The sequence below is a fragment of the Engystomops pustulosus genome, chromosome 1, assembly GCF_040894005.1.
Source record: "Engystomops pustulosus chromosome 1, aEngPut4.maternal, whole genome shotgun sequence".
NCBI classification, from domain to species: Eukaryota; Metazoa; Chordata; class Amphibia; order Anura; family Leptodactylidae; genus Engystomops; species Engystomops pustulosus.
In genome coordinates this window covers 304896367-304968455 of record NC_092411.1, presented here as the reverse complement: position 1 = coordinate 304968455, position 72089 = coordinate 304896367, and the positions used below count along the sequence as shown (strand labels likewise).

The 72089-nt window shown below is 52.8% G+C and overlaps 1 protein-coding gene across 1 annotated transcript; it reads right to left on the bottom strand.

Moving 5' to 3' along the window:
* Nucleotides 1–22198: 22198 nt before the first annotated feature.
* On the bottom strand, nt 22199–47303 carry AUP1 (AUP1 lipid droplet regulating VLDL assembly factor). Its single transcript, XM_072126477.1, has 12 exons — nt 47148–47303; nt 32579–32665; nt 28887–29024; nt 26098–26242; nt 25837–26024; nt 25315–25387; nt 25134–25207; nt 24843–24909; nt 24575–24776; nt 23873–23982; nt 22570–22658; nt 22199–22485 (listed from the first exon to the last, which is right to left on the bottom strand). Exons 2-12 carry the CDS (start codon nt 32617–32619, stop codon nt 22431–22433), a joined length of 1182 nt encoding a protein of 393 aa, XP_071982578.1. The 5' UTR covers nt 32620–32665; nt 47148–47303; the 3' UTR covers nt 22199–22430.
* Between the last annotated feature and the right edge of the window lie 24786 nt (nt 47304–72089).

Genomic DNA, 72089 nt, shown 5'->3' with positions numbered 1-72089 from the left:
TATCATATATACCCCTCACACCACAACTGACCACACTGTACCCCCCACATATATCATATATACCCATCACACCACAACTGTCCACACTGTGCTCCCACATATATCATGTAAACCCCTCACACCGCAACTGACCACACTGTGCTCCCACATATATCATATATACCCCTCACACCACAACTGACGACAATGTGCCCCCACATATATCATATATACTTCTCACACCACAACTGACCACACTGTGCCCCCCACATATATCATATATACCCCTCACACCACAAATGATCACACTGTGCCCCATATATATCATATATACCCCTCACACCACAACTGCCCACACTGTACACCCACATATATCATATATACCCCTCACACTACATCTGACCACACCGTGTCCCCACATATATCATATATACCCCTCACACCACAACTGACCACACTGTACCCCCCACATATATCATATATACCCATCACACCACAACTGTCCACACTGTGCTCCCACATATATCATATATACCCCTCACACCACAACTGTCCACACTGTGCCCCCACATATATCATATATACCACTCACACCACAACTGAATACACTGTGATCCTCAAATATAGCACATATACCCCTCTTATCACAACTGACCACACTTTGCAGCTACATATATCATATATACCCCTCACACCACAACTGACCACACTGTACCCCCACATATATCATATATATCCCTCACACCACAACTGTCCACACTGTATCCCACATATATCATATATACCCCTCTTACCACAACTGACCACACTGAGCCCCCCCACATATATCATATATACCCCTCACACCACACCTGACCACACTGCGCCCCCACATATATTATATATACCCCTCACACCACAACTGAACACACTGTGCCCCCACATATATTATATATACCCCTCACACCACAACTGAACACACTGTGCCCCCACATATATCATATATACCCCTCACACCACACCTGACCACACTGCGCCCCCACATATATTATATATACCCCTCACACCACAACTGAACACACTGTGCCCCCACATATATCATATATACCCCTCACACCACAACTGACCACACTGTGCCCCCACATATATATATACCCCTCACACTACAACTGACCACACTGTACCACCACATATACCATATATACCCCTCACACCACAACTGACCACACTGTGCCCCCACATATATTATATATACCCCTCACACCAAAACTGACCACACTGTGCCCCCTTATATATCATATATACCCCTCACACCACAACTGACCACACTGTGCTCCCACATATATCATATATACCCCTCACACCACAACTGACCACACTGTACCCCCCACATATATCATATATACCCCTCACACCACAACCCACCACACTGTGCCCCCACATACATCATATATACCCCACACCACATCCCACCACACTGTGCCCCCACATATATTATATATAACCATCACACCACAACTGTCCACACTGTAACCCACATATATCATATATACCCCTCACACCACAACTGACCACAGTGTGCCCTCCATATATATCAAGTATACTACTCACACCACAACTGACCACACTGTGCCCCCACATATATCAGATATACCCCTCAAACCACAACTGACCACACTGTGCCCCCACATATATCATATACCCCTCACACCACAACTCACCACACTGTGCCCCCACATATATCATATATACCCCTCACATCACAACTCACCACACTATACCACCACATATATCAAATATACCCCTAACACCACAACTGACCACACTGTACCCCACATATATCATATATACCCCTCACACCACAACTGACCACACTGTGCCCCCACATATATCATATATACCGCTCACACCACAACTGACCACACTGTGCCCCCACATATATCATATATACCCCTCACACCACAACTGATCACACTGTACCCCCCACATATATCATATATACCCCCCAAACCTCAACTGACCACACTGTGCCCCCACATATATCATATATACCCCTCACACCACAACTGACCACACTGTACCCCCCACATATATCATATATACCCCCCAAACCTCAACTGACCACACTGTGCCCCCACATATATCATATATACCCCTCACACCACAACTGACCACACTGTGCTCCCACATATATCATATATACCCCTCACACCACAACTGACCACACTGTACCCCCCACATATATCATATATACCCATCACACCACAACTGTCCACACTGTGCTCCCACATATATCATGTAAACCCCTCACACCGCAACTGACCACACTGTGCTCCCACATATATCATATATACCCCTCACACCACAACTGACGACAATGTGCCCCCACATATATCATATATACCCCTCACACCACAACTGACCACACTGTGCCCCCCACATATATCATATATACCCCTCACACCACAAATGATCACACTGTGCCCCATATATATCATATATACCCCTAACACCACAACTGCCCACACTGTACACCCACATATATCATATATACCCCTCACACTACATCTGACCACACCGTGTCCCCACATATATCATATATACCCCTCACACCACAACTGACCACACTGTGCTCCCACATATATCATATATACCCCTCACACCACAACTGACCACACTGTACCCCCCACATATATCATATATACCCATCACACCACAACTGTCCACACTGTGCTCCCACATATATCATATATACCCCTCACACCACAACTGTCCACACTGTGCCCCCACATATATCATATATACCACTCACACCACAACTGACCACACTGTGATCCTCAAATATATCACATATACCCCTCACATCACAACTGACCACACTGTGCTCCCACATATATCATATATACCCCTCACACCACAACTGACCACACTGTACCCCCACATATATCATATATATCCCTCACACCACAACTGTCCACACTGTACCCCCATATATATCATATATACCCCTCACACCACAACTGTACACACTGTGCCCCCACATATATCATATATACCCTCACACCACAACTGACCACTCTGTGCCCCCACATTTATCATATATACCCCTCACACCACAACTGACCACACTGTGTCCCCACATATATCATATATACCCCTCACACCACAACTGACCACACTGTACCCCCACATATATCATATATACCCCTCACACCACAACTGACCACACTGTGCTCCCACATATATCATATATACCCCTCACACCACAACTGACCACACTGTACCCCCCACATATATCATATGTACCCATCACACCACAACTGTCCACACTGTGCTCCCACATATATCATATATACCCCTCACACCACAACTGGCCACACTGTGCCCCCACATATATCATATATACCCATCACACCACAACTGACCACACTGTATCCCACATATATCATGTATACCCCTCACACCACAACTGTCCACACTGTGCCCCCACATATATCATATATACCACTCACACCACAACTGACCACACTGTGATCCTCAAATATATCACATATACCCCTCACATCACAACTGACCACACTGTACCCCCTCATATATCATATATACCCCTCACACCACAACTGTCCACACTGTACCCCCATATATATCATATATACCCCTCACACCACAACTGTACACACTGTACCCCTACATATATCATATATACCCTCACACCACAACTGACCACTCTGTGCCCCCACATTTATCATATATACCCCTCACACCACAACTGACCACACTGTACCCCCACATATATCATATATACCCCTCACACCACAACTGTACACACTGTGCCTCCAAATATATCATATATACCCTCACACCACAACTGACCACTCTGTGCCCCCACATTTATCATATATACCCCTCACACCACAACTGACCACACTGTGTCCCCACATATATCATATATACCCCTCACACCACAACTGACCACACTGTGCCCCACATATATCATATATACCCCTCACACCACGACTGACCACACTGTACCCCACATATATCATATATACGCCTCACACCACAACTGACCACACTGTACCCTCACATATATCATTTATACCCCTCACACCACAACTGACCACACTGTGCCCCCACATACATCATATATATACCCCTCACACCACAACTGATCACACTGTACCCCCACATATACCATATATACCCCTCACACAGCAACTGACCACACTGTGCCCCCACATATATCACATATACCCCTCACACCACAACCGACCACACTGTGCCATCACATATATACACCCCTCACACCACAACTGACCACACTGTACCCCACATATATATACCCCTCACACCACAACTGACCACACTGTGCCTCCACATATATTATATATACCCCTCACACCACAACTGACCACACTGTACCCCCACATATTTCATATATACCCCTCACACCACAACTGACCCCACTGTACCCCCACATATATCATATATACCCCTCACACCACAACTGACCACACTGTGCCCTCACATATATCATATATACCCCTCATACTACAACTGACCACACTGTGCTCCCACATATATCATATATACCCCTCACACCACAACTGACCACACTGCGTCCCCACATATATCATATATACCCCTTTTCACCACAACCGATCACACTGTGCCCCCACATATGTCATATATACCCCTCACACAGCAACTGACCACACTGTGCCCCCAAATATATCATATATACCCCTCACACCACAACTGACCACACTGTGCCCCCACATATATCATATATACCCCTCACACCACAACTGACCACACTGTACCCCCACATATATCATATATACCCCTCACACCACAACTGACCACACTGTCCCCCCACATATATCATATATACCCCTCACACCACAACTGACCACACTGTGCCCCACACATATACCATATATACCCCTCACACCACAACTGTACACACTGTACCCCCACATATATCATATATACCCCATACACTACATCTGACCACACTGTGCCCCCACATATATCATATATACCCCTCACACAGCAACTGACCACACTGTGCCCCCACATATATCACATATACCCCTCACACCACAACCGACCACACTGTGCCATCACATATATACACCCCTCACACCACAACTGACCACACTGTACCCCACATATATATAGCCCTCACACCACAACTGACCACACTGTGCCTCCACATATATCATATATACCCCTCACACCACAACTGACCACACTGTACCCCCACATATTTCATATATACCCCTCACACCACAACTGACCCCACTGTACCCCCACATATATCATATATACCCCTCATACTACAACTGACCACACTGTGCTCCCACATATATCATATATACCCCTCACACCACAACTGACCACACTGCGTCCCCACATATATCATATGCACCCCTCACACCACAACTGACCACACTGTGCCCTCACATATATCATATATACCCCTTTTCACCACAACCGATCACACTGTACCCCCACATATGTCATATATACCCCTCACACAGCAACTGACCACACTGCGCCCCCAAATATATCATATATACCCCTCACACCACAACTGACCACACTGTGCCCCCACATATATCATATATACCCCTCACACCACAACTGACCACACTGTACCGCCACATATATCATATATACCCCTCACACCACAACTGACCACACTGTGCTCCCACATATATCATATATACCCCTCACACCACAACTGACCACACTGTACCCCCCACATATATCATATATACCCATCACACCACAACTGTCCACACTGTGCTCCCACATATATCATATATACCCCTCACACCACTACTGGCCACACTGTGCCCCCACATATATCATATATACCCATCACACCACAACTGACCACACTGTATCCCACATATATCATGTATACCCCTCACACCACAACTGTCCACACTGTGCCCCCACATATATCATATATACCACTCACACCACAACTGACCACACTATGATCCTCAAATATATCACATATACCCCTCACATCACAACTGACCACACTGTACCCCCTCATATATCATATATACCCCTCACACCACAACTGTCCACACTGTACCCCCATATATATCATATATACCCCTCACACCACAACTGTACACACTGTACCCCCACATATATCATATATACCCTCACACCACAACTGACCACTCTGTGCCCCCACATTTATCATATATACCCCTCACACCACAACTGTCCACACTGTACCCCCACATATATCATATATACCCCTCACACCACAACTGTACACACTGTGCCTCCAAATATATCATATATACCCTCACACCACAACTGACCACTCTGTGCCCCCACATTTATCATATATACCCCTCACACCACAACTGACCACACTGTGTCCCCACATATATCATATATACCCCTCACACCACAACTGACCACACTGTGCCCCACATATATCATATATACCCCTCACACCACAACTGACCACACTGTACCCCACATATATCATATATACGCCTCACACCACAACTGACCACACTGTACCCTCACATATATCATTTATACCCCTCACACCACAACTGACCACACTGTGCCCCCACATACATCATATATATACCCCTCACACCACAACTGATCACACTGTACCCCCACATATACCATATATACCCCTCACACAGCAACTGACCACACTGTGCCCCCACATATATCACATATACCCCTCACACCACAACCGACCACACTGTGCCATCACATATATACACCCCTCACACCACAACTGACCACACTGTACCCCACATATATATACCCCTCACACCACAACTGACCACACTGTGCCTCCACATATATCATATATACCCCTCACACCACAACTGACCACACTGTACCCCCACATATTTCATATATACCCCTCACACCACAACTGACCCCACTGTACCCCCACATATATCATATATACCCCTCACACCACAACTGACCACACTGTGCCCTCACATATATCATATATACCCCTCATACTACAACTGACCACACTGTGCTCCCACATATATCATATATACCCCTCACACCACAACTGACCACACTGCGTCCCCACATATATCATATATACCCCTTTTCACCACAACCGATCACACTGTACCCCCACATATGTCATATATACCCCTCACACAGCAACTGACCACACTGTGCCCCCAAATATATCATATATACCCCTCACACCACAACTGACCACACTGTGCCCCCACATATATCATATATACCCCTCACACCACAACTGACCACACTGTACCCCCACATATATCATATATACCCCTCACACCACAACTGACCACACTGTCCCCCCACATATATCATATATACCCCTCACACCACAACTGACCACACTGTGCCCCACACATATACCATATATACCCCTCACACCACAACTGTACACACTGTACCCCCACATATATCATATATACCCCATACACTACATCTGACCACACTGTGCCCCCACATATATCATATATACCCCTCACACAGCAACTGACCACACTGTGCCCCCACATATATCACATATACCCCTCACACCACAACCGACCACACTGTGCCATCACATATATACACCCCTCACACCACAACTGACCACACTGTACCCCACATATATATACCCCTCACACCACAACTGACCACACTGTACCTCCACATATATCATATATACCCCTCATACCACAACTGACCACACTGTACCCCCACATATTTCATATATACCCCTCACACCACAACTGACCCCACTGTACCCCCACATATATCATATATACCCCTCATACTACAACTGACCACACTGTGCTCCCACATATATCATATATACCCCTCACACCACAACTGACCACACTGCGTCCCCACATATATCATATGCACCCCTCACACCACAACTGACCACACTGTGCCCTCACATATATCATATATACCCCTTTTCACCACAACCGATCACACTGTACCCCCACATATGTCATATATACCCCTCACACAGCAACTGACCACACTGCGCCCCCAAATATATCATATATACCCCTCACACCACAACTGACCACACTGTGCCCCCACATATATCATATATACCCCTCACACCACAACTGACCACACTGTACCCCCACATATAACATATATACCCCTCACACCACAACTGACCACACTATACCCCCACATACACTCACCGGCCACTTTATTAGGTCCACCATGCTAGTAACGGGTTGGACCCCCTTTTGCCTTCAGAACTGCCTCAATTCTTCGTGGCATAGATACAACAAGGTGCTGGAAGCTCCTCAGAGATTTTGGTCCATAGTGACATGATGGCATCACACAGTTGCCGCAGATTTGTCGGCTGCACATCCATGATGCGAATCTCCCGTTCCACCACATCCCAAAGATGCTCTATTGGATTGAGATCTGGTGACTGTGGAGCCATTTGTGTCCAGTGACCTCATTGTCATGTTCAAGAAACCAGTCTGAGATGCTTCCAGCTTTATGACATGGCGCATTATCCTGCTGAAAGTAGCCATCAGATGTTACAGGGTACATTGTGCTCATAAAGGGATGGACATGGGCAGCAACAATACTCAGGTAGGCTGTGGCGTTACCAAGGGGCCCAAAGACACCATGACACCACCAGCACCAGCCTGAGCCGCTGATACAAGGCAGGATGGATCCATGACACCACCAGCACCAGCCTAAGCCGCTGATACAAGGCAGGATGGATCCATGACACCACCACCACCAGCCTGAGCCGCTGATACAAGGCAGGATGGATCCATGACACCACCAGCACCAGCCTGAGCCGCTGATACAAGGCAGGATGGATCCATGACACCACCAGCCTGACCCGCTGATACAAGGCAGGATGGATCCATGACACCACCACCACCAGCCTGACCCGCTGATACAAGGCAGGATGGATCCATGACACCACCACCACCAGCCTGACCCGCTGATACAAGGCAGGATGGATCCATGACACCACCACCACCAGCCTGACCCGCTGATACAAGGCAGGATGGATCCATGACACCACCACCACCAGCCTGAGCCGCTGATACAAGGCAGGATGGATCCATGACACCAGCACCACCAGACTGAGCCGCTGATACAAGGCAGGATGGATCCATGACACCACCACCACCAGCCTGACCCGCTGATACAAGGCAGGATGGATCCATGACACCACCACCAGCCTGACCCGCTGATACAAGGCAGGATGGATCCATGACACCACCACCACCAGCCTGAGCCGCTGATACAAGGCAGGATGGATCCATGACACCACCACCACCAGCCTGAGCCGCTGATACAAGGCAGGATGGATCCATGACACCCCCACCACCAGCCTGACCCGCTGATACAAGGCAGGATGGATCCATGACACCCCCACCACCAGCCTGACCCGCTGATACAAGGCAGGATGGATCCATGACACCCCCACCACCAGCCTGACCCGCTGATACAAGGCAGGATGGATCCATGACACCACCACCACCAGCCTGACCCGCTGATACAAGGCAGGATGGATCCATGACACCACCACCACCAGCCTGACCCGCTGATACAAGGCAGGATGGATCCATGACACCACCACCACCAGCCTGAGCCGCTGATACAAGGCAGGATGGATCCATGACACCACCACCACCAGCCTGAGCCGCTGATACAAGGCAGGATGGATCCATGACACCACCACCACCAGTCTGAGCCGCTGATACAAGGCAGGATGGATCCATGACACCACCACCACCAGCCTGACCCGCTGATACAAGGCAGGATGGATCCATGACACCACCACCACCAGCCTGAGCCGCTGATACAAGGCAGGATGGATCCATGACACCACCACCACCAGCCTGACCCGCTGATACAAGGCAGGATGGATCCATGACACCACCACCACCAGCCTGAGCCGCTGATACAAGGCAGGATGGATCCATGACACCACCACCACCAGCCTGACCCGCTGATACAAGGCAGGATGGATCCATGACACCACCACCACCAGCCTGACCCGCTGATACAAGGCAGGATGGATCCATGACACCACCACCACCAGCCTGACCCGCTGATACAAGGCAGGATGGATCCATGACACCACCACCACCAGCCTGAGCCGCTGATACAAGGCAGGATGGATCCATGACACCACCACCACCAGCCTGAGCCGCTGATACAAGGCAGGATGGATCCATGACACCACCACCACCAGCCTGAGCCGCTGATACAAGGCAGGATGGATCCATGACACCACCACCAGCCTGAGCCGCTGATACAAGGCAGGATGGATCCATGACACCACCACCACCAGCCTGAGCCGCTGATACAAGGCAGGATGGATCCATGACACCAGCACCAGCCTGACCCGCTGATACAAGGCAGGATGGATCCATGACCCCACCACCACCAGCCTGACCCGCTGATACAAGGCAGGATGGGTCCATGACACCAGCACCACCAGCCTGAGCCGCTGATACAAGGCAGGATGGATCCATGACACCACCACCACCAGCCTGAGCCGCTGATACAAGGCAGGATGGATCCATGACCCCACCACCACCAGCCTGACCCGCTGATACAAGGCAGGATGGATCCATGACACCACCACCACCAGCCTGACCCGCTGATACAAGGCAGGATGGACCCATGACACCACCACCACCAGCCTGAGCCGCTGATACAAGGCAGGATGGATCCATGACACCAGCACCAGCCTGACCCGCTGATACAAGGCAGGATGGATCCATGACACCACCACCACCAGCCTGAGCCGCTGATACAAGGCAGGATGGATCCATGACACCACCACCACCAGCCTGACCCGCTGATACAAGGCAGGATGGATCCATGACACCACCACCACCAGCCTGACCCGCTGATACAAGGCAGGATGGATCCATGACACCATCACCACTAGCCTGAGCCGCTGATACAAGGCAGGATGGATCCATGACACCACCACCACCAGCCTGAGCCGCTGATACAAGGCAGGATGGATCCATGACACCATCACCACCAGCCTGAGCCGCTGATACAAGGCAGGATGGATCCATGACACCACCACCACCAGCCTGACCAGCTGATACAAGGCAGGATGGATCCATGACACCATCACCACCAGCCTGAGCCGCTGATACAAGGCAGGATGGATCCATGACACCAGCACCACCAGCCTGACCCGCTGATACAAGGCAGGATGGATCCATGACACCACCACCACCAGCCTGACCCGCTGATACAAGGCAGGATGGATCCATGACACCACCACCACCAGCCTGACCCGCTGATACAAGGCAGGATGGATCCATGCTTTCATGTTGTTGACGCCAAATTCTGACCCTACCATCCGAAGGTCGCAGCAGACCAGGCAACGTTTTTCCAATCTTCTACTGTCCAATTTCCATGAGCTTGTGCAAATTGTAGCCTCAGTTTCCTGTTCTTAGCTGAAAGGAGTAGCACCCGGTGTGGTCTTCTGCTGCTGTAGCCCATCTGCCTCAGAGTTGGACGTACTGTGCGTTCAGAGATGCTCTTCTGCCTACCTTGGTTGTAACGGGTGGCGATTTGAGTCACTGTTGCCTTTCTATCAGCTCGAACCAGTCTGCCCATTCTCCTCTGACCTCTGGCATCAACAAGGCATTTCCGCCCACAGAACTGCCGCTCACTGGATTTTTTTTCTTTTTCGGACCATTCTCTGTAAACCCTAGAGATGGTTGTGCGTGAAAATCCCAGTAGATCAGCAGTTTCTGAAATACTCAGATCAGCCCTTCTGGCACCAACAACCATGCCACTTTCACAGGCCACAAATCACCTTTCTTCCCCATACTGATGCTCGGGAGAACTGCAGGAGATTGTCTTGACCATGTCTACATGCCTAAATGCACTGCCGCCATGTGATTGGCTGATTAGAAATTAAGTGTTAACGAGCAGTTGGACAGGTGTACCTAATAAAGTGGCCGGTGAGTGTATATCATATATACCCTCACACCACAACTGACCACACTGTGCCCCCACATATATCATATATACACCTCACACCACAACTGACCACACTGTACCCCCACATATATCATATATACCCCTCACACCACAACTGATCACACTGTACCCCCCACATATATCATATATACCCCTCACACCACAACTGACCACACTGTGCCCCCACATATATCATATATACCCTCACACCACAACTGACCACACTGTGCCCCCACATATATCATATATACCCTCACACCACAACTGACCACACTGTGCCCCCACATATATCATATACACCCCTCACACCACAACTGACCACACTGCGCCCCACATATATCATATATACCCTCACACCACAACTGACCACACTGTGCCCCCACATATATCATATACACCCCTCACACCACAACTGACCACACTGCGCCCCACATATATCATATACACCCCTCACACCACAACTGACCACACTGCGCCCCACATATATCATATACACCCCTCACACCACAAATGACCCCACTGTACCCCACATATATCAAATATACCCCTCACACCACAACTGACCACACTGTACCCCCACATATATCATATATAACCCTCACACCACAACTGACCACTCTGTGCCCTCACATATATTATATATGCCCCTCACACCACAACTGACCACACTGTGCCCCCACATGTAGTATATATACCCCTCACACCACAACTGACCACACTGTACCCCACATATATCATATATACCCCTCACACCACAACTGTACACACCGTACCCCCACATTTATCATATATACCCCTCAAACCACAACTGACCACACTGTACCCCCACATATATCATATATACCCCTCACACCATAACTGACCACACTGTGCCCCCACATATATCATATATACCCCTCACACCACAACTGACCACACTGTGCCCCCACATATATCATATATACCCCTCACACCACAACTGATCACACTGTACCCCCACATATATCATATATACCCCTCACACCACAACTGATCACACTGTACCCCCACATATATCATATATATACCCCTCACACCACAACTGACCACACTGTACCCCCACATATATCATATATACCCCTCACACCACAATTGACCACACTGTACCCCACATATATCATATATACCCCTCACACCACAACTGACCACACTGTGCCCCCACATATATCATATATACCCCTCACACCATAACTGACCCCACTGTACCCCACATATATCATATATACCCCTCACACCACAACTGACCACACTGTACCCCACATATATCATATATACCCCTCACACCACAACTGACCACACTGTGCCCCCACATATATCATATATACCCCTCACACCATAACTGACCCCACTGTACCCCACATATATCATATATACCCCTCACACCACAACTGACCACACTGTACCCCACATATATCATATATACCCCTCAAACCACAACTGACCACACTGTGCTCCCACATATATCATATATACCCAAACACCACAACTGACTACACTGTACCCCACATATATCATATATACCCCTCACACCACAACTGACCCCACTGTACCCCACATATATCATATATACCCCTCACACCACAACTGACCCCACTGTACCCCACATATATCATATATACCCCTCAAACCACAACTGACCACACTGTGCTCCCACATATATCATATATACCCCTCACACCGCAACTGACCACACTATACCCTCACATATATCATATATACCCCTCACACCACAACTGACCACACTGTAGCCCACATATATCATATATACCCCTCACACCACAACTGACCACACTGTGCCCCCACATATATTATATATACCTCTCACACCACAACTGACCACACTGTGCCCCCACATATATCATATATACCCATCACACCACAACTGACCACACTGTGTCCCCACATATATCATATATACCCATCACACCACAACTGACCACACTGTGACCTCACATATATCATATATACCCCTCACACCACAACTAACCACACTGTGCCCCCACATATATCATATATACCCCTCACACCACAGCTGACCATACTGTACCCCCCACATGCAGTATATATACCCCTCCAGGTCTGAATACCGGATGTCTCTCTTAACCACTTGCTGTAAAATGTAATCACGAGGTTCTCAACAAACAAAACCACCCATATATCTGTATATGGCGAAACCAAATAGACCCCCAGGCACAAAAACTCCACAAAAGCCCCTAACTCCGCATCTGGAGATTTAATGACAATGTGATGTACAGCGGTGTCCACGACGACAACCAATCTCCAAGGAAACGGTTCAAAGGCGACGACGGAGAGACTGCGGAGTGAAGCGTGACCGCAGCTTCAGGCATCCGTGGCCTGTCCACAGACTACACACAACCGCTGAAAGAGGGCAAACAAACTATTTATAGAAGTCACGAATATTTGCCAACTTTTTGGTTGAATTGGCTTACCCTGGTTAACTTCTTCACGACCAGCCCAAAGAAATGAACCGACTTGTCCAAGTGAAGGGCGTATGGAGAGGGCTCACAGGTTAAGGTATCTCCATACTGGCAGGTGTCTGCTGGGTTACACAGTGACCAGATGCCTCTCAGAAGCTCCTAAAGCTCTTATTATGCATTTTCCGTTACAGTCTGACAGAGGCAGGCTGCAATAGAGCAGCATGTGCACAATGTACAGTAGTATCACAGTATATTGTAGTAGCAGTCAACTTCACTACGGGGCCTGAAAAATGTTAATAAAAAGTTATGAGGGTTGTTCCCCCTCCTGCCCCCATTGGGTCACTGGGGGAAGCAATCAGCCGGGAATCTATGCTTGACTCTCTATTATTCGGCCTTATTCTATTATTCGGCTGACGGAGGCAGCGATCACTAGCGGAATGCCATGTATTGCTTTTCACTAGAACTGATATAAAAATAATTTTTAAAAACTTCTGGGGTCTGACTGCCGGCATTTCCTAGCCGTAAGTATTCCCAAGACAGGACTAAGCTCAGGAGTATGCCCTTCCACGTCCCGCCCCGTCTCCTTCCTTCCACGTCCCGCCCTGTCTCCTTCCTTCCACGTCCCGCCTCCTTCCTTTCCACGTACCGCCCCGTCTCCTTCCTTCCACGCCCTGCCACCGTCTCCTTCCTTCCACGCCCTGCCACCGTCTCCTTCCTTCCACGCCCTGCCACCGTCTCCTTCCTTCCACGCCCTGCCACCGACTCCTTCCTTCCACGTCCTGCCAACGTCTCCTTCCTTCCACGTCCCGCCCCGTCTCCTCCCTTCCACGTCCCGCCCCGTCTCCTCCCTTCCACGTCCCGCCCCGTCTCCTCCCTTCCACGTCCCACCCCGTCTCCTTCCTTCCACGCCCTGCCACGTCTCCTTCCTTCCACGCCCTGCCACCGTCTCCTTCCTTCCAAGTCCTGCCACCGTCTCCTTCCTTCCACGTCCCGCCCCGTCTCCTTCCTTCCACGTCCCGCCCCGTCTCCTTCCTTCCAGGGCTCATATAGTGGAGGGCTCATATATGTGGAGGGCTCATATAGGTTCTATCTTCTCATGGAAGAAGCATGTGGAGGGCTCATAGAGGTTCTATCTTCTCATGGAGGGAGCATGTGAAGGGCTCACAGAGGTTCTATCTTCTCATGGAGAAAGCATGTGGAGGGCTCATAGAGGTTCTATCTTCTCATGGAGGAAGCATGTGAAGGGCTCATAGAGGTTCTATCTCCTCATGGAGGTTCTATCTTCTCATGGGTGGAGCAAATGGAGGGCTCATAGAGGTTCTATCTTCTCATGGAGGTTCTATCTTCTCATGGGTGGAGCAAATGGAGGGCTCATAGAGGTTCTATCTTCTCATGGAGGAAGCATGTGGAGGGCTCATAGAGGTTCTATCTCCTCATTGAGGGAGCATGTGGAGGGCTCATAGAGGTTCTATCTTCTCATGGAGGGAGCATGTAAAGGGCTCATATAGGTTCTATCTTCTCATGGGTGGAGCAAATGGAGGGCTCATAGAGATTCTATCTTCTCATGGAGGGAGCATGTGGAGGGCTCATAGAGGTTTTATCTGCTCATGGAGGGAGCATGTGAAGGGCTCACAGAGGTTCTATCTTCTCATGGAAGAAGCATGTGAAGGGCTCATAGAGGTTCTATCTTCTCATGGAGGGAGCATGTGAAAAGCTCATAGAGGTTCTATCTTCTCATTGAGGGAGCATGTAAAGGGCTCATAGAGTTTCTATCTTCTCATGGAGGGAGCATGTGGAGGGCTCATAGAGGTTCTATCTTCTCATGGACGGAACATGTGGAGGGCTCATTGAGGTTCTATCTTCTCATGGAGGGAGCATGTGAAGGGCTCATTGAGGTTCTATCTTCTCATGGAGGGAGCATGTGAAGGGCTCATAGAAGTTCTATCTTCTCATGGAGGGAGCATATGGAGGGCTCATAGAGGTTCTATCTTCTCATGGAGGCAGCATGGGGAGGGCTCATAGAGGTTCTATTTTCTCATGGAGGGAGCATGTGAAGAGCTCAAAGAGGTTCTATCTACTCATGGAGGGAGCATGTGAAGGGCTCATAGAGGTTCTATCTTCTCATGGAGGGAGCAAATGGAGGGCTCATAGAGGTTCTATCTTTTCATGGAGGGAGCATGTGAAGGGCTCATAGAGGTTCTATCTTCTCATGGAGGAAGCATGTGGAGGGCTCATAGAGGTTCTATCTTCTCATGGAGGAAGCATGTGGAGGGCTCATAGAGGTTCTATCTTCTCATGGAGGGAGAATGTGGAGGGCTCATAGAGGTTCTATCTTCTCATGGAGGGAGCATGTAAAGGGCTCATATAGGTTTATCTTCTCATGGAGGGAGCATGTGGAGGGCTCATAGAGGTTATATCTTCTCATGGAGGGAGCATGTGAAGAGCTCATAGAGGTTCTATCTTCTCATGGAGGGAGCATGTAAAGGACTCATATAGGTTCTATCTTCTCATCGGTGTAGCAAATGGAGGGCTTATAGAGATTCTGTCTTCTCATGGAGGAAGCATGTGGAGGGCTCATAGAGGTTTTATCTTCTCATGGAGGGAGCATGTGAAGGGCTCATAGAGGTTCTATCTTCTCATGGAGGGAGCATGTGAAGGGCTCATAGAGGTTCTATCTTCTCATGGGTGGAGCAAATGGAGGGCTCATAGAGATTCTATCTTCTCATGGAGGAAGTATGTGGAGGGCTCATAGAGGTTTTATCTTCTCATGGAGGGAGCATGTGAAGGGCTCACAGAGGTCCTATCTTCTCATGGAGGAAGCATGTGGAGGGCTCATAGAGGTTCTATCTTCTCATGGAGGGAGCATGTAAAGGACTCATATAGGTTCTATCTTCTCATCGGTGGAGCACATGGAGGGCTCATAGAGATTCTATCTTCTCATGGAGGGAGCATGTGGAGGGCTCATAGAGGTTTTATCTGCTCATGGAGGGAGCATGTGAAGGGCTCACAGAGGTTCTATCTTCTCATGGAAGAAGCATGTGAAGGGCTCATAGAGGTTCTATCTTCTCATGGAGGGAGCATGTAAAGGACTCATATAGGTTCTATCTTCTCATCGGTGGAGCAAATGGAGGGCTCATAGAGATTCTATCTTCTCATGGAGGGAGCATGTGGAGGGCTCATAGAGGTTTTATCTGCTCATGGAGGGAGCATGTGAAGGGCTCACAGAGGTTCTATCTTCTCATGGAAGAAGCATGTGAAGGGCTCATAGAGGTTCTATCTTCTCATGGAGGGAGCATGTGAAGGGCTCACAGAGGTTCTATCTTCTCATGGAGGGAGCATGTGAAGGGCTCACAGAGGTTCTATCTTCTCATGGAGGGAGCATGTGAAGGGCTCACAGAGGTTCTATCCTCTCATGGAGGGAGCATGTGAAGGGCTCACAGAGGTTCTATCTTCTCATGGAAGAAGCATGTGAAGGGCTCATAGAGGTTCTATCTTCTCATGGAGGGAGCATGTAAAGGGCTCATAGAGGTTCTATCTTCTCATGGAGGGAGCATGTGAAAAGCTCATAGAGGTTCTATCTTCTCATTGAGGGAGCATGTAAAGGGCTCATAGAGTTTCTATCTTCTCATGGAGGGAGCATCTGGAGGGCTCATAGAGGTTCTATCTTCTCATGGACGGAACATGTGGAGGGCTCATTGAGGTTCTATCTTCTCATGGAGGGAGCATGTGAAGGGCTCATTGAGGTTCTATCTTCTCATGGAGGGAGCATGTGAAGGGCTCATAGAAGTTCTATCTTCTCATGGAGGAAGCATGTGGAGGGCTCATAGAGGTTCTATCTTCTCATGGAGGAAGCATGTGAAGGGCTCATAGAGGTTCTATCTTCTCATGGAGGCAGCATGTGGAGGGCTCATAGAGGTTCTATCTTCTCATGGAGGAAGCATGTGAAGGGCTCATAGAGGTTCTATTTTCTCATGGAGGGAGCATGTGAAGAGCTCAAAGAGGTTCTATCTACTCATGGAGGGAGCATGTGAAGGGCTCATAGAGGTTCTATCTTCTCATGGAGGGAGCAAATGGAGGGCTCATAGAGGTTCTATCTTTTCATGGAGGGAGCATGTGAAGGGCTCATAGAGGTTCTATCTTCTCATGGAGGAAGCATGTGGAGGGTTCATATAGGTTCTATCTTCTCATGGAGGAAGCATGTGGAGGGCTCATAGAGGTTCTATCTTCTCATGGAGGGAGCATGTGGAGGGCTCATAGAGGTTCTATCTTCTCATGGAGGGAGCATGTAAAGGGCTCATATAGGTTTATCTTCTCATGGAGGGAGCATGTGGAGGGCTCATAGAGGTTATATCTTCTCATGGAGGGAGCATGTGAAGGGCTCATAGAGGTTCTATCTTCTCATGGAGGGAGCATGTGAAGGGCTCATAGAGGTTCTATCTTCTCATGGGTGGAGCAAATGGAGGGCTCATAGAGATTCTATCTTCTCATGGAGGAAGTATGTGGAGGGCTCAGAGGTTTTATCTTCTCATGGAGGGAGCATGTGAAGGGCTCACAGAGGTTCTATCTTCTCATGGAGGAAGCATGTGGAGGGCTCATAGAGGTTCTATCTTCTCATGGAGGGAGCATGTAAAGGACTCATATAGGTTCTATCTTCTCATCGGTGGAGCAAATGGAGGGCTCATAGAGATTCTATCTTCTCATGGAGGAAGCATGTGGAGGGCTCATAGAGGTTTTATCTTCTCATGGAGGGAGCATGTGAAGGGCTCATAGAGGTTCTATCTTCTCATGGAGGGAGCATGTGGAGGGCTCATAGAGGTTCTATCTTCTCATAGAGGGAGCATGTAAAGGGCTCATATAGGTTCTATCTTCTCATGGGTGGAGCAAATGGAGGGCTCATAGAGATTCTATCTTCTCATGGAGGGAGCATGTGGAGGGCTCATAGAGGTTATATCTTCTCATGGAGGAAGCATGTGAAGGGCTCATAGAGGTTCTATCTTCTCATGGAGGGAGCATGTGGAGGGCTCATAGAGGTTCTATCTTCTCATTGAGGGAGCATGTAAAGGGCTCATAGAGTTTCTATCTTCTCGTGGAGGGAGCATGTGGAGGGCTCATAGAGGTTCTATCTTCTCATGGAGGGAGCATGTGAAGGGCTCATTGAGTTTCTATCTTCTCATGGAGGGAGCATGTGAAGGGCTAATAGAGGTTCTATCTTCTCATGGAGGGAGCATGTGAAGGGCTCATAGAAGTTCTATCGTCTCATGGAGGGAGCATGTGGAGGGCTCATAGAGGTTCTATCTTCTCATGGAGGAAGCATGTGGAGGGCTCATAGAGGTTTTATCTTCTCATGGAGGGAGCATGTGAAGGGCTCATAGAGGTTCTATCTTCTCATGGAGGGAGCATGTGGAGGGCCCATAGAGGTTCTATCTTCTCATGGAGGGAGCATGTAAAGGGCTCATATAGGTTCTATCTTCTCATGGGTGGAGCAAATGGAGGGCTCATAGAGATTCTATCTTCTCATGGAGGAAGTATGTGGAGGGCTCATAGAGGTTTTATCTTCTCATGGAGGGAGCATGTGAAGGGCTCATAGAGGTTCTATCTTCTCATGGAGGGAGCATGTGGAGGGCTCATAGAGGTTATATCTTCTCATGGAGGATGCATGTGAAGGGCTCATAGAGGTTCTATCTTCTCATGGAGGCAGCATGTGAAGGGCTCATAGAGGTTCTATCTTCTCATGGAGGCAGCATGTGAAGGGCTCATAGAGGTTCTATCTTCTCATGGAGGGAGCATGTGAAGGGCTCATAGAGGTTCTATCTTCTCATGGAGGGAGCATGTGAAGGGCTCATAGAGGTTCTATCTTCTCATTGAGGGAGCATGTAAAGGGCTCAGAGTTTCTATCTTCTCATGGAGGGAGCATGTGGAGGGCTCATAGAGGTTCTATCTTCTCATTGAGGGAGCATGTAAAGGGCTTATAGAGTCTATCTTCTCGTGGAGGGAGCACGTGGAGGGCTCATAGAGTTTCTATCTTCTCATGGAGGGAGCATGTGGAGGGCTCATAGAGGTTCTATCTTATCATGGAGGGAGCATGTGGAGGGCTCATAGAGGTTCTATCTTCTCATGGAGGGAGCATGTGGAGAGCTCATAGAGGTTCTATCTTCTCATGGAGGGAGCATGTGAATGGCTCATAGAGGTTGTATCTTCTCATGGAGGGAGCATGTGAATGGCTCATAGAGGTTCTATCTTCTCATGGAGGGAGCATGTGAAGGGCTCATAGAGGTTCTATCTTCTCATGGAGGGAGCATGTGAAGGGCTCATAGAGGTTCTATCTCCTCATTGAGGGAGCATGTAAAGGGCTCATAGAGGTTCTATTTCCTAATGGAGGGAGCATGTGGAGGGCTCATAGAGGTTCTATCTTCTCATGGAGGCAGCATGTGGAGGGCTCATAGAGGTTCTATCTCTTCATTGAGGGAGCATGTAAAGGGCTCATAGAGTTTCTATCATCTCATGGAGGAAGCATGTGGAGGGCTAATAGAGGTTCTATCTTCTCATGGAGGGAGCATGTAAAGGGCTCATAGGAGGTTGTATCTTCTCATGGAGGGAGCATGTGGAGGGCTCATAGAGGTTCTATCTTCTCATGGAGGGAGCATGTGAAGGGCTCATAGAGGTTCTATCTTCTCATGTAGGTAGCATGTGAAGGGCTCATAGAGGTTGTATCTTCTCATGGAGGGAGCATGTGAAGGGCTCATAGAGGTTCTATCTTCTCATGGAGGGAGCATGTGAAGGGCTCATAGAGGTTCTATCTCCTCATTGAGGCAGCATGTGGAGGGCTCATAGAGGTTCTATCTTCTCATGGAGGGAGCATGTGAAGGGCTCATAGAGGTTCTATCTTCTCATGGAGGGAGCATGTAAAAGGCTCATAGAGGTTCTATCTTCTCATGGAGGCAGCATGTGGAGGGCTCATAGAGGTTCTATCTTCTCATGGAGGGAGCATGTAAAGGGCTCATAGAGGTTCTATCTTCTCATGGAGGAGCATGTGGAGGGCTCATAGAGGTTCTATCTTCTCTTGGAGGCAGCATGTGAAGGACTCGTAGAGGTTCTATCTTCTCATGTAGGGAGCATGGGGAGGGCTCGTAGAGGTTCTATCTTCTCATGGAGGGAGCATATGGAGGGCTCATTGAGGTTCTATCTTCTCATGGAGGGAGCAAATGGACGGCTCGTGGAGGTTCTATCTTCTGTTGAATAGAGCAAGTGGAAGGCTCATAGAGGTTCTATCTATTGCAAGATGTAGCTTCTATGAGCCCTCCGCTAGCTCCATCCTAGAGAAGATAGAGCAACTGGAGGGCTCATAGAGGTTCTATCTACTCATGGATAGAGCGAGTAAAGGGCTGTTCTGTATTCTCATGTGAAGAGCGAAGCTTTATCTTACAATGAATGCATGGAGTGGGGGGCTCATAGAGGTTTCATGTATCCATGGAGGGAGCAATTAAAGGGCTCAGAGGTTCTATCTTCTCCTGGATAGAGCAAGTAAAGGGCTGTAGGGGGTTCATATAGTTTCCTTCTTCTAATGAATGGGCCAAGTGGAGGGCTCTTAGTGGTTCTACTTGTACAATAATGGAGCAAAAGGAGGGCTTTGGCAGATGACCACAAAGAAGCCATTGTCCAAGGATGAAAGGTGGTGGTCTAAAGGGGTGAAGAGAAGCAATGGTCCAGGAGTGGTCAAGGTGTGAACAAAGAGGAGCTTTGATGGTGCGAGTTGGTCAATCATCACACACACGCCAGACTCATAATTACATTTTATTTCTTATAAAATATCCTGCATAGTATTTACAATGATTCCATGGCTCAGACCCCCGCACTACTCCACCCATCATCCTCCTCATCACACAGAAGCAGAGACTATCCCACCCTGGTACCCACATTTTACTGGAAGCACTCACTCCCTGTACATTTCACTTCCGGCACTTGGTAGGTGGCCCAGCACCGCCGCAGTTATAACCCGTGCCCAATATTTCGTCATTCGCTCTTCTCTTTGGCGGAAGTAAATCCTCCGAACTTCTCCAGATACCGCCTGCAAGAGAAAGGGAGGCAGCCATTATTAGGCCCTATCTGAGCAACCAGAGTGTCCCACATAGCACCCCAGAACCCCTCATACCTCCGAGCATGGTCATACAGTGCCTCCTTCCGCTCCTGTAATGACAAGTGTCTGTCTTCTGGTCGACGCGCGAAACCCTTAGGAATTGGCTACAAAATCACCAAAAAAAATAGTTAAAACCACTAATGAAGAAACAGCAGAGGAACATCTACTGCCCGTCCTCCATACATAGAGCACCTACCCTCAATGTCTGCAGAGCACAGCCCCAAGGCTTGAATAAAGGCCTGTAAAGAGGTACATCCACAATAGGCCATCCCCAAAGCCGATACACTTCCCATCCTATATCTCACATCCATGACCATAGGCCGTCCCCAAAGCCGATACACTTCCCATCCTTTATCCCACATCCATAACCATAGGCCGTCCCCAAAGCCGATACACTTCCCATCCTATATCTCACATCCATGACCATAGGCCGTCCCCAAAGCCGATACACTTCCCATCCTATATCTCACATCCATGACCATAGGCCGTCCCCAAAGCCGATACACTTCCCATCCTTTATCTCACATCCATGACCATAGGCCTTCCCCAAAGCCAATACACTTCCCATCCTATATCCCACATCCATAACCATAGGCCGTCCCCAAAGCCGATACACTTCCCATCCTATATTCCACATCCATAACCATAGGCCGTCCCCAAAGCCGATACACTTCCCATCCTTTATCTCACATCCATGACCATAGGCCGTCCCCAAAGCCGATACACTTCCCATCCTATATTCCACATCCATAACCATAGGCCGTCCCCAAAGCCGATACACTTCCCATCCTGCTGTCTATCCTCCCCTCCACATCCATAACCATAGGCCGTCCCCAAAGCCGATACACTTCCCATCCTGCTGTCTATCCTCCCCTCCACATCCATGACCATAGGCCGTCTCTAAAGCCGATACACTTCCCATCCTATATCTCACATCCATGACCATAGGCTGTCCCCAAAGCCGATACACTTCCCATCCTATATCCCACATCCATAACCATAGGCCGTCCCCAAAGCCGATACACTTCCCATCCTATATCCCACATCCATGACCATAGGCCGTCCCCAAAGCCGATACACTTCCCATCCTGCTGTCTATCCTCCCCTCCACATCCATGATTGTAGGTAGGGCTCAAGAGACCTGTCTACTGCCTTCCATAATATTACTAGATTACAAACTAGACCTCCATGACCACAGCCCCCCCCACGCGTATAAATGACCGCGGACCACCTTCCTTTCTTATTCTCCTTAATGGAAATGCCCAACAAAGGCATAAACCGGGCCCCTTGACATGGATGGGGATGAGGGTGGGGTCACCTTGTAGCTGGTGGCTCGCTCACTTCTTGTGGGAGATTCTGCTTCAGGCTCATACGTGACTCGTCCTTCTATTAGGTTGGTGATTGTGGCATCGACACATCCGGTCTGAGCTGACAACAGGGGAAATATAATATATATTATACACCCTATCATGTGACCTCCATACACGATACACAGGAGCGATGGCTGATGCCCATGACTGATGTGTAATAATGGGACATGAAGTATAGAACATGTTCCTGACATGTAAGTAGGGCTGTGTACATCACACCCCTGTATGGAGCCACAAAGGTTCTGTGCGCTCCTTCTATGGACTCAGAGTTTAGATCCATCCATACATTTTCTAGATCATTGGCCAAGCGTTTAGGATCATCGCCTACTGACGCGTCCTTCCTCGTCGTGATGAGCCCCCCCGCTGAGATCTTTCCACTTCTGGATTATGGCCCAAGACGTGTTGAATACTTCTATACATATATAACATATATCACACCTCCATCACGTGACCTACACATAGCACAAATGATGGCATCTCAGAAGCTCCCGGTCCATGACCACAACACGACGCGGATACAGCTTCCAGACACCTTATTGGACCATCAGCGCACAGAGAAGGCTGCATTAGCCGTGTACCAGCACAGTGCGAGACGTTCCATCTGTATACACTGATGCTCTGTGCTGTAGTGATGTCACCCGAGCACTCACCGAGGTCTCGGAGGATGACAGGGAGCGGCACCTGTGGTAGGACTTCCTTCACGCGTTGTGCCATGCGACTTGTGGCTGGAGATGTGCTGGATGGGAGCTGCATGTTGTGGGGAGGGGGATCTTTGCGTCTCCTCTTCACATATTCGGCTCTATCTGCCACTGTGTAGCTGGTACCATGGACCCCCAGTGATCGCGCCAGCAGCTATGGAGATGATACAACCAATGAGGACGGCCCTGGTGCATAAAGCGCTGCCCCTCCCCCACTTACCGTCTGAACACGAGAGGCAAAGTCTTCATCGGACTCTCTGGGTGAGCGGCACACCGGCGGCAGCCATCTGTAACCAGAGCGAGGGGGTCATTCTATGTCTCCTCCCCGGCCACACCCCAGAGCACAAGCATGACATCACATGTGGGAGGAGCCCTGGCCCCATATGAATCATGGGGGATTGGCTACCTTCATGTGGTCCACCACCTGTTATTTACTGATCCGTGTGGAGGGTGTAGAGACCCTCACCCCAATGTCACCCCAAACACCCAGAGCATAGAAATCAGTCACTACCTTACATGATAAACCGTGTATAAAGAAAAGAGCGTCCAGAACAGCTCCACGTACCAGGGCGCCCCGGCCACCGCCTGCAGGAGAGAGACAGACATCACCGGGTGACCCACATATCACACACAGAACGGAGCGGAGCGGGGGGCATAGGAGGGGCTGGGACTCCATGTCCTGCAGAACTTACCAGGGACACAAGGGGGCGTCTCGCCTGCAGGGTCAGAGGCTGCACCGAGTCAGACAGCGAGAACGGCCACGAGCTGCACAACACAGAAACATCAATGAGAACAACCACCTAACAGGCATCCAGCCCCCGATCCCTACACCACGAGGCCGCGCGCCCGCATTCAGCCCCCCCATCCATACACCGCGCGCCCGCATCCATCCCCCATCCCTACACCGCAAGCCCGCATCCAGCATCCCCCATCCCTACACCGCGCGCCCGCATCCATCCCCCCATACCTACACCACAAGCCTGCATCTCTCCCCCGATCCCTACACCGCGCGCCCGCATCCAGCCCCCCATCCCTACACCACGCGCCCGCATCCAGCCCCCCATCCCTACACCGCGCGCCCGCATCCAGCCCCCCATCCCTACACCGCGCGCCCGCATCCAGCCCCCCATCCCTACACCGCGCGCCCGCATCCAGCCCCCCATCCCTACACTGCACACACATCCAAGGCTCATGCTCAGGCAACATTGTGGTACCTGAAACACAGGAGGCCAACGAGGCCATTAGTCGTCTCCTCCTCTGGGAACAATAAGAGCGGAGGATTCCCGGACTGGGAAAGATAATGCTTCAGGGACTCCTGCAGCTGAGTGCGGCTCCCGGGGGCCCCAAGCTCCAGGAATCCTCTAGCCCAGCACAAAAATCCAGGAGAGCAGGACAGCGAGGGCTGAGAAACGCAAAACATCCGTGTCAAGTAAAGGGTTAATATGAGGACGCCCCCAATGGGTCATGTGACTTACAGAGCTGCACGTGGTCAGGAGGCTAAGGACGTTGTGGTCAATGCAGGACACGTGATTAGAGATGAAGATCCTCACTGCGGGGTCCGACTGTCCAGCCTGAGATACCACGACCCCCAACACCGAGGACATGACCCGCACCAGGAACCTGACACCAGAGATCACAGCGTGTAAGAGGAGACCCCAGAGCGAGACTAGGACCCCAACATCCAGGACATGACACCAGAGAGCACATCGTGTAAGAGGAGACCCCAGGCGAGAGACCAGGATCCCAACATCCAGGACATGACACCAGAGAGCAAAGCGTGTAAGAGGAGACCCCAGAGCGAGACCAGGACCCCAACACCCAGGACATGACACCAGAGAGCAAAGCGTGTAAGAGGAGACCCCAGAGCGAGACCAGGACCCCAACACCCTGGACATGACACCAGAGAGCACAGCGTGTAAGAGGAGACCCCAGAGCGAGAGACCAGGACCCCAACACCCAGGACATGACACCAGAGAGCACAGCGTGTAAGAGGAGACCCCAGAGCGAGACCAGGACCCCAACACCCAGGACATGACACCAGAGAGCACAGCGTGTAAGAGGAGACCCCAGAGCGAGACCAGGATCCCAACACCCAGGACATGACACCAGAGAGCACAGCGTGTAAGAGGAGACCCCAGAGCGAGACCAGGACATGACACCAGAGAACACAGCGTGTAAGAGGAGACCCCAGAGCGAGACCAGGACCCCAACACCCAGGACATGACACCAGAGAGCACAGCGTGTAAGAGGAGACCCCAGAGCGAGAGACCAGGACCCCAACACCCAGGACATGACACCAGAGAGCACAGCGTGTAAGAGGAGACCCCAGAGCGAGAGACCAGGACCCCAACACCCAGGACATGACACCAGAGAGCACAGCGTGTAAGAGGAGACCCCAGAGCGAGACCAGGACCCCAACACCCAGGACATGACACCAGAGAGCACAGCGTATAAGAGGAGACCCCAGAGCGAGAGACCAGCACCCCAACACCCAGGACATGACACCAGAGAGCACAGCGTGTAAGAGGAGACCCCAGAGCGAGAGACCAGGACCCCAACACCCAGGATATGACACCAGAGAGCACAGCGTGTAAGAGGACACCCCAGAGCGAGAGACCAGGACCCCAACACCCAGAACATGACACCAGAGAGCACAGCGTGTAAGAGGAGACCCCAGAGCGAGAGACCAGCACCCCAACACCCAGGACATGACACCAGAGAACACAGCGTGTAAGAGGAGACCCCAGAGCGAGAGACCAGGACCCCAACACCCAGGACATGACACCAGAGAGCACAGCGTGTAAGAGGAGACCCCAGAGCGAGAGACCAGGACCCCAACACCCAGGACATGACACCAGAAAGCACAGCGTGTAAGAGGAGACCCCAGAGCGAGACCAGGACCCCAACACCCAGGACATGACACCAGAAAGCACAGCGTGTAAGAGGAGACCCCAGACCGAGACCAGGATCCCAACACCCAGGGCATGACACCAGAGAGCACAGCGTGTAAGAGGAAACCCCAGAGCGAGACCAGGATCCCAACACCCAGGACATGACACCAGAGAGCACAGCGTGTAAGAGGAGACCCCAGAGCGAGACCAGGACCCCAACACCCAGGACATGACACCAGAGAGCACAGCGTGTAAGAGGAGACCCCAGAGCGAGACCAGGACCCCAACACCCAGGACATGACACCAGAGAACACAGCGTGTAAGAGGAGACCCCATAGCGAGACCAGGACCCCAACACCCAGGACATGACACCAGAGAACACAGCGTGTAAGAGGAGACCCCAGAGCGAGACCAGGACCCCAACACCCAGGACATGACACCAGAGAGCACAGCGTGTAAGAGGACACCCCAGAGCGAGACCAGGACCCCAACACCCAGGACATGACACCAGAGAGCACAGCGTGTAAAAGGAGACCCCAGAGCGAGAGACCAGGATCCCAACACCCAGGACATGACACCAGAGAGCACAGCGTGTAAGAGGAGACCCCAGAGCGAGAGACCAGGACCCCAACACCCAGGACATGACACCAGAGAGCACAGCGTGTAAGAGGAGACCCCAGAGCGAGACCAGGACCCCAACACCCAGGACATAACACCAGAGAGCACAGCGTGTAAGAGGAGACCCCAGAGCGAGAGACCAGGATCCCAACACCCAGGACATGACACCAGAGAGCACAGCGTGTAAGAGGAGACCCCAGAGCGAGAGACCAGGACCCCAACACCCAGGACATGACACCAGAGAGCACAGCGTGTAAGAGGAGACCCCAGAGCGAGACCAGGACCCCAACACCCAGGACATAACACCAGAGAGCACAGCGTGTAAGAGGACACCCCAGAGCGAGACCAGGACCCCAACACCCAGGACATGACACCAGAGAGCACAGCGTGTAAGAGGAGACCCCAGAGCGAGACCAGGACCCCAACACCCAGGACATGACACCAGAGAGCACAGCGTGTAAGAGGAGACCCCAGAGCGAGAGACCAGCACCCCAACACCCAGGACATGACACCAGAGAACACAGCGTGTAAGAGGAGACCCCAGAGCGAGAGACCAGGACCCCAACACCCAGGACATGACACCAGAGAGCACAGCGTGTAAGAGGAGACCCCAGAGCGAGACCAGGACCCCAACACCCAGGACATGACACCAGAGAGCACAGCGTGTAAGAGGAGACCCCAGAGCGAGACCAGGACCCCAACACCCAGGACATGACACCAGAGAACAGAGGAGACGTTGCAGTAATGGTACTGACCTTCGGATGGCGCTGTCGGGCAGGACACAGCTGACCAGGAACACATGGGCACCAATGAAGAGACGCAGCAGGAACAGGCAGAGGCCGAGGGGAGCGTAGAGAAGGAGCAGAGTGCGGGACAGCAACCCCGGGGGCAGCCTATGGGGGGCAGCACAGCAAACCAGGGCAATCACTCAGAGCAGCATCACCCCCTCCTGTATAATGACCCCCATGTCTCCTCCTCCTCCTGTATAATGACCCCCATGTCTCCTCCTCCTCCTGTATAATGACCCCCATGTCTCCTCCTCCTTCTGTATAATGACCCCCATGTCTCCTCCTCCTGTATAATGACCCCCATGTCTCCTCCTCCTCCTGTATAATGACCCCCATGTCTCCTCCTCCTCCTGTATAATGACCCCCATGTCTCCTCCTCCTCCTGTATAATGACCCCCATGTCTCCTCCTCCTCCTGTATAATGACCCCCATGTCTCCTCCTCCTCCTGTATAATGACCCCCATGTCTCCTCCTCCTCCTGTATAATGACCCCCATGTCTCCTCCTCCTCCTGTATAATGACCCCCATGTCTCCTCCTCCTCCTCCTGTATAATGACCCCCATGTCTCCTCCTCCTCCTCCTGTATAATGACCCCCATGTCTCCTCCTCCTCCTCCTGTATAATGACCCCCATGTCTCCTCCTCCTGTATAATGACCCCCATGTCTCCTCCTCCTCCTCCTGTATAATGACCCCCATGTCTCCTCCTCCTCCTCCTGTATAATGACCCCCATGTCTCCTCCTCCTCCTCCTGTATAATGACCCCCATGTCTCCTCCTCCTCCTGTATTATGACCCCCATGTCTCCTCCTCCTCCTCCTGTATAATGACCCCCATGTCTCCTCCTCCTCCTGTATAATGACCCCCATGTCTCCTCCTCCTCCTCCTGTATAATGACCCCCATGTCTCCTCCTCCTCCTCCTGTATAATGACCCCCATGTCTCCTCCTCCTCCTCCTGTATAATGACCCCCATGTCTCCTCCTCCTCCTCCTGTATAATGACCCCCATGTCTCCTCCTCCTCCTCCTGTATAATGACCCCCATGTCTCCTCCTCCTCCTCCTGTATAATGACCCCCATGTCTCCTCCTCCTCCTGTATAATGACCCCATGTCTCCTCCTCCTCCTCCTGTATAATGACCCCCATGTCTCCTCCTCCTGTATAATGACCCCCATGTCTCCTCCTCCTCCTGTATAATGACCCCCATGTCTCCTCCTCCTCCTGTATAATGACCCCCATGTCTCCTCCTCCTCCTGTATAATGACCCCCATGTCTCCTCCTCCTCCTCCTGTATAATGACCCCCATGTCTCCTCCTCCTCCTCCTGTATAATGACCCCCATGTCTCCTCCTCCTCCTCCTGTATAATGACCCCCCATGTCTCCTCCTCCTCCTCCTGTATAATGACCCCCATGTCTCCTCCTCCTCCTGTATAATGACCCCCATGTCTCCTCCTCCTGTATAATGACCCCATGTCTCCTCCTCCTCCTCCTGTATAATGACCCCCATGTCTCCTCCTCCTGTATAATGACCCCCATGTCTCCTCCTCCTCCTGTATAATGACCCCCATGTCTCCTCCTCCTCCTCCTCCTGTATAATGACCCCCATGTCTCCTCCTCCTCCTGTATAATGACCCCCATGTCTCCTCCTCCTCCTGTATAATGACCCCCATGTCTCCTCCTCCTCCTCCTGTATAATGACCCCCATGTCTCCTCCTCCTCCTCCTGTATAATGACCCCCATGTCTCCTCCTCCTCCTCCTGTATAATGACCCCCATGTCTCCTCCTCCTCCTCCTGTATAATGACCCCCCATGTCTCCTCCTCCTCCTCCTGTATAATGACCCCCATGTCTCCTCCTCCTCCTGTATAATGACCCCCATGTCTCCTCCTCCTGTATAATGACCCCCATGTCTCCTCCTCCTCCTGTATAATGACCCCCATGTCTCCTCCTCCTCCTGTATAATGACCCCCATGTCTCCTCCTCCTCCTGTATAATGACCCCCATGTCTCCTCCTTCTCCTGTATAATGACCCCCATGTCTCCTCCTCCTCCTCCTGTATAATGACCCCCATGTCTCCTCCTCCTCCTCCTGTATAATGACCCCCATGTCTCCTCCTCCTCCTGTATAATGACCCCATGTCTCCTCCTCCTCCTCCTGTATAATGACCCCCATGTCTCCTCCTCCTCCTCCTGTATAATGACCCCCATGTCTCCTCCTCCTCCTGTATAATGACCCCCATGTCTCCTCCTCCTCCTCCTGTATAATGACCCTCATGTCTCCTCCTCCTCCTGTATAATGACCCCCATGTCTCCTCCTCCTCCTCCTGTATAATGACCCCCATGTCTCCTCCTCCTGTATAATGACCCCCATGTCTCCTCCTCCTCCTGTATAATGACCCCCATGTCTCCTCCTCCTCCTGTATAATGACCCCCATGTCTCCTCCTCCTCCTGTATAATGACCCCCATGTCTCCTCCTCCTCCTCCTGTATAATGACCCCCATGTCTCCTCCTCCTCCTGTATAATGACCCCCCATGTCTCCTCCTCCTCCTCCTGTATAATGACCCCCATGTCTCCTCCTCCTCCTCCTGTATAATGACCCCCATGTCTCCTCCTCCTCCTCCTGTATAATGACCCCCATGTCTCCTCCTCCTCCTCCTGTATAATGACCCCCATGTCTCCTCCTCCTCCTCCTGTATAATGACCCCCATGTCTCCTCCTCCTGTATAATGACCCCCATGTCTCCTCCTCCTCCTCCTGTATAATGACCCCCATGTCTCCTCCTCCTCCTCCTGTATAATGACCCCCATGTCTCCTCCTCCTCCTCCTGTATAATGACCCCCATGTCTCCTCCTCCTCCTGTATAATGACCCCCATGTCTCCTCCTCCTGTATAATGACCCCCATGTCTCCTCCTCCTCCTCCTGTATAATGACCCCCATGTCTCCTCCTCCTCCTCCTGTATAATGACCCCCATGTCTCCTCCTCCTCCTGTATAATGACCCCCATGTCTCCTCCTCCTCCTCCTGTATAATGACCCCCATGTCTCCTCCTCCTCCTGTATAATGACCCCCATGTCTCCTCCTCCTCCTCCTGTATAATGACCCCCATGTCTCCTCCTCCTCCTCCTGTATAATGACCCCCATGTCTCCTCCTCCTCCTCCTGTATAATGACCCCCATGTCTCCTCCTCCTCCTCCTGTATAATGACCCCCATGTCTCCTCCTCCTCCTGTATAATGACCCCCATGTCTCCTCCTCCTCCTCCTCCTGTATAATGACCCCCATGTCTCCTCCTCCTCCTCCTCCTGTATAATGACCCCCATGTCTCCTCCTCCTCCTGTATAATGACCCCCATGTCTCCTCCTCCTCCTCCTGTATAATGACCCCCATGTCTCCTCCTCCTCCTCCTGTATAATGACCCCCATGTCTCCTCCTCCTCCTCCTGTATAATGACCCCCATGTCTCCTCCTCCTCCTCCTGTATAATGACCCCCATGTCTCCTCCTCCTCCTGTATAATGACCCCCATGTCTCCTCCTCCTCCTCCTGTATAATGACCCCCATGTCTCCTCCTCCTCCTCCTGTATAATGACCCTCATGTCTCCTCCTCCTCCTGTATAATGACCCCCATGTCTCCTCCTCCTCCTGTATAATGACCCCTCGCTCACCTCTGTCCCTCTAGAATCTGGTCCAGTCCTGGTGGTTCCATCCTGTGTGGGATGATGAGGGTTGTAGTTATAAGAAGTAGTTCTAACCTGCAGAAGAGGAAACCAAGTCACACGGGGAAAATAATAAAGATGGAGACAATAAGGAATAATAGTGACATCACAGCCCATAGGACCTGGCCCCGCCCCTCTCCTCTCCTCCCCCGGTGGCCTCTGCTCCCTCTCCTCTCCTCCCCACCCCCGGTGGCCTCTGCTCCCTCTCCTCTCCTCCCCACCCCCGGTGGCCTCTGCTCCCTCTCCTCTCCTCCCCACCCCCGGTGGCCTCTGCTCCCTCTCCTCTCCTCTCCTCGCCCGGTGGCCTCTGCTCCCTCTCCTCTCCTCCCCACCCCCGGTGGCCTCTGCTCCCTCTCCTCTCCTCCCCACCCCCGGTGGCCTCTGCTCCCTCTCCTCTCCTCCCCACCCCCGGTGGCCTCTGCTCCCTCTCCTCTCCTCCCCACCCCCGGTGGCCTCTGCTCCCTCTCCTCTCCTCCCCACCCCCGGTGGCCTCTGCTCCCTCTCCTCTCCTCCCCACCCCCGGTGGCCTCTGCTCCCTCTCCTCTCCTCCCCACCCCCGGTGGCCTCTGCTCCCTCTCCTCTCCTCCCCACCCCCGGTGGCCTCTGCTCCCTCTCCTCTCCTCCCCACCCCCGGTGGCCTCTGCTCCCTCTCCTCTCCTCCCCACCCCCGGTGGCCTCTGCTCCCTCTCCTCTCCTCCCCACCCCCGGTGGCCTCTGCTCCCTCTCCTCTCCTCCCCACCCCCGGTGGCCTCTGCTCCCTCTCCTCTCCTCCCCACCCCCGGTGGCCTCTGCTCCCTCTCCTCTCCTCCCCACCCCCGGTGGCCTCTGCTCCCTCTCCTCTCCTCCCCACCCCCGGTGGCCTCTGCTCCCTCTCCTCTCCTCCCCACCCCCGGTGGCCTCTGCTCCCTCTCCTCTCCTCCCCACCCCCGGTGGCCTCTGCTCCCTCTCCTCTCCTCCCCACCCCCGGTGGCCTCTGCTCCCTCTCCTCTCCTCCCCACCCCCGGTGGCCTCTGCTCCCTCTCCTCTCCTCCCCACCCCCGGTGGCCTCTGCTCCCTCTCCTCTCCTCCCCACCCCCGGTGGCCTCTGCTCCCTCTCCTCTCCTCCCCACCCCCGGTGGCCTCTGCTCCCTCTCCTCTCCTCCCCACCCCCGGTGGCCTCTGCTCCCTCTCCTCTCCTCCCCACCCCCGGTGGCCTCTGCTCCCTCTCCTCTCCTCCCCACCCCCGGTGGCCTCTGCTCCCTCTCCTCTCCTCCCCACCCCCGGTGGCCTCTGCTCCCTCTCCTCTCCTCCCCACCCCCGGTGGCCTCTGCTCCCTCTCCTCTCCTCCCCACCCCCGGTGGCCTCTGCTCCCTCTCCTCTCCTCCCCACCCCCGGTGGCCTCTGCTCCCTCTCCTCTCCTCCCCACCCCCGGTGGCCTCTGCTCCCTCTCCTCTCCTCCCCACCCCCGGTGGCCTCTGCTCCCTCTCCTCTCCTCCCCACCCCCGGTGGCCTCTGCTCCCTCTCCTCTCCTCCCCACCCCCGGTGGCCTCTGCTCCCTCTCCTCTCCTCCCCACCCCCGGTGGCCTCTGCTCCCTCTCCTCTCCTCCCCACCCCCGGTGGCCTCTGCTCCCTCTCCTCTCCTCCCCACCCCCGGTGGCCTCTGCTCCCTCTCCTCTCCTCCCCACCCCCGGTGGCCTCTGCTCCCTCTCCTCTCCTCCCCACCCCCGGTGGCCTCTGCTCCCTCTCCTCTCCTCCCCACCCCCGGTGGCCTCTGCTCCCTCTCCTCTCCTCCCCACCCCCGGTGGCCTCTGCTCCCTCTCCTCTCCTCCCCACCCCCGGTGGCCTCTGCTCCCTCTCCTCTCCTCCCCACCCCCGGTGGCCTCTGCTCCCTCTCCTCTCCTCCCCACCGCCGGTGGCCTCTGCTCCCTCTCCTCTCCTCCCCACCCCCGGTGGCCTCTGCTCCCTCTCCTCTCCTCCCCACCCCCGGTGGCCTCTGCTCCCTCTCCTCTCCTCCCCACCCCCGGTGGCCTCTGCTCCCTCTCCTCTCCTCCCCACCCCCGGTGGCCTCTGCTCCCTCTCCTCTCCTCCCCACCCCCGGTGGCCTCTGCTCCCTCTCCTCTCCTCCCCACCCCCGGTGGCCTCTGCTCCCTCTCCTCTCCTCCCCACCCCCGGTGGCCTCTGCTCCCTCTCCTCTCCTCCCCACCCCCGGTGGCCTCTGCTCCCTCTCCTCTCCTCCCCACCCCCGGTGGCCTCTGCTCCCTCTCCTCTCCTCCCCACCCCCGGTGGCCTCTGCTCCCTCTCCTCTCCTCCCCACCCCCGGTGGCCTCTGCTCCCTCTCCTCTCCTCCCCACCCCCGGTGGCCTCTGCTCCCTCTCCTCTCCTCCCCACCCCCGGTGGCCTCTGCTCCCTCTCCTCTCCTCCCCACCCCCGGTGGCCTCTGCTCCCTCTCCTCTCCTCCCCACCCCCGGTGGCCTCTGCTCCCTCTCCTCTCCTCCCCACCCCCGGTGGCCTCTGCTCCCTCTCCTCTCCTCCCCACCCCCGGTGGCCTCTGCTCCCTCTCCTCTCCTCCCCACCCCCGGTGGCCTCTGCTCCCTCTCCTCTCCACCCCCGGTGGCCTCTGCTCCCTCTCCTCTCCTCCCCACCCCCGGTGGCCTCTGCTCCCTCTCCTCTCCTCCCCACCCCCGTTGGCCTCTGCTCCCTCTCCTCTCCTCCCCACCCCCGGTGGCCTCTGCACCCTCTCCTCTCCCGGCGGCCTCTGCTCCCTCTACTCTCCTCTCCCGGTGGCCTCTGCTCCCTCTACTCTCCTCCCCACCCCCCGTGGCCTCTGCTCCCTCTCCTCCCCACCCCCGGTGGCCTCTGCTCCCTCTCCTCTCCTCCCCACCCCCGGTGGCCTCTGCTCCCTCTCCTCTCCTCCCCACCCCCGGTGGCCTCTGCTCCCTCTCCTCTCCTCCCCACCCCCGGTGGCCTCTGCTCCCTCTCCTCTCCTCCCCACCCCCGGTGGCCTCTGCTCCCTCTCCTCTCCTCTCCCGGCGGCCTCTGCTCCCTCTCCTCTCCTCTCCCGGCGGCCTCTGCTCCCTCTCCTCTCCTCTCCCGGCGGCCTCTGCTCCCTCTCCTCTCCTCTCCTCTCCCGGCGGCCTCTGCTCCCTCTTCTCTCCTCTCCTCTCCCGGCGGCCTCTGCTCCCTCTCCTCTCCTCTCCCGGCGGCCTCTGCTCCCTCTCCTCTCCTGGCGGCCTCTGCTCCCTCTTCTCTCCTCTCCTCTCCCGGCAGCCTCTGCTCCCTCTCCTCTCCTCTCCCGGCGGCCTCTGCTCCCTCTCCTCTCCTGGCGGCCTCTGCTCCCTCTCCTCTCCCGGTGGCCTCTGCTCCCTCTCCTCTCCTCTCCCGGTGGCCTCTGCTCCCTCTCCTCTCCTCCCCACCCCCGGTGGCCTCTGCTCCCTCTCCTCTCCTCCCCACCCCCGGTGGCCTCTGCTCCCTCTCCTCTCCTCCCCACCCCCGGTGGCCTCTGCTCCCTCTCCTCTCCTCCCCACCCCCGGTGGCCTCTGCTCCCTCTCCTCTCCTCCCCACCCCCGGTGGCCTCTGCTCCCTCTCCTCTCCTCCCCACCCCCGGTGGCCTCTGCTCCCTCTCCTCTCCTCCCCACCCCCGGTGGCCTCTGCTCCCTCTCCTCTCCTCCCCACCCCCGGTGGCCTCTGCTCCCTCTACTCTCCTCTCCCGGTGGCCTCTGCTCCCTCTACTCTCCTCCCCACCCCCGGTGGCCTCTGCTCCCTCTCCTCTCCTCTCCCGGCGGCCTCTGCTCCCACTCCTCTCCTCCCCACCCCCGGTGGCCTCTGCTCCCTCTCCTCTCCTCCCCACCCCCGGTGGCCTCTGCTCCCTCTCCTCCCCACCCCCGGTGGCCTCTGCTCCCTCTCCTCTCCTCTCCCGGCGTCCTCTGCTCCCTCTCCTCTCCTCTCCCGGCGGCCTCTGCTCCCTCTCCTCTCCTCTCCCGGCGGCCTCTGCTCCCTCTTCTCTCCTCTCCTCTCCCGGCGGCCTCTGCTCCCTCTCCTCTCCCGGCGGCCTCTGCTCCCTCTCCTCTCCTGGCGGCCTCTGCTCCCTCTTCTCTCCTCTCCTCTCCCGGCAGCCTCTGCTCCCTCTCCTCTCCTCTCCCGGCGGCCTCTGCTCCCTCTCCTCTCCTGGCGGCCTCTGCTCCCTCTCCTCTCCTCTCCCGGTGGCCTCTGCTCCCTCTCCTCTCCTCTCCTCTCCCGGTGGCCTCTGCTCCCTCTCCTCTCCTCTCCCGGTGGCCTCTGCTCCCTCTCCTCTCCTCTCCTCTCCCGGTGGCCTCTGCTCCCTCTCCTCTCCTCTCCCGGCGGCCTCTGCTCCCTCTCCTCTCCCGGCGGCCTCTGCTCCCTCTCCTCTCCTCTCCCGGCGGCCTCTGCTCCCTCTCCTCTCCCGGCGGCCTCTGCTCCCTCTCCTCTCCTCTCCCGGTGGCCTCTGCTCCCTCTCCTCTCCTCTCCCGGTGGCCTCTGCTCCCTCTCCTCTCCTCTCCCGGTGGCCTCTGCTCCCTCTCCTCTCCTCTCCCGGCGGCCTCTGCTCCCTCTCCTCTCCTCTCCCGGCAGCCTCTGCTCCCTCTCCTCTCCTCTCCCGGCGGCCTCTGCTCCCTCTCCTCTCCTCTCCCGGCGGCCTCTGCTCCCTCTCCTCTCCCGGTGGCCTCTGCTCCCTCTCCTCTCCTCTCCCGGTGGCCTCTGCTCCCTCTCCTCTCCTCTCCCGGCGGCCTCTGCTCCCTCTCCTCTCCTCTCCCGGCAGCCTCTGCTCCCTCTCCTCTCCTCTCCCGGCGGCCTCTGCTCCCTCTCCTCTCCTCTCCCGGCAGCCTCTGCTCCCTCTCCTCTCCTCTCCCGGCAGCCTCTGCTCCCTCTCCTCTCCCGGCGGCCTCTGCTCCCTCTCCTCTCCTCTCCCGGCGGCCTCTGCTCCCTCTCCTCTCCTCTCCCGGTGGCCTCTGCTCCCTCTCCTCTCCTCTCCCGGTGGCCTCTGCTCCCTCTCCTCTCCTCTCCCGGTGGCCTCTGCTCCCTCTCCTCTCCTCTCCCGGTGGCCTCTGCTCCCTCTCCTCTCCTCTCCTCTCCCGGTGGCCTCTGCTCCCTCTCCTCTCCTCTCCCGGCGGCCTCTGCTCCCTCTCCTCTCCTCTCCTCTCCCGGTGGCCTCTGCTCCCTCTCCTCTCCCGGCGGCCTCTGCTCCCTCTCCTCTCCTCTCCCGGCGGCCTCTGCTCCCTCTCCTCTCCTCTCCCGGCGGCCTCTGCTCCCTCTCCTCTCCTCTCCCGGCGGCCTCTGCTCCCTCTCCTCTCCTCTCCCGGCGGCCTCTGCTCCCTCTCCTCTCCTCTCCCGGTGGCCTCTGTGGCCTCTGCTCCCTCTCCTCTCCTCTCCTCTCCCGGTGGCCTCTGCTCCCTCTCCTCTCCTCTCCTCGTCCCCTCCCGGTGGCCTCTGCTCCCTCTCCTCTCCTCTCCTTCTCCCGGTGGCCTCTGCTCCCTCTCCTCTCCTCTCCCGGTGGCCTCTGCTCCCTCTCCTCTCCTCTCCCGGTGGCCTCTCATCCCCTCTCCTCTCCCGGTGGCCTCTCATCCCCTCTCCTCTCCTCTCCCGGTGGCCTCTGCTCCCTCTCCTCTCCTCTCCTCTCCCGGCGGCCTCTGCTCCCTCTCCTCTCCTCTCCCGGCGGCCTCTGCTCCCTCTCCTCTCCTGGCGGCCTCTGCTCCCTCTCCTCTCCTCTCCCGGTGGCCTCTGCTCCCTCTCCTCTCCTCTCCCGGTGGCCTCTGCTCCCTCTCCTCTCCTCTCCCGGTGGCCTCTGCTCCCTCTCCTCTCCTCTCCCGGTGGCCTCTGCTCCCTCTCCTCTCCTCTCCCGGTGCCTCTGCTCCCTCTCCTCTCCTCTCCCGGTGGCCTCTGCTCCCTCTCCTCTCCTCTCCCGGTGGCCTCTGCTCCCTCTCCTCTCCTCTCCCGGTGGCCTCTGCTCCCTCTCCTCTCCTCTCCCGGTGGCCTCTGCTCCCTCTCCTCTCCCGGTGGCCTCTGCTCCTCTCCTCTCCTCTCCCGGTGGCCTCTGCTCCCTCTCCTCTCCTCTCCCGGTGGCCTCTGCTCCCTCTCCTCTCCTCTCCCGGTGGCCTCTGCTCCCTCTCCTCTCCTCTCCCGGTGGCCTCTGCTCCCTCTCCTCTCCTCTCCCGGTGGCCTCTGCTCCCTCTCCTCTCCTCTCCCCGGTGGCCTCTGCTCCCTCTCCTCTCCTCTCCCGGTGGCCTCTGCTCCCTCTCCTCTACTCTCCCGGTGGCCTCTGCTCCCTCTCCTCTACTCTCCCGGTGGCCTCTGCTCCCTCTCCTCTGCTCAGCTCTCCTCTCCCGGTGGCCTCTGCTCCCTCTCCTCTCCTCTCCCGGTGGCCTCTGCTCCCTCTCCTCTCCTCTCTCCCGGTGGCCTCTGCTCCCTCTCCTCTCCTCTCCCGGTGGCCTCTGCTCCCTCTCCTCTCCTCTCCCGGTGGCCTCTGCTCCCTCTCCTCTCCTCTCCTCTCCCGGTGGCCTCTGCTCCCTCTCCTCTCCTCTCCTCTCCCGGTGGCCTCTGCTCCCTCTCCTCTCCTCTCCTCTCCCGGTGGCCTCTGCTCCCTCTCCTCTCCTCTCCTCGCCCGGTGGCCTCTGCTCCCTCTCCTCTCCTCTCCTCGCCCGGTGGCCTCTGCTCCCTCTCCTCTCCTCTCCTCGCCCGGTGGCCTCTGCTCCCTCTCCTCTCCTCTCCTCGCCCGGTGGCCTCTGCTCCCTCTCCTCTCCTCTCCTCGCCCGGTGGCCTCTGCTCCCTCTCCTCTCCTCTCCTCGCCCGGTGGCCTCTGCTCCCTCTCCTCTCCTCTCCTCGCCCGGTGGCCTCTGCTCCCTCTCCTCTCCTCTCCTCGCCCGGTGGCCTCTGCTCCCTCTCCTCTCCTCTCCTCGCCCGGTGGCCTCTGCTCCCTCTCCTCTCCTCTCCTCGCCCGGTGGCCTCTGCTCCCTCTCCTCTCCTCTCCTCGCCCGGTGGCCTCTGCTCCCTCTCCTCTCCTCTCCTCGCCCGGTGGCCTCTGCTCCCTCTCCTCTCCTCTCCTCGCCCGGTGGCCTCTGCTCCCTCTCCTCTCCTCTCCTCGCCCGGTGGCCTCTGCTCCCTCTCCTCTCCTCTCCTCGCCCGGTGCCTCTGCTCCCTCTCCTCTCCTCTCCTCGCCCGGTGGCCTCTGCTCCCTCTCCTCTCCTCTCCTCGCCCGGTGGCCTCTGCTCCCTCTCTCTCTCCTCTCCTCGCCCGGTGGCCTCTGCTCCCTCTCCTCTCCTCTCCTCGCCCGGTGGCCTCTGCTCCCTCTCCTCTCCTCTCCTCGCCCGGTGGCCTCTGCTCCCTCTCCTCTCCTCTCCTCGCCCGGTGGCCTCTGCTCCCTCTCCTCTCCTCTCCTCGCCCGGTGGCCTCTGCTCCCTCTCCTCTCCTCTCCTCGCCCGGTGGCCTCTGCTCCCTCTCCTCTCCTCTCCTCGCCCGGTGGCCTCTGCTCCCTCTCCTCTCCTCTCCTCCGCCCGGTGGCCTCTGCTCCCTCTCCTCTCCTCTCCTCGCCCGGTGGCCTCTGCTCCCTCTCCTCTCCTCTCCTCGCCCGGTGGCCTCTGCTCCCTCTCCTCTCCTCTCCTCGCCCGGTGGCCTCTGCTCCCTCTCCTCTCCTCTCCTCGCCCGGTGGCCTCTGCTCCCTCTCCTCTCCTCTCCTCGCCCGGTGGCCTCTGCTCCCTCTCCTCTCCTCTCCTCGCCCGGTGGCCTCTGCTCCCTCTCCTCTCCTCTCCTCGCCCGGTGGCCTCTGCTCCCTCTCCTCTCCTCTCCTGGTGGCCTCTGCTCCCTCTCCTCTCCTCTCCTCGCCCGGTGGCCTCTGCTCCCTCTCCTCTCCTCTCCTCGCCCGGTGGCCTCTGCTCCCTCCTCTCCTCTCCTCCTCGCCCGGTGGCCTCTGCTCCCTCTCCTCTCCTCTCCTCGCCCGGTGGCCTCTGCTCCCTCTCCTCTCCTCTCCTCGCCCGGTGGCCTCTGCTCCCTCTCCTCTCCTCTCCTCTCCTCGCCCGGTGGCCTCTGCTCCCTCTCCTCTCCTCTCCTCTCCTCGCCCGGTGGCCTCTGCTCCCTCTCCTCTCCTCTCCTCTCCTCGCCCGGTGGCCTCTGCTCCCTCTCTCTCCTCTCCTCTCCTCGCCCGGTGGCCTCTGCTCCCTCTCCTCTCCTCTCCTCTCCTCGCCCGGTGGCCTCTGCTCCCTCTCCTCTCCTCTCCTCTCCTCGCCCGGTGGCCTCTGCTCCCTCTCCTCTCCTCTCCTCTCCTCGCCCGGTGGCCTCTGCTCCCTCTCCTCTCCTCTCCTCTCCTCGCCCGGTGGCCTCTGCTCCCTCTCCTCTCCTCTCCTCTCCTCGCCCGGTGGCCTCTGCTCCCTCTCCTCTCCTCTCCTCTCCTCGCCCGGTGGCCTCTGCTCCCTCTCCTCTCCTCTCCTCTCCTCGCCCGGTGGCCTCTGCTCCCTCTCCTCTCCTCTCCTCTCCTCGCCCGGTGGCCTCTGCTCCCTCTCCTCTCCTCTCCTCTCCTCGCCCGGTGGCCTCTGCTCCCTCTCCTCTCCTCTCCTCTCCTCGCCCGGTGGCCTCTGCTCCCTCTCCTCTCCTCTCCTCTCCTCGCCCGGTGGCCTCTGCTCCCTCTCCTCTCCTCTCCTCTCCTCGCCCGGTGGCCTCTGCTCCCTCTCCTCTCCTCTCCTCTCCTCGCCCGGTGGCCTCTGCTCCCTCTCCTCTCCTCTCCTCTCCTCGCCCGGTGGCCTCTGCTCCCTCTCCTCTCCTCTCCTCTCCTCGCCCGGTGGCCTCTGCTCCCTCTCCTCTCCTCTCCTCGCCCGGTGGCCTCTGCTCCCTCTCCTCTCCTCTCCTCGCCCGGTGGCCTCTGCTCCCTCTCCTCTCCTCTCCTCGCCCGGTGGCCTCTGCTCCCTCTCCTCTCCTCTCCTCGCCCGGTGGCCTCTGCTCCCTCTCCTCTCCTCTCCTCGCCCGGTGGCCTCTGCTCCCTCTCCTCTCCTCTCCTCGCCCGGTGGCCTCTGCTCCCTCTCCTCTCCTCTCCTCGCCCGGTGGCCTCTGCTCCCTCTCCTCTCCTCTCCTCGCCCGGTGGCCTCTGCTCCCTCTCCTCTCCTCTCCTCGCCCGGTGGCCTCTGCTCCCTCTCCTCTCCTCTCCTCGCCCGGTGGCCTCTGCTCCCTCTCCTCTCCTCTCCTCGCCCGGTGGCCTCTGCTCCCTCTCCTCTCCTCTCCTCGCCCGGTGGCCTCTGCTCCCTCTCCTCTCCTCTCCTCGCCCGGTGGCCCTCTGCTCCCTCTCCTCTCCTCTCCTCGCCCGGTGGCCTCTGCTCCCTCTCCTCTCCTCTCCTCGCCCGGTGGCCTCTGCTCCCTCTCCTCTCCTCTCCTCGCCCGGTGGCCTCTGCTCCCTCTCCTCTCCTCTCCTCGCCCGGTGCCTCTGCTCCCTCTCCTCTCCTCTCCTCGCCCGGTGGCCTCTGCTCCCTCTCCTCTCCTCTCCTCGCCCGGTGGCCTCTGCTCCCTCTCCTCTCCTCTCCTCGCCCGGTGGCCTCTGCTCCCTCTCCTCTCCTCTCCTCGCCCGGTGGCCTCTGCTCCCTCTCCTCTCCTCTCCTCGCCCGGTGGCCTCTGCTCCCTCTCCTCTCCTCTCCTCGCCCGGTGGCCTCTGCTCCCTCTCCTCTCCTCTCCTCGCCCGGTGGCCTCTGCTCCCTCTCCTCTCCTCTCCTCGCCCGGTGGCCTCTGCTCCCTCTCCTCTCCTCTCCTCGCCCGGTGGCCTCTGCTCCCTCTCCTCTCCTCTCCTCGCCCGGTGGCCTCTGCTCCCTCTCCTCTCCTCTCCTCGCCCGGTGGCCTCTGCTCCCTCTCCTCTCCTCTCCTCGCCCGGTGGCCTCTGCTCCCTCTCCTCTCCTCTCCTCGCCCGGTGGCCTCTGCTCCCTCTCCTCTCCTCTCCTCGCCCGGTGGCCTCTGCTCCCTCTCCTCTCCTCTCCTCGCCCGGTGGCCTCTGCTCCCTCTCCTCTCCTCTCCTCGCCCGGTGGCCTCTGCTCCCTCTCCTCTCCTCTCCTCGCCCGGTGGCCTCTGCTCCCTCTCCTCTCCTCTCCTCGCCCGGTGGCCTCTGCTCCCTCTCCTCTCCTCTCCTCGCCCGGTGGCCTCTGCTCCCTCTCCTCTCCTCTCCTCGCCCGGTGGCCTCTGCTCCCTCTCCTCTCCTCTCCTCGCCCGGTGGCCTCTGCTCCCTCTCCTCTCCTCTCCTCGCCCGGTGGCCTCTGCTCCCTCTCCTCTCCTCTCCTCGCCCGGTGGCCTCTGCTCCCTCTCCTCTCCTCTCCTCGCCCGGTGGCCTCTGCTCCCTCTCCTCTCCTCTCCTCGCCCGGTGGCCTCTGCTCCCTCTCCTCTCCTCTCCTCGCCCGGTGGCCTCTGCTCCCTCTCCTCTCCTCTCCTCGCCCGGTGGCCTCTGCTCCCTCTCCTCTCCTCTCCTCGCCCGGTGGCCTCTGCTCCCTCTCCTCTCCTCTCCTCGCCCGGTGGCCTCTGCTCCCTCTCCTCTCCTCTCCTCGCCCGGTGGCCTCTGCTCCCTCTCCTCTCCTCTCCTCGCCCGGTGGCCTCTGCTCCCTCTCCTCTCCTCTCCTCGCCCGGTGGCCTCTGCTCCCTCTCCTCTCCTCTCCTCGCCCGGTGGCCTCTGCTCCTCTCCTCTCCTCTCCTCGCCCGGTGGCCTCTGCTCCCTCTCCTCTCCTCTCCTCGCCCGGTGGCCTCTGCTCCCTCTCCTCTCCTCTCCTCGCCCGGTGGCCTCTGCTCCCTCTCCTCTCCTCTCCTCGCCCGGTGGCCTCTGCTCCCTCTCCTCTCCTCTCCTCGCCCGGTGGCCTCTGCTCCCTCTCCTCTCCTCTCCTCGCCCGGTGGCCTCTGCTCCCTCTCCTCTCCTCTCCTCGCCCGGTGGCCTCTGCTCCCTCTCCTCTCCTCTCCTCGCCCGGTGGCCTCTGCTCCCTCTCCTCTCCTCTCCTCGCCCGGTGGCCTCTGCTCCCTCTCCTCTCCTCTCCTCGCCCGGTGGCCTCTGCTCCCTCTCCTCTCCTCTCCTCGCCCGGTGGCCTCTGCTCCCTCTCCTCTCCTCTCCTCGCCCGGTGGCCTCTGCTCCCTCTCCTCTCCTCTCCTCGCCCGGTGGCCTCTGCTCCCTCTCCTCTCCTCTCCTCGCCCGGTGGCCTCTGCTCCCTCTCCTCTCCTCTCCTCGCCCGGTGGCCTCTGCTCCCTCTCCTCTCCTCTCCTCGCCCGGTGGCCTCTGCTCCCTCTCCTCTCCTCTCCTCGCCCGGTGGCCTCTGCTCCCTCTCCTCTCCTCTCCTCGCCCGGTGGCCTCTGCTCCCTCTCCTCTCCTCTCCTCGCCCGGTGGCCTCTGCTCCCTCTCCTCTCCTCGCCCGGTGGCCTCTGCTCCCTCTCCTCTCCTCGCCCGGTGGCCTCTGCTCCCTCTCCCTCTCCTCTCCTCGCCCGGTGGCCTCTGCTCCCTCTCCTCTCCTCTCCTCGCCCGGTGGCCTCTGCTCCCTCTCCTCTCCTCTCCTCGCCCGGTGGCCTCTGCTCCCTCTCCTCTCCTCTCCTCGCCCGGTGGCCTCTGCTCCCTCTCCTCTCCTCTCCTCGCCCGGTGGCCTCTGCTCCCTCTCCTCTCCTCTCCTCGCCCGGTGGCCTCTGCTCCCTCTCCTCTCCTCTCCTCGCCCGGTGGCCTCTGCTCCCTCTCCTCTCCTCTCCTCGCCCGGTGGCCTCTGCTCCCTCTCCTCTCCTCTCCTCGCCCGGTGGCCTCTGCTCCCTCTCCTCTCCTCTCCTCGCCCGGTGGCCTCTGCTCCCTCTCCTCTCCTCTCCTCGCCCGGTGGCCTCTGCTCCCTCTCCTCTCCTCTCCTCGCCCGGTGGCCTCTGCTCCCTCTCCTCTCCTCTCCTCGCCCGGTGGCCTCTGCTCCCTCTCCTCTCCTCTCCTCGCCCGGTGGCCTCTGCTCCTCTCCTCTCCTCTCCTCGCCCGGTGGCCTCTGCTCCCTCTCCTCTCCTCGCCCGGTGGCCTCTGCTCCCTCTCCTCTCCTCTCCTCGCCCGGTGGCCTCTGCTCCCTCTCCTCTCCTCGCCCGGTGGCCTCTGCTCCCTCTCCTCTCCTCGCCCGGTGGCCTCTGCTCCCTCTCCTCTCCTCGCCCGGTGGCCTCTGCTCCCTCTCCTCTCCTCGCCCGGTGGCCTCTGCTCCCTCTCCTCTCCTCGCCCGGTGGCCTCTGCTCCCTCTCCTCTCCTCGCCCGGTGGCCTCTGCTCCCTCTCCTCTCCTCGCCCGGTGGCCTCTGCTCCCTCTCCTCTCCTCGCCCGGTGGCCTCTGCTCCCTCTCCTCTCCTCGCCCGGTGGCCTCTGCTCCCTCTCCTCTCCTCGCCCGGTGGCCTCTGCTCCCTCTCCTCTCCTCGCCCGGTGGCCTCTGCTCCCTCTCCTCTCCTCGCCCGGTGGCCTCTGCTCCCTCTCCTCTCCTCGCCCGGTGGCCTCTGCTCCCTCTCCTCTCCTCGCCCGGTGGCCTCTGCTCCCTCTCCTCTCCTCGCCCGGTGGCCTCTGCTCCCTCTCCTCTCCTCGCCCGGTGGCCTCTGCTCCCTCTCCTCTCCTCGCCCGGTGGCCTCTGCTCCCTCTCCTCTCCTCGCCCGGTGGCCTCTGCTCCCTCTCCTCTCCTCGCCCGGTGGCCTCTGCTCCCTCTCCTCTCCTCGCCCGGTGGCCTCTGCTCCCTCTCCTCTCCTCGCCCGGTGGCCTCTGCTCCCTCTCCTCTCCTCGCCCGGTGGCCTCTGCTCCCTCTCCTCTCCTCGCCCGGTGGCCTCTGCTCCCTCTCCTCTCCTCGCCCGGTGGCCTCTGCTCCCTCTCCTCTCCTCTCCCGGTGGCCTCTGCTCCCTCTCCTCTCCTCTCCCGGTGGCCTCTGCTCCCTCTCCTCTCCTCCCCGGTGGCCTCTGCTCCCTCTCCTCCCCGGTGGCCTCTGCTCTCTCTCCTCTCCTCCCCAGTGGCCTCTGCTCTCTCTCCTCTCCTCCCCGGTGGCCTCTGCTCCCTCTCCTCCCCGGTGGCCTCTGCTCCCTCTCCTCCCCGGTGGCCTCTGCTCCCTCTCCTCCCCGGTGGCCTCTGCTCCCTCTCCTCTCCTCGTGGCCTCTGCTCCCTCTCCTCTCCTCCCCGGTGGCCTCTGCTCCCTCTCCTCGCCCGGTGGCCTCTGCTCCCTCTCCTCTCCTCGCCCGGTGGCCTCTGCTCCCTCTCCTCTCCTCGCCCGGTGGCCTCTGCTCCCTCTCCTCTCCTCGCCCGGTGGCCTCTGCTCCCTCTCCTCTCCTCGCCCGGTGGCCTCTGCTCCCTCTCCTCTCCTCGCCCGGTGGCCTCTGCTCCCTCTCCTCTCCTCGCCCGGTGGCCTCTGCTCCCTCTCCTCTCCTCGCCCGGTGGCCTCTGCTCCCTCTCCTCTCCTCTCCTCCCCGGTGGCCTCTGCTCCCTCTCCTCTCCTCGCCCGGTGGCCTCTGCTCCCTCTCCTCTCCTCGCCCGGTGGCCTCTGCTCCCTCTCCTCTCCTCGCCCGGTGGCCTCTGCTCCCTCTCCTCTCCTCGCCCGGTGGCCTCTGCTCCCTCTCCTCTCCTGGTGGCCTCTGCTCCCTCTCCTCTCCTCGCCCGGTGGCCTCTGCTCCCTCTCCTCTCCTCGCCCGGTGGCCTCTGCTCCCTCTCCTCTCCTCGCCCGGTGGCCTCTGCTCCCTCTCCTCTCCTCTCCCGGTGGCCTCTGCTCCCTCTCCTCTCCTCTCCTCCCCGGTGGCCTCTGCTCCCTCTCCTCCCCGGTGGCCTCTGCTCCCTCTCCTCTCCTCGCCCGGTGGCCTCTGCTCCCTCTCCTCTCCCGGTGGCCTCTGCTCCCTCTCCTCTCCCCGGTGGCCTCTGCTCCCTCTCCTCTCCTCTCCCGGTGGCCTCTGCTCCCTCTCCTCTCCTCGCCCGGTGGCCTCTGCTCCCTCTCCTCTCCTCTCCCGGTGGCCTCTGCTCCCTCTCCTCTCCTCGCCCGGTGGCCTCTGCTCCCTCTCCTCTCCTCTCCCGGTGGCCTCTGCTCCCTCTCCTCTCCTCCCCGGTGGCCTCTGCTCCCTCTCCTCTCCTCTCCCGGTGGCCTCTGCTCCCTCTCCTCTCCTCTCCCGGTGGCCTCTGCTCTCTCTCCTCTCCTCCCCGGTGGCCTCTGCTCCCTCTCCTCTCCCGGTGGCCTCTGCTCCCTCTCCTCTCCTCTCCCGGTGGCCTCTGCTCCCTCTCCTCGCCCGGTGGCCTCTGCTCCCTCTCCTCTCCCGGTGGCCTCTGCTCCCTCTCCTCTCCTCTCCCGGTGGCCTCTGCTCCCTCTCCTCTCCTCCCCGGGGCCCTCTGCTCCCTCTCCTCTCCCCTCCCGGTGGCCTCTGCTCCCTCTCCTCTCCTCTCCCGGTGGCCTCTGCTCCCTCTCCTCTCCCGGGGCCCTCTGCTCCCTCTCCCCTCCCGGTGGCCTCTGCTCCCTCTCCTCTCCCCTCCCGGTGGCCTCTGCTCCCTCTCCTCTCCCCTCCCGGTGGCCTCTGCTCTCTCTCCTCCCCGGGGCCCCCGCTCTCTCCTTTCCCCGGGGCTCCGTTACTACTCACCAGCTCGGTGTCGCCTCCCGGGATCCGCCATGTTACCGGCTGACGAGGAGCTCGGTGATTGGGAAGCGGAGCCCGGGACACTAGAGGCCGCTCCGCTAGGGATGAGGGAGGAGATATTCGGGACTACAACAAGATGGCGACTACAGGAAGTGCGCGGTGCATCCAAATAGACTGTCCCTAGATCTTCGGCTACTGACACAAAGGTTCCGAACTGACTTCAGAGATGAGGTATCAGAAGCACAAGGGGGACACATATAGAGGGGACACATCAGTCACATGGAGGAGGCATATAGAGGAGACATCAGTCACATGGAGGAGACATATAGAGGAGACATCAGTCACATGGAGGAGACATATAGAGGAGACATCAGTCACATGGAGGAGACATATAGAGGAGACATCAGTCACATGGAGGAGACATATAGACGACACATCAGTCACATGGAGGAGACATATAGAGGACACATCAGTCACATGGAGGAGACATATAGAGGAGACAACAGTCACATGGAGGAGACATATAGAGGACACATCAGTCACATGGAGGAGACATATAGAGGAGACATCAGTCCCATGGAGGAGACATATAGAGGAGACACATCAGTCACATGGAGGAGACATATAAAGGAGACATCAGTCACATGGAGGAGACATATAGAGGAGACATCAGTCACATGGAGGAGACATATAGAGGAGACAACAGTCACATGGAGGAGACATATAGAGGACACATCAGTCACATGGAGGAGACATATAGAGGAGACATCAGTCACATGGAGGAGACATATAGAGGAGACATCAGTCACATGGAGGAGACATATAGAGGAGACACATCAGTCACATGGAGGAGACATATAGAGGAGACACATCAGTCACATGGAGGAGACATATAGAGGAGACAACAGTCACATGGAGGAGACATATAGAGGACACATCAGTCACATGGAGGAGACATATAGAGGAGACATCAGTCCCATGGAGGAGACATATAGAGGAGACACATCAGTCACATGGAGGAGACATATAAAGGAGACATCAGTCACATGGAGGAGACATATAGAGGAGACATCAGTCACATGGAGGAGACATATAGAGGAGACAACAGTCACATGGAGGAGACATATAGAGGACACATCAGTCACATGGAGGAGACATATAGAGGAGACACATCAGTCACATGGAGGAGACATATAGAGGAGACACATCAGTCACATTGAGGAGACATATAGAGGAGACACATCAGTCACATGGAGGAGACATATAGAGGACACATCAGTCACATGGAGGAGACATATAGAGGAGACATCAGTCACATGGAGGAGACATATAGAGGGGACACATCAGTCACATGGAGGAGACATATAGAGGAGACATCAATCACATGGAGGAGACATATAGAGGAGACATCAGTCACATGGAGGAGACATATAGAGGAGACACATCAGTCACATGGAGGAGACATATAGCTGAGCCATCAGTCACATGGAGGAGACATATAGAGGAGACACATCAGTCACATGGAGGAGACATATAGAGGAGACATCAGTCACATGGAGGAGACATATAGAGGAGACACATCAGTCACATGGAGGAGACATATAGAGGAGACACATCAGTCACATGGAGGAGACATATAGAGGAGACATCAGTCACATGGAGGAGACATAGAGAGGAGACATCAGTCACATGGAGGAGACATATAGAGGAGACATCAGTCACATGGAGGAGACATATAGAGGAGACGCATCAGTCACATGGAGGAGACATATAGAGGAGACGCATCAGTCACATGGAGGAGACATATAGAGGAGACACATCAGTCACATGGAGGAGACATATAGAGGAGACACATCAGTCACATGGAGGAGACATATAGAGGAGACACATCAGTCACATGGAGGAGACATATAGAGGACACATCAGTCACATGGAGGAGACATATAGAGGACACATCAGTCACATGGAGGAGACATATAGAGGAGACACATCAGTCACATGGAGGAGACATATAGAGGGGACACATCAGTCACATGGAGGAGACATATAGAGGAGACACATCAGTCACATGGAGGAGACATATAGAGGAGACATCAGTCACATGGAGGAGACATATAGAGGAGACACATCAGTCACATGGAGGAGACATATAGAGGACACATCAGTCACATGGAGGAGACATATAGAGGACACATCAGTCACATGGAGGAGACATATAGAGGAGACACATCAGTCACATGGAGGAGACATATAGAGGGGACACATCAGTCACATGGAGGAGACATATAGAGGGGACACATCAGTCACATGGAGGAGACATATAGAGGAGACACATCAGTCACATGAAGGAGACATATAGAGGAGACACATCAGTCACATGGAGGAGACATATAGAGGAGACACATCAGTCACATGGAGGAGACATATAGAGGAGACATCAGTCACATGGAGGAGACATATAGAGGAGACACATCAGTCACATGGAGGAGACATATAGAGGAGACACATCAGTCACATGGAGGAGACATATAGAGGACACATCAATTACATGGAGGAGACATATAGAGGAGACATCAGTCACATGGAGGAGACATATAGAGGAGACATCAGTCACATGGAGGAGACATAGAGAGGAGACATCAGTCACATGGAGGAGACATATAGAGGAGACATCAGTCACATGGAGGAGACATATAGAGGAGACACATCAGTCACATGGAGGAGACATATAGAGGGGACACATCAGTCACATGGAGGAGACATATAGAGGAGACATCAGTCACATGGAGGAGACATATAGAGGAGACATCAGTCACATGGAGGAGACATATAGAGGAGACATCAGTCACATGGAGGAGACATATAGAGGAGACACATCAGTCACATGGAGGAGACATATAGAGGAGACACATCAGTCACATGGAGGAGACATATAGAGGAGACACATCAGTCACATGGAGGAGACATATAGAGGAGACACATCAGTCACATGGAGGAGACATATAGAGGAGACATCAGTCACATGGAGGAGACATATAGAGGAGACACATCAGTCACATGGAGGAGACATATAGAGGAGACATCAGTCACATGGAGGAGACATATAGAGGAGACACATCAGTCACATGGAGGAGACATATAGAGGAGACATCAGTCACATGGAGGAGACATATAGAGGACACATCAGTCACATGGAGGAGACATATAGAGGAGACACATCAGTCACATGGAGGAGACATATAGAGGAGACACATCAGTCACATGGAGGAGACATATAGAGGACACATCAGTCACATGGAGGAGACATATAGAGGACACATCAGTCACATGGAGGAGACATATAGAGGAGACATCAGTCACATGGAGGAGACATATAGAGGAGACACATCAGTCACATGGAGGAGACATATAGAGGAGACATCAGTCACATGGAGGAGACATATAGAGGAGACACATCAGACACATGGAGGAGACATATAGAGGAGACACATCAGTCACATGGAGGAGACATATAGAGGAGACATCAGTCACATGGAGGAGACATATAGAGGGGACACATCAGTCACATGGAGGAGACATCAGTCACATGGAGGAGACATATAGAGGACACATCAGTCACATAGAGGAGACATATAGAGGAGACATCAGTCACATGGAGGAGACATATAGAGGACACATCAGTCACATGGAGGAGACATATAGAGGAGACATCAGTCACATGGAGGAGACATATAGAGGAGACACATCAGACACATGGAGGAGACATATAGAGGAGACATCAATCACATGGAGGAGACATATAGAGGAGACATCAGTCACATGGATGAGACATATAGAGGAGACACATCAGTCACATGGAGGAGACATATAGAGGAGACACATCAGTCACATGAAGGAGACATATAGAGGAGACATCAGTCACATGGAGGAGACATATAGAGGAGACACATCAGTCACATGGAGGAGACATATAGAGGAGACACATCAGTCACATGGAGGAGACATATAGAGGACACATCAGTCACATGGAGGAGACATATAGAGGAGACATCAGTCACATGGAGGAGACATATAGAGGAGACATCAGTCACATGGAGGAGACATATAGAGGAGACACATCAGACACATGGAGGAGACATATAGAGGAGACACATCAGTCACATGGAGGAGACATATAGAGGAGACATCAGTCACATGGAGGAGACATATAGAGGGGACACATCAGTCACATGGAGGAGACATCAGTCACATGGAGGAGACATATAGAGGAGACATCAGTCACATGGAGGAGACATATAGAGGACACATCAGTCACATGGAGGAGACATATAGAGGAGACACATCAGTCACATGGAGGAGACATATAGAGGAGACACATCAGTCACATGGAGGAGACATATAGAGGAGACATCAGTCACATGGAGGAGACATATAGAGGAGACACATCAGACACATGGAGGAGACATATAGAGGAGACATCAATCACATGGAGGAGACATATAGAGGAGACATCAGTCACATGGATGAGACATATAGAGGAGACACATCAGACACATGGAGGAGACATATAGAGGGGACACATCAGTCACATGAAGGAGACATATAGAGGAGACATCAGTCACATGGAGGAGACATATAGAGGAGACACATCAGTCACATGGAGGAGACATATAGAGGAGACACATCAGTCACATGGAGGAGACATATAGAGGACACATCAGTCACATGGAGGAGACATATAGAGGAGACATCAGTCACATGGAGGAGACATATAGAGGAGACATCAGTCACATGGAGGAGACATATAGAGGACACATCAGTCACATGGAGGAGACATATAGAGGAGACATCAGTCACATGGAGGAGACATATAGAGGAGACATCAGTCACATGGAGGAGACATATAGAGGAGACACATCAGTCACATGGAGGAGACATAGAGAGGAGACATCAGTCACATGGAGGAGACATATAGAGGAGACATCAGTCACATGGAGGAGACATATAGAGGAGACATCAGTCACATGGAGGAGACATATAGAGGAGACATCAGTCACATGGAGGAGACATATAGAGGAGACATCAGTCACATGGAGGAGACATATAGAGGAGACACATCAGTCACATGGAGGAGACATATAGAGGAGACACATCAGTCACATGGAGGAGACATATAGAGGAGACATCAGTCACATGGAGGAGACATATAGAGGACACATCAGTCACATGGAGGAGACATATAGAGGAGACATCAGTCACATGGAGGAGACATATAGAGGAGACACATCAGTCACATGGAGGAGACATATAGAGGAGACACATCAGACACATGGAGGAGACATATAGAGGAGACACATCAGACACATGGAGGAGACATATAGAGGAGACACATCAGTCACATGGAGGAGACATATAGAGGAGACATCAGTCACATGGAGGAGACATATAGAGGAGACATCAATCACATGGAGGAGACATATAGAGGAGACATCAGTCACATGGATGAGACATATAGAGGAGACACATCAGTCACATGGAGGAGACATATAGAGGAGACACATCAGTCACATGAAGGAGACATATAGAGGAGACACATCAGTCACATGGAGGAGACATATAGAGGAGACACATCAGTCACATGGAGGAGACATATAGAGGACACATCAGTCACATGGAGGAGACATATAGAGGAGACATCAGTCATATAGAGGAGACATCAGTCACATGGAGGAGACATATAGAGGAGACACATCAGTCACATGGAGGAGACATATAGAGGAGACATCAGTCACATGGAGGAGACATATAGAGGAGACACATCAGTCACATGGAGGAGACATATAGAGGAGACATCAGTCACATGGAGGAGACATATAGAGGAGACACATCAGTCACATGGAGGAGACATATAGAGGAGACATCAGTCACATGGAGGAGACATATAGAGGAGACACATCAGTCACATGGAGGAGACATATAGAGGAGACACATCAGTCACATGGAGGAGACATATAGAGGAGACATCAGTCACATGGAGGAGACATATAGAGGAGACATCAGTCACATGGAGGAGACATATAGAGGGGACACATCAGTCACATGGAGGAGACATATAGAGGAGACACATCAGTCACATGGAGGAGACATATAGAGGAGACACATCAGTCACATGGAGGAGACATATAGAGGGGACACATCAGTCACATGGAGGAGACATATAGAGGAGACATCAGTCACATGGAGGAGACATATAGAGGAGACATCAGTCACATGGAGGAGACATATAGAGGAGACATCAGTCACATGGAGGAGACATATAGAGGACACATCAGTCACATGGAGGAGACATATAGAGGACACATCAGTCACATGGAGGAGACATATAGAGGACACATCAGTCACATGGAGGAGACATATAGAGGAGACATCAGTCACATGGAGGAGACATATAGAGGAGACATCAGTCACATGGAGGAGACATATAGAGGAGACATCAGTCACATGGAGGAGACATATAGAGGAGACATCAGTCACATGGAGGAGACATATAGAGGAGACACATCAGTCACATGGAGGAGACATATAGAGGAGACATCAGTCACATGGAGGAGACATATAGAGGAGACATCAGTCACATGGAGGAGACATATAGAGGACACATCAGTCACATGGAGGAGACATATAGAGGAGACATCAGTCACATGGAGGAGACATATAGAGGAGACACATCAGTCACATGGAGGAGACATATAGAGGACACATCAGTCACATGGAGGAGACATATAGAGGAGACATCAGTCACATGGAGGAGACATATAGAGGAGACACATCAGTCACATGGAGGAGACATATAGAGGAGACATCAGTCACATGGAGGAGACATATAGAGGAGACACATCAGTCACATGGAGGAGACATATAGAGGAGACACATCAGTCACATGGAGGAGACATATAGAGGAGACACATCAGTCACATGGAGGAGACATATAGAGGACACATCAGTCACATGGAGGAGACATATAGAGGAGACATCAGTCACATGGAGGAGACATATAGAGGAGACATCAATCACATGGAGGAGACATATAGAGGACACATCAGTCACATGGAGGAGACATATAGAGGACACATCAGTCACATGGAGGAGACATATAGAGGACACATCAGTCACATGGAGGAGACATATAGAGGAGACATCAGTCACATGGAGGAGACATATAGAGGAGACACATCAGTCACATGGAGGAGACATATAGAGGAGACATCAGTCACATGGAGGAGACATATAGAGGAGACATCAGTCACATGGAGGAGACATATAGAGGAGACACATCAGTCACATGGAGGAGACATATAGAGGAGACATCAGTCACATGGAGGAGACATATAGAGGAGACACATCAGTCACATGGAGGAGACATATAGAGGAGACACATCAGTCACATGGAGGAGACATATAGAGGAGACACATCAGTCACATGGAGGAGACATATAGAGGAGACATCAGTCACATGGAGGAGACATATAGAGGAGACATCAGTCACATGGAGGAGACATATAGAGGAGACATCAGTCACATGGAGGAGACATATAGAGGAGACACATCAGTCACATGGAGGAGACATATAGAGGAGACACATCAGACACATGGAGGAGACATATAGAGGAGACACATCAGACACATGGAGGAGACATATAGAGGAGACATCAATCACATGGAGGAGACATATAGAGGAGACATCAGTCACATGGATGAGACATATAGAGGAGACACATCAGTCACATGGAGGAGACATATAGAGGAGACACATCAGTCACATGAAGGAGACATATAGAGGAGACATCAGTCACATGGAGGAGACATATAGAGGAGACACATCAGTCACATGGAGGAGACATATAGAGGAGACATCAGTCACATGGAGGAGACATATAGAGGAGACACATCAGTCACATGGAGGAGACATATAGAGGAGACACATCAGTCACATGGAGGAGACATATAGAGGAGACACATCAGTCACATGGAGGAGACATATAGAGGACACATCAGTCACATGGAGGAGACATATAGAGGAGACATCAGTCATATAGAGGAGACATCAGTCACATGGAGGAGACATATAGAGGAGACACATCAGTCACATGGAGGAGACATATAGAGGAGACATCAGTCACATGGAGGAGACATATAGAGGAGACACATCAGTCACATGGAGGAGACATATAGAGGAGACATCAGTCACATGGAGGAGACATATAGAGGAGACACATCAGTCACATGGAGGAGACATATAGAGGAGACACATCAGTCACATGAAGGAGACATATAGAGGAGACATCAGTCACATGGAGGAGACATATAGAGGACACATCAGTCACATGGAGGAGACATATAGAGGAGACACATCAGTAACATGGAGGAGACATATAGAGGAGACATCAGTCACATGGAGGAGACATATAGAGGAGACACATCAGTCACATGGAGGAGACATATAGAGGAGACATCAGTCACATGGAGGAGACATATAGAGGAGACACATCAGTCACATGGAGGAGACATATAGAGGAGACACATCAGTCACATGGAGGAGACATATAGAGGAGACATCAGTCACATGGAGGAGACATATAGAGGAGACATCAGTCACATGGAGGAGACATATAGAGGGGACACATCAGTCACATGGAGGAGACATATAGAGGAGACACATCAGTCACATGGAGGAGACATATAGAGGAGACACATCAGTCACATGGAGGAGACATATAGAGGGGACACATCAGTCACATGGAGGAGACATATAGAGGAGACATCAGTCACATGGAGGAGACATATAGAGGAGACATCAGTCACATGGAGGAGACATATAGAGGAGACATCAGTCACATGGAGGAGACATATAGAGGACACATCAGTCACATGGAGGAGACATATAGAGGACACATCAGTCACATGGAGGAGACATATAGAGGACACATCAGTCACATGGAGGAGACATATAGAGGAGACATCAGTCACATGGAGGAGACATATAGAGGAGACACATCAGTCACATGGAGGAGACATATAGAGGAGACACATCAGTCACATGGAGGAGACATATAGAGGAGACACATCAGTCACATGGAGGAGACATATAGAGGAGACACATCAGTCACATGGAGGAGACATATAGAGGAGACACATCAGTCACATGGAGGAGACATATAGAGGAGACACATCAGTCACATGGAGGAGACATATAGAGGACACATCAGTCACATGGAGGAGACATATAGAGGAGACATCAGTCACATGGAGGAGACATATAGAGGAGACATCAATCACATGGAGGAGACATATAGAGGACACATCAGTCACATGGAGGAGACATATAGAGGACACATCAGTCACATGGAGGAGACATATAGAGGACACATCAGTCACATGGAGGAGACATATAGAGGAGACATCAGTCACATGGAGGAGACATATAGAGGAGACACATCAGTCACATGGAGGAGACATATAGCTGAGACATCCGTCACATGGAGGAGACATATAGAGGAGACGCATCAGTCACATGGAGGAGACATATAGAGGAGACATCAGTCACATGGAGGAGACATATAGAGGGGACACATCAGTCACATGGAGGAGACATATAGAGGAGACGCATCAGTCACATGGAGGAGACATATAGAGGAGACGCATCAGTCACATGGAGGACACATATAGAGGAGACACATCAGTTACATGGAGGAGACATATAGAGGAGACATCAGTCACATGGAGGAGACATATAGAGGAGACACATCAGTCACATGGAGGAGACATATAGCTGAGACATCCGTCACATGGAGGAGACATATAGAGGAGACGCATCAGTCACATGGAGGAGACATATAGAGGAGACATCAGTCACATGGAGGAGACATATAGAGGGGACACATCAGTCACATGGAGGAGACATATAGAGGAGACGCATCAGTCACATGGAGGAGACATATAGAGGAGACGCATCAGTCACATGGAGGAGACATATAGAGGAGACATCAGTCACATGGAGGAGACATATAGACGACACATCAGTCACATGGAGGAGACATATAGAGGACACATCAGTCACATGGAGGAGACATATAGAGGAGACAACAGTCACATGGAGGAGACATATAGAGGACACATCAGTCACATGGAGGAGACATATAGAGGAGACATCAGTCCCATGGAGGAGACATATAGAGGAGACACATCAGTCACATGGAGGAGACATATAAAGGAGACATCAGTCACATGGAGGAGACATATAGAGGAGACATCAGTCACATGGAGGAGACATATAGAGGAGACAACAGTCACATGGAGGAGACATATAGAGGACACAACAGTCACATGGAGGAGACATATAGAGGAGACACATCAGTCACATGGAGGAGACATATAGAGGAGACACATCAGTCACATTGAGGAGACATATAGAGGAGACACATCAGTCACATGGAGGAGACATATAGAGGACACATCAGTCACATGGAGGAGACATATAGAGGAGACATCAGTCACATGGAGGAGACATATAGAGGGGACACATCAGTCACATGGAGGAGACATATAGAGGAGACATCAATCACATGGAGGAGACATATAGAGGAGACATCAGTCACATGGAGGAGACATATAGAGGAGACACATCAGTCACATGGAGGAGACATATAGCTGAGCCATCAGTCACATGGAGGAGACATATAGAGGAGACACATCAGTCACATGGAGGAGACATATAGAGGAGACATCAGTCACATGGAGGAGACATATAGAGGAGACACATCAGTCACATGGAGGAGACATATAGAGGAGACATCAGTCACATGGAGGAGACATATAGAGGAGACGCATCAGTCACATGGAGGAGACATATAGAGGAGACGCATCAGTCACATGGAGGAGACATATAGAGGAGACACATCAGTCACATGGAGGAGACATATAGAGGAGACACATCAGTCACATGGAGGAGACATATAGAGGAGACACATCAGTCACATGGAGGAGACATATAGAGGACACATCAGTCACATGGATGAGACATATAGAGGAGACATCAGTCACATGGAGGAGACATATAGAGGAGACACATCAGTCACATGGAGGAGACATATAGAGGAGACATCAGTCACATGGAGGAGACATATAGAGGAGACACATCAGTCACATGGAGGAGACATATAGAGGAGACACATCAGTCACATGGAGGAGACATATAGAGGACACATCAATTACATGGAGGAGACATATAGAGGAGACATCAGTCACATGGAGGAGACATATAGAGGAGACATCAGTCACATGGAGGAGACATAGAGAGGAGACATCAGTCACATGGAGGAGACATATAGAGGAGACATCAGTCACATGGAGGAGACATATAGAGGAGACATCAGTCACATGGAGGAGACATATAGAGGAGACATCAGTCACATGGAGGAGACATATAGAGGAGACACATCAGTCACATGGAGGAGACATATAGAGGAGACACATCAATCACATGGAGGAGACATATAGAGGAGACACATCAGTCACATGGAGGAGACATATAGAGGAGACACATCAGTCACATGGAGGAGACATATAGAGGAGACATCAGTCACATGGAGGAGACATATAGAGGAGACACATCAGTCACATGGAGGAGACATATAGAGGAGACATCAGTCACATGGAGGAGACATATAGAGGAGACACATCAGTCACATGGAGGAGACATATAGAGGAGACATCAGTCACATGGAGGAGACATATAGAGGACACATCAGTCACATGGAGGAGACATATAGAGGACACATCAGTCACATGGAGGAGACATATAGAGGACACATCAGTCACATGGAGGAGACATATAGAGGAGACATCAGTCACATGGAGGAGACATATAGAGGAGACACATCAGTCACATGGAGGAGACATATAGAGGAGACATCAGTCACATGGAGGAGACATATAGAGGAGACACATCAGACACATGGAGGAGACATATAGAGGAGACACATCAGTCACATGGAGGAGACATATAGAGGAGACATCAGTCACATGGAGGAGACATATAGAGGGGACACATCAGTCACATGGAGGAGACATCAGTCACATGGAGGAGACATATAGAGGAGACATCAGTCACATGGAGGAGACATATAGAGGAGACATCAGTCACATGGAGGAGACATATAGAGGACACATCAGTCACATGGAGGAGACATATAGAGGAGACATCAGTCACATGGAGGAGACATATAGAGGAGACACATCAGACACATGGAGGAGACATATAGAGGAGACATCAATCACATGGAGGAGACATATAGAGGAGACATCAGTCACATGGATGAGACATATAGAGGAGACACATCAGTCACATGGAGGAGACATATAGAGGAGACACATCAGTCACATGAAGGAGACATATAGAGGAGACATCAGTCACATGGAGGAGACATATAGAGGAGACACATCAGTCACATGGAGGAGACATATAGAGGAGACACATCAGTCACATGGAGGAGACATATAGAGGACACATCAGTCACATGGAGGAGACATATAGAGGAGACATCAGTCACATGGAGGAGACATATAGAGGAGACATCAGTCACATGGAGGAGACATATAGAGGACACATCAGTCACATGGAGGAGACATATAGAGGAGACATCAGTCACATGGAGGAGACATATAGAGGAGACATCAGTCACATGGAGGAGACATATAGAGGAGACATCAGTCACATGGAGGAGACATATAGAGGAGACACATCAGACACATGGAGGAGACATATAGAGGAGACACATCAGTCACATGGAGGAGACATATAGAGGAGACATCAGTCACATGGAGGAGACATATAGAGGGGACACATCAGTCACATGGAGGAGACATCAGTCACATGGAGGAGACATATAGAGGAGACATCAGTCACATGGAGGAGACATATAGAGGACACATCAGTCACATGGAGGAGACATATAGAGGAGACACATCAGTCACATGGAGGAGACATATAGAGGAGACACATCAGTCACATGGAGGAGACATATAGAGGAGACATCAGTCACATGGAGGAGACATATAGAGGAGACACATCAGACACATGGAGGAGACATATAGAGGAGACATCAATCACATGGAGGAGACATATAGAGGAGACATCAGTCACATGGATGAGACATATAGAGGAGACATCAGTCACATGAAGGAGACATATAGAGGAGACACATCAGTCACATGGAGGAGACATATAGAGGAGACATCAGTCACATGGCGGAGACATATAGAGGAGACATCAGTCACATGGAGGAGACATATAGAGGACACATCAGTCACATGGATGAGACATATAGAGGAGACACATCAGACACATGGAGGAGACATATAGAGGGGACACATCAGTCACATGAAGGAGACATATAGAGGAGACATCAGTCACATGGAGGAGACATATAGAGGAGACACATCAGTCACATGGAGGAGACATATAGAGGAGACACATCAGTCACATGGAGGAGACATATAGAGGACACATCAGTCACATGGAGGAGACATATAGAGGAGACATCAGTCACATGGAGGAGACATATAGAGGAGACATCAGTCACATGGAGGAGACATATAGAGGACACATCAGTCACATGGAGGAGACATATAGAGGAGACATCAGTCACATGGAGGAGACATATAGAGGAGACATCAGTCACATGGAGGAGACATATAGAGGAGACACATCAGTCACATGGAGGAGACATAGAGAGGAGACATCAGTCACATGGAGGAGACATATAGAGGAGACATCAGTCACATGGAGGAGACATATAGAGGAGACATCAGTCACATGGAGGAGACATATAGAGGAGACATCAGTCACATGGAGGAGACATATAGAGGAGACATCAGTCACATGGAGGAGACATATAGAGGAGACACATCAGTCACATGGAGGAGACATATAGAGGAGACACATCAGTCACATGGAGGAGACATATAGAGGAGACATCAGTCACATGGAGGAGACATATAGAGGACACATCAGTCACATGGAGGAGACATATAGAGGAGACATCAGTCACATGGAGGAGACATATAGAGGAGACACATCAGTCACATGGAGGAGACATATAGAGGAGACACATCAGACACATGGAGGAGACATATAGAGGAGACACATCAGACACATGGAGGAGACATATAGAGGAGACACATCAGTCACATGGAGGAGACATATAGAGGAGACATCAATCACATGGAGGAGACATATAGAGGAGACATCAGTCACATGGATGAGACATATAGAGGAGACACATCAGTCACATGGAGGAGACATATAGAGGAGACACATCAGTCACATGAAGGAGACATATAGAGGAGACACATCAGTCACATGGAGGAGACATATAGAGGAGACACATCAGTCACATGGAGGAGACATATAGAGGACACATCAGTCACATGGAGGAGACATATAGAGGAGACATCAGTCATATAGAGGAGACATCAGTCACATGGAGGAGACATATAGAGGAGACACATCAGTCACATGGAGGAGACATATAGAGGAGACATCAGTCACATGGAGGAGACATATAGAGGAGACACATCAGTCACATGGAGGAGACATATAGAGGAGACATCAGTCACATGGAGGAGACATATAGAGGAGACACATCAGTCACATGGAGGAGACATATAGAGGAGACATCAGTCACATGGAGGAGACATATAGAGGAGACACATCAGTCACATGGAGGAGACATATAGAGGAGACACATCAGTCACATGGAGGAGACATATAGAGGAGACATCAGTCACATGGAGGAGACATATAGAGGAGACATCAGTCACATGGAGGAGACATATAGAGGGGACACATCAGTCACATGGAGGAGACATATAGAGGAGACACATCAGTCACATGGAGGAGACATATAGAGGAGACACATCAGTCACATGGAGGAGACATATAGAGGGGACACATCAGTCACATGGAGGAGACATATAGAGGAGACATCAGTCACATGGAGGAGACATATAGAGGAGACATCAGTCACATGGAGGAGACATATAGAGGAGACATCAGTCACATGGAGGAGACATATAGAGGACACATCAGTCACATGGAGGAGACATATAGAGGACACATCAGTCACATGGAGGAGACATATAGAGGACACATCAGTCACATGGAGGAGACATATAGAGGAGACATCAGTCACATGGAGGAGACATATAGAGGAGACACATCAGTCACATGGAGGAGACATATAGAGGAGACACATCAGTCACATGGAGGAGACATATAGAGGAGACACATCAGTCACATGGAGGAGACATATAGAGGAGACACATCAGTCACATGGAGGAGACATATAGAGGAGACACATCAGTCACATGGAGGAGACATATAGAGGAGACACATCAGTCACATGGAGGAGACATATAGAGGACACATCAGTCACATGGAGGAGACATATAGAGGAGACATCAGTCACATGGAGGAGACATATAGAGGAGACATCAATCACATGGAGGAGACATATAGAGGACACATCAGTCACATGGAGGAGACATATAGAGGACACATCAGTCACATGGAGGAGACATATAGAGGACACATCAGTCACATGGAGGAGACATATAGAGGAGACATCAGTCACATGGAGGAGACATATAGAGGAGACACATCAGTCACATGGAGGAGACATATAGCTGAGACATCCGTCACATGGAGGAGACATATAGAGGAGACGCATCAGTCACATGGAGGAGACATATAGAGGAGACATCAGTCACATGGAGGAGACATATAGAGGGGACACATCAGTCACATGGAGGAGACATATAGAGGAGACGCATCAGTCACATGGAGGAGACATATAGAGGAGACGCATCAGTCACATGGAGGACACATATAGAGGAGACACATCAGTTACATGGAGGAGACATATAGAGGAGACACATCAGTCACATGGAGGACACATATAGAGGAGACACATCAGTCACATGGAGGAGACATATAGAGGACACATCAGTCACATGGAGGAGACATATAGAGGAGACACATCAGTCACATGGAGGAGACATATAGAGGACACATCAGTCACATGGAGGAGACATATAGAGGAGACATCAGTCACATGGAGGAGACATATAGAGGAGACACATCAGTCACATGGAGGAGACATATAGAGGAGACACATCAGTCACATGGAGGAGACATATAGAGGAGACATCAGTCACATGGAGGAGACATATAGAGGACACATCAGTCACATGGAGGAGACATATAGAGGAGACATCAGTCACATGGAGGAGACATATAGAGGAGACATCAGTCACATGGAGGAGACATATAGACGACACATCAGTCACATGGAGGAGACATATAGAGGAGACATCAGTCACATGGAGGAGACATATAGAGGAGACACATCAGTCACATGGAGGAGACATATAGAGGAGACATCAGTCACATGGAGGAGACATATAGAGGAGACATCAGTCACATGGAGGAGACATATAGAGGAGACACATCAGTCACATGGAGGAGACATATAGAGGAGACATCAGTCACATGGAGGAGACATTGTGGCCTAACGAAGTGAGGAGGGAAATCTCCCAGGGTGATTTGACTGTACCAATTGTTGGTGCAGTCAGCCCTGTAATGGGGTCCGGGGGCGTTCGGGAACATGGGGTCCTGCAGGTACTCAGAGTGTGGAGTTTTGTTCTGCCTCTGTACTTTGTACTGGGGGTGGGCGGAAGTATCCCGCTCTGTTTGTGGTCTCTGCTACTGGACCCAGCCCGTTGTTGCCGAGGTCTACCTGGCGAGATATCTCTGGGGGCTGTGGAGAGTCTGGGTTACCTCGATCAGAGGATGGGGGTTCTCTTGGGCTCCATTCAGGGCAGGTGCCTGTTCCGACCCCCTATGGCCCCGTACCGCGGTCTGAATAAGGAATTTCGGGTGCAAACTAATACTGCAATTGCTGCTCAATGCTTGTCATGGACTAGATCGGACAGCAAGGATATACCTGTGACTATTGGGGAGACTAACCCCCCCCCCCTTATGTCTCCACCACCGAGTTATGGTCAATGGAAGTAGGAAACCTGGTGGAGGACTGAATATGGGTTTGGGATTAAGGAATCTCAAGCACGGGTCCTATATAATTGGGGAGGAAAGGAAAAATAAATATATGTGTCCCAAGGAGAACAGCAGAATTAGGATTACACGTCATGTTCTCCTAGAAATTAAGAAATCTATACCTAGGAGGAATATGAAGTGTACAGATATACCAAAAGAAATCAGGAGACCGTTTCGGGGAACAAGGGCAGGCTTTAAGTGTAAACAGAGGAAGAGGGGGATGAGACCGTTTGTTCCGTCGGTGTTAACTGGAAATGTAAGATCTCTAAGTAACAAAATGGACGAGTTACATTCTATGGTCGTGAATAACAATGAAATGTCGAAGTGCTGTATTATGTGATTCACTGAGTCATGGTTGCATGATATGATCCCGGATAGCCTGATTAGTGTACCAGGTTTCTCCCAGGTCAGGGGAGATAGGGATTGTAGAAGTAGTGGGAAGAAAAAAGGAGGAGGTATTATTATTTATGTAAATCAGGGGTGGTGTCTAGCCGAACATATTACAGTGAGAATTAAACACTGCTGTGGTGACGTGGAGATCTTAGCACTGGTGATGAGGCCCTTCTATCTCCCGAGGGAGTTCTCGGCCGTAATCTTGGTTGGTATATATATCCCACCATCGGCCAATTATGATGCGGCACTTACAGTAATTCAGGATGTGGTGGGTGAACTGCAAGGTAGATATAGTGATGCCTTACTAATTATAACTGGGGACTTCAACCACGTTAGGAAAGCGGGTATATGGTCAAATTTAACGCAGTATGTGACTAGGCCGACTAGAGGAGAACATATACTTGATTTATTCTATGCTAACACTGCCGATGCTTATAAATCTGTGACACTGCCGCCCTTGGGAAATTCTGACCATAATTTGATTTGTCTCAAACCGCGATATCGCCCGGTCCTAAAAAGACTTCCTCCCAAGGAGTTAGTGGTGCGTAAATGGTCAGGGGCGGTGGAGGAGGAATTGCAATGCTGCTTTACAACCACGGACTGGGAGTTGTTATGTGGTGAAGCTCAGGGTGATGTAAACCTGGGTGTTAATTTGGTCACTGACTATATCAGGTTCTGTGTAGACAGTATAGTGCCAGAAAAAAGGGTCAAAATTTTTGCGAATAATAAACCGTGGATGACCGGAGAACTTAAGAAATTGTTGGGGTTGAAGAGGCGAGCTTTCCGGGCTGGGGATGAGGACTCCTATAGAAGCCTATTGAAGGATGTTAAACATAAAATCCGGGAGTGCAAAGCTGCATATAAAAAGAGAATAGAAAATAAGCTGTCTGAGCAAAAAACAAAGGAGGTCTGGAAGGTTTTAAAACTAATTACTGGTATACCAACGCGAACTGAAGGGGCAGAAGGGGATATAGAGAAGGCTAACGAACTAAATAACTTCTTTAATCGGTTTGATGACATGAGTAATTCCATAGTGGCGGGAATTAATGTAAGGGATGGTGTAAATCTAGATGTGGTAGAGGAATATCACGAAGGAGGAAAACGGGAGATGATGTCACCAATTAAAGTTGAGGATGTGGTACTAGAATTAGGACGGATAAAATCTAGTAAAGCTGGAGGCCCAGATATGTTAGATAATAGGGTCTTGAAAATGTGCTGTAGGGAGCTGGGGGAGGTTTTTACATATTTATTTAACATGAGCCTACAATGTGGAGTAGTGCCAACTTTATGGAAAACTTCGGTTATAGTTCCTGTGAATAAAATCCCTCGACCGAAAACATTGAACGATTACAGACCAATAGCGCTGACCCCGGTGATCATGAAAATTCTAGAAAGACTTGTTATGCGATATTTATCCAGTGTAGTGAAGGATTTCGTAGACCCACTACAATTTGCATATCGGCGTGGGCTGGGGGTAGATGATGCATTAATTAACCTGTTACACAGAGCATGTGCTCATCTTGAATCCCCTAAAACAGAAGTACGCTTGACTTTTTTCGACTTTAGCAGCGCATTTAATACTATCATCCCAGCACTGCTGGAGTCTAAGCTGCAGGTTATGCAGATAGAACCGATCATGATCAAATGGCTGATGACTTATCTGCGCTGCAGACCACAGAGGGTTAGGTTGGGTGACACATGGTCTGATGAGGTGGTGTGCAGTACGGGGGCCCCCCAGGGCACTGTGTTAGCTCCCTTTTTGTTTATTCTATACACCTCGGATTTTAGGAAAAATGATTCGTCCTGTTTCCTTCAGAAGTACTCGGACGACTCGGTAATGGTGGGCTGTATCACAGAGGGGGACGACAGTGAATATCGAGAATCAGTGAAAACATTTACTGAATGGTGCAGCTCAAACGGTCTCGTACTAAACGTAAATAAAACAAAAGAATTGGTTATTGACTTCTCAAGGAAAAGGGGCGTTATGCCCAAACCTCTTAGTATAGCTGGGACAGAAGTAGAGCAGGTTGGTAGCTATAAATACTTGGGCGTAATAATTGACAATAAATTAAGCTGGCATGAGCATATTGATAAGGTCTCTAGACGTGCTAATAGTAATCTATTCTTTTTACGTAGACTGAGAGCATTTGACATCCCAAGGACTATGATGGGCGGTTTCTATAATACGGTTATGGTCAGTGCATTTGCATTTGCCCTAGTGGCTTGGGGCAATTGTATCTCTAGTAGGGATTGTCAAAAGATGGATAAAATAATTAAGAAAGCCTCCTCCATAGTGGGTTTGCAATTTGATAGATGGGAGGAACTTGTACAGTGTGGGATGATAAAGAAACTGGAAAAAATTAGAAATAATAGTGACCACCCAATGCATGGTGTAGTGCAAGCGCAGATTAGTGGTTTTAGCTCTCGTTTTATTCTTTTGCGTTGCAGGTCGGAGAGATTTAAAAAGACATTTATACCGGCCGCTCTCGAGCTATCGAATATTCTACTTAGGGGAGAAATAGGGATGTTTTAAAAAGTGAAATCATTGGAAAATGGGTACCATTTTATTATTTTATCATCTATTCGAGTAACTATTTATCGAATATGGGTGAAATTTTATTCATATTTATTGTATTGGTGTTTTTTTTTCTGTTATATGGTATACGTGTTCCTATGTGATTATGTTGTTATGTGAGTATATATGTGATGTCTTGTCAATTTGATGTATTGCGGAGGTGACACTTTAAGTTCCCGTTTGGGGATAATAAAGTATAATAATAATAACATATAGAGGAGACATCAGTCACATGGAGGAGACATAGAGAGGAGACATCAGTCACATGGAGGAGACATATAGAGGAGACACATCAGTCACATGGAGGAGACATATAGAGGACACATCAGTCACATGGAGGAGACATATAGAGGAGACATCAGTCACATGGAGGAGACATATAGAGGAGACATCAGTCACATGGAGGAGACATATAGAGGACACATCAGTCACATGGAGGAGACATATAGAGGAGACATCAGTCACATGGAGGAGACATATAGAGGAGACATCAGTCACATGGAGGAGACATATAGAGGAGACATCAGTCACATGGAGGAGACATATAGAGGAGACATCAGTCACATGGAGGAGACATCAGTCACATGGAGGAGACATATAGAGGAGACACATCAGTCACATGGAGGAGACATATAGAGGAGACGCATCAGTCACATGGAGGAGACATATAGAGGGGACATCAGTCACATGGAGGAGACATATAGAGGACACATCAGTCACATGGAGGAGACATATAGAGGAGACACATCAGTCACATGGAGGAGACATATAGAGGAGACACATCAGTCACATGGAGGAGACATATAGAGGAGACACATCAGTCACATGGAGGAGACATATAGAGGAGACACATCAGTCACATGGAGGAGACATATAGAGGGGACACATCAGTCACATGGAGGAGACATATAGAGGAGACATCAGTCACATGGAGGAGACATATAGAGGAGACATCAGTCACATGGAGGAGACATATAGAGGACACATCAGTCACATGGAGGAGACATATAGAGGAGACATCAGTCACATGGAGGAGACATATAGAGGAGACATCAGTCACATGGAGGAGACATATAGAGGAGACATCAGTCACATGGAGGAGACATATAGAGGAGACATCAGTCACATGGAGGAGACATATAGAGGAGACATCAGTCACATGGAGGAGACATATAGAGGAGACACATCAGTCACATGGAGGAGACATATAGAGGAGACACATCAGTCACATGGAGGAGACATATAGAGGAGACACATCAGTCACATGGAGGAGACATATAGAGGAGACACATCAGTCACATGGAGGAGACATATAGAGGAGACACATCAGTCACATGGAGGAGACATATAGAGGAGACATCAGTCACATGGAGGAGACATATAGAGGAGACATCAGTCACATGGAGGAGACATATAGAGGAGACATCAGTCACATGGAGGAGACATATAGAGGAGACATCAGTCACATGGAGGAGACATATAGAGGAGACATCAGTCACATGGAGGAGACATATAGAGGAGACACATCAGTCACATGGAGGAGACATATAGAGGAGACATCAGTCACATGGAGGAGACATATAGAGGAGACACATCAGTAACATGGAGGAGACATATAGAGGAGACATCAGTCACATGGAGGAGACATATAGAGGAGACAACAGTCACATGGAGGAGACATATAGAGGAGACATCAGTCACATGGAGGAGACATATAGAGGAGACACATCAGACACATGGAGGAGACATATAGAGGAGACATCAGTCACATGGAGGAGACATATAGAGGAGACACATCAGACACATGGAGGAGACATATAGAGGAGACACATCAGTCACATGGAGGAGACATATAGAGGAGACATCAATCACATGGAGGAGACATATAGAGGAGACATCAGTCACATGGATGAGACATATAGAGGAGACACACCAGTCACATGGAGGAGACATATAGAGGAGACACATCAGTCACATGGAGGAGACATATAGAGGACACATCAGTCACATGGAGGAGACATATAGAGGAGACATCAGTCACATGGAGGAGACATATAGAGGAGACACATCAGTCACATGGAGGAGACATATAGAGGACACATCAGTCACATGGAGGAGACATATAGAGGACACATCAGTCACATGGAGGAGACATATAGAGGAGACACATCAGTCACATGAAGGAGACATATAGAGGAGACGCATCAGTCACATGGAGGAGACATATAGAGGAGACATCAGTCACATGGAGGAGACATATAGAGGAGACATCAGTCACATGGAGGAGACATATAGAGGACACATCAGTCACATGGAGGAGACATATAGAGGACACATCAGTCACATGGAGGAGACATATAGAGGAGACATCAGTCATATAGAGGAGACATCAGTCACATGGAGGAGACATATAGAGGAGACACATCAGTCACATGGAGGAGACATATAGAGGAGACATCAGTCACATGGAGGAGACATATAGAGGAGACACATCAGTCACATGGAGGAGACATATAGAGGAGACATCAGTCACATGGAGGAGACATATAGCTGAGACATCAGTCACATGGATGAGACATATAGAGGAGACATCAGTCACATGGAGGAGACATATAGAGGAGACACATCAGTCACATGGAGGAGACATATAGAGGAGACATCAGTCACATGGAGGAGACATATAGAGGAGACATCAGTCACATGGAGGAGACATATAGAGGAGACATCAGTCACATGGAGGAGACATATAGAGGAGACATCAGTCACATGGAGGAGACATATAGAGGAGACACATCAGTCACATGGAGGAGACATATAGAGGAGACATCAGTCACATGGAGGAGACATATAGAGGAGACACATCAGTCACATGGAGGAGACATATAGAGGAGACATCAGTCACATGGAGGAGACATATAGAGGAGACATCAGTCACATGGAGGAGACATATAGAGGAGACACATCAGTCACATGGAGGAGACATATAGAGGACACATCAGTCACATGGAGGAGACATATAGAGGAGACATCAGTCACATGGAGGAGACATATAGAGGAGACATCAGTCACATGGAGGAGACATATAGAGGAGACATCAGTCACATGGAGGAGACATATAGAGGACACATCAGTCACATGGAGGAGACATATAGAGGACACATCAGTCACATGGAGGAGACATATAGAGGACACATCAGTCACATGGAGGAGACATATAGAGGAGACATCAGTCACATGGAGGAGACATATAGAGGACACATCAGTCACATAGAGGAGACATATAGAGGAGACATCAGTCACATGGAGGAGACATATAGAGGACACATCAGTCACATGGAGGAGACATATAGAGGACACATCAGTCACATGGAGGAGACATATAGAGGACACATCAGTCACATGGAGGAGACATATAGAGGACACATCAGTCACATGGAGGAGACATATAGAGGAGACATCAGTCACATGGAGGAGACATATAGAGGAGACATCAGTCACATGGAGGAGACATATAGAGGAGACATCAGTCACATGGAGGAGACATATAGAGGAGACATCAATCACATGGAGGAGACATATAGAGGACACATCAGTCACATGGAGGAGACATATAGAGGAGACATCAGTCACATGGAGGAGACATATAGAGGAGACATCAGTCACATGGAGGAGACATATAGAGGAGACATCAGTCACATGGAGGAGACATATAGAGGAGACACATCAGTCACATGGATGAGACATATAGAGGAGACATCAGTCACATGGAGGAGACATATAGAGGAGACATCAGTCACATGGAGGAGACATATAGAGGAGACATCAGTCACATGGAGGAGACATATAGAGGAGACATCAGTCACATGGAGGAGACATATAGAGGAGACACATCAGTCACATGGAGGAGACATATAGAGGAGACATCAGTCACATGGAGGAGACATATAGAGGAGACATCAGTCACATGGAGGAGACATATAGAGGAGACATCAGTCACATGGAGGAGACATATAGAGGAGACATCAGTCACATGGAGGAGACATATAGAGGAGACATCAGTCACATGGAGGAGACATATAGAGGACACATCAGTCACATGGAGGAGACATATAGAGGAGACAACAGTCACATGGAGGAGACATATAGAGGAGACACATCAGACACATGGAGGAGACATATAGAGGAGACACATCAGTCACATGGAGGAGACATATAGAGGAGACATCATTCACATGGAGGAGACATATAGAGGAGACATCAGTCACATGGAGGAGACATATAGAGGAGACATCAGTCACATGGAGGAGACATATAGAGGAGACATCAGTCACATGGAGGAGACATATAGAGGAGACACATCAGTCACATGGAGGAGACATATAGAGGAGACATCAGTCACATGGAGGAGACATCAGTCACATGGAGGAGACATATAGAGGACACATCAGTCACATGAAGGAGACATATAGAGGACACATCAGTCACATGAAGGAGACATATAGAGGACACATCAGTCACATGAAGGAGACATATAGAGGAGACACATCAGTCACATGGAGGAGACATATAGAGGACACATCAGTCACATGGAGGAGACATATAGAGGAGACATCAGTCACATGGAGGAGACATATAGAGGAGACATCAGTCACATGGAGGAGACATATAGAGGAGACATCAGTCACATGGAGGAGACATATAGAGGAGACATCAGTCACATGGAGGAGACATATAGAGGAGACATCAGTGACATGGAGGAGACATATAGAGGAGACATCAGTCACATGGAGGAGACATATAGAGG

What these genes read in the sequence shown, in the direction of transcription:
- AUP1 (XM_072126477.1), bottom strand. Translation starts at nt 32,619, where the DNA reads ATGGAACCACCAGGACTGGACCAGATTCTAGAGGGACAGAG. An exon ending in GTTGGCCTCCTGTGTTTCAG is followed by an intron (nt 25,388 to 25,836) that starts GTACCACAATGT and finishes TGTGTTGTGCAG; the next exon opens with CTCGTGGCCGTTCTCGCTGT. An exon ending in CTGTATGACCATGCTCGGAG is followed by an intron (nt 22,486 to 22,569) that starts GTATGAGGGGTT and finishes TTTCTCTTGCAG; the next exon opens with GCGGTATCTGGAGAAGTTCG.